Source organism: Podarcis raffonei, chromosome 7, assembly GCF_027172205.1.
Source record: "Podarcis raffonei isolate rPodRaf1 chromosome 7, rPodRaf1.pri, whole genome shotgun sequence".
Classification (NCBI taxonomy): Eukaryota; Metazoa; Chordata; class Lepidosauria; order Squamata; family Lacertidae; genus Podarcis; species Podarcis raffonei.
The window spans coordinates 63,942,276-64,013,952 of record NC_070608.1 but is presented as its reverse complement, the minus strand read 5'-3'; the positions used below and the strand labels follow the sequence as shown (position 1 = coordinate 64,013,952).

Below are 71,677 nucleotides of genomic sequence, written 5' to 3'. Positions count from 1 at the left end.
AATCACTCCAAAAAATAAATGAAACTTTAGCAACCTTGTTTATTGGACAGACACAATCCAGGGTCTGGGGAATAGTTAAGAATGAGCACATTGAGGATGAGCAGAGGAAATGGGAGCAATGCTCTTCATATAACAACCAGGAAGCATTGAAGCAAGACAAAGGGGGAGCATGGGAGGGTACGTACTTTGCATGCAAAACGTCCTGGGTTCTATCTTGCCATATCTTGTTAAAAGGACTGGATAGGGAGGGTGATTTGATATGGAAAAAACACTGCCTGAAACCCTGGAGAGCAGACAATATTGAACTACATGGCCTAACAGAGCAATCCAGACCCCTGGTCTGCTGTGCCAAAGGGATTTGGATGGAGAGGAGGTGCCTCTGCTCAGTTTTCTCCAGCCCCACAAGCCTTTGGTGGCAGGGGAGCTCTACCATAGGTAGGGAAGCCCTGACACCAAGGAGCACCCCAATGAGCCTGCCCTAACAGTGGGGAGAAACTACTGTCAGTGGCATTCTTGCTGTCAGTTCAGGCACCAAAGGACTTGCTGGATCCTTGGCAGATCCTGATGCTGTCCTACAATGACAGTGAGTCTGTTCCATGTCTCCTCACTGTGTCAGCCTGGGAGTTAGTGCAGTAACAGGGCATTTTTTCCTGTCCCTCCACAGTCTGCCTTGACCTGTACAAGTGCCGGGGCTGTAGGTGTGGCAAGGCCTGCTGTGCTCCATCAAGCTCCACCACTGCCAGCCAGGGGTTGGGGTTGCACCCTAATAGCTTGACCTGTTGGAATCCAGCTTCCTATGATGTAAAAGCAGAGTTCCCAAACTGTGATCCACAGAGGCAGAGCCATCAAACGTCTCCCTGCGATGCAGCTAATAAGGATACAGGAGTACCTTGTGGTCAAAAAAGTTGGCACATCTCTGTGGAATGCAGGGATCATCTGCCTTGCCTCTGCTTCAGGCTGAGCATCAACACATACTATAACTTGGAAACCTGCAAGATGAGTCGGAGTGACTATTCAGACACCCTCAGGGAGAAGGAAGATGAAAGGGACAAGTGAACAAGCACCGATTGGTTTAATTTTACATTTACCTACCCCATACTTTCCCGAGCAATTCCTCTCACTTTAAATTACATGAAAGAATGAACAGTATACAAGGTCACAATATACAAGGTCCTTTATTAAATGCTTAATTTTATATCCTGCTCGGCCGGGATCTCACCAACATAAACAGACTTTTTGTTGTTAGCATCCATCTATCTCAAGAGAAAAAGGAGTGCCCTCCTGGGGGCAAGTCAAACCACTGTGTTAGCAGCACCAAAGTGACTTCCCAGGGGGGCAAACCAGGGCAATGTGTATGGAGGTCCTGGGCTGCCCAGGAGACAAGACTCCTCTCTCGACCTCGCTGATGTGGTCCAAAGGAAAGCAGAGCAATATGTTTGGCACCGGCTTGGCTGCAGGAGTTGCTGGAAGAAGGCATACAAGGCACTCTGGATTTATGTAGCCTTTTCTTCTCCAGAAGCCATTCCTGGGGTGTGGCTGCTCTCGCAGGCTGACTGAACTCAGAAAGCACCTCTGGAAAGTCAGTGTGAATCCAGGTGTGGAATTTCAGTGTGAAATTCATCTAAGTGACTGAGGAACCCTTACCCTGTTCCAGGAAAATTTCCTGATGGCCAAACCTCACCAGACATGGAAGATCCACGATTAGATCTTCAGTGATGTTGTTTTTCATTTGCTTAATTTAAAGCCGCTTCAAGGGGCTTCAGTTTTGACTGAAGAAGTGGCTCTGAGGAGTACTTAACCCATTTCCCTGATGTAAATTACACTCCCAAAAATCATGAATTGCTCTGAAACAGAGGGGGGAATGCAGGTACCTATACCATGTCTATATCCCCCCCCCATTTTTAAAATAAATATTTCAGAGTGGGAGGTTTTGATATGGGAAATGGCAAAGGGCATCATTGCTCGGATCAAAATCCAGCACAGCTGCTTTAAAATGGGAAAGAAAACTCCCAAATATCTGATCATCTTGTGTGGTTGGCCCTTAAGCCTTTCATGGCACATCTGTGCCCCAGAGAGGGCCAAAGGGCAGTGGGAAAGAAAAGCAGCTGTACCAACTGCAGCTGCTGTACTACCGGTGTTGAATCTGAGGCTAGGGTGGGGCCTGCTGCTTAATTTCCAAAATCAGAGGTGCTGATGGGGGAAGAAGGCTCAAGTCTTCCTGGAATGAAGGATGTCTGCTAGCGTAGCTATTCTTTTTCAGTGTGGGATGGCTGCTGTGTTTACACAGTAGTGCTGGAAAAGAAGCCACATGTGCTCAGATATATTTCACTTTTTTAATCAATATGTACACACTTTAGAGCTGAGCTCGGACCCAAAAAACAGGATCAGGGGCAAACCAGTCAGGAGTTCACAAGCAGGTGGTTTTACCCTTAAGGCCCTGTTACTAAGACCCTTTTGATTTTCATGGTGATCCCCACTAGAGAAGCAGAAATAGATACCTTCTTTTTGATGCAGCACTTAAGTACAGTCACCCTGTCTATGTTGGCTTCCTATGGGCAGATGCACACCGTACATTTAAACTGTATTCAAAGTGCATTACTCCCCCCTCCCCCAATAATCCTGGGAGCTATAGTTCCCCCCTACACAAAACTACTATTTGCAGTGCCCTCAACAAGTTACAGGTCCCAGGATTCTGTGGAGAAAGTCACGCCCTTTAAAATGTGTGTTGAATATGCTTTAAATGTAGAGCATGCATCTGCCTGAAATGAGAGGCAAATCATTTATTGATCATGCACACCCATGTTTACTTTGTCTGTGCTACTGAGCCACATGTGCTTGCACATTTCTGAGTAACACAATTGATGGAATATAGGACAAAGCTGGACCCATAGGGCATAAACTGTATTTGCACTTATTATTTAGAGGTTCTGTTGCTCACAGAGAGTCATGCTGTCATCAAGGGCAAATGTTTGTTTTATGATGTCAGCACAGATAAAATGACATATGCTGATCTCAGTGTCTGCTGAATCTAGACTGGCTGAAGCTCATGAATGAACGTTCCTGGTTTTGTTACTCTCTGGTAAACCAAACAGGAAATAATAAAAATAATAATTAATAAACTTTTATTTGTATCCTGCCCTCCCTGGCCGAAACCAGGCTCAGGACGGCTAACATCAAATATATAGGTAAAGGTAAAGGGACCCCTGACCATTAGGTCCCGTCGTGACTGACTCTAGGGTTGCGGCGCTTTATTGACTAAGCCACTTCTGGCGAACCAGAGCAGCGCACGGAAATGCTGTTTACCTTCCCGCTGGAGCGGTACCTATTTATCTACTTGCACTTTGACGTGCTTTCGAACTGCTAGGTTGGCAGGAGCTGGGACCGAGGAACGGGAGCTCACCCCGTCGCGGGGATTCGAACCGCCGACCTCCTGATTGGCAAGTCCTAGGCTCTGTGCTTTAACCCACAGCGCCATCAAATATATAACATTACTACAATAAGTGCATGGCCAAGATCTGTGTTTGGACCAGACAACAGGTGATGGATGAGGGATGTGTTTCTGAACAGAACCCACAAGTGCAGATCATGCTGAGCTGTAACCAAATTTATTTTAACTGTCGGTGCTGAAAAGGGTGACTATATATTGTGCATACAGTCATATCTTAAAGAGATGACTCAGTGACTCACCCCAATGGGGCTAACCTGGCTTCTTAATGTCTTTTTCACCTGGCTTCTTAATGTCTACACAATTATTTGGCAGACATAATTATTGGCACTGACAGAAAGCATATGTATCCAGCCTTCTGCCATCCTTCAGGCGGAGTTGTCTGAAAGATAACTTCTCAAAGTACTGCTTGCACCTTAATGCCATTTAATGGTTTGGGTACATCATCGTTATAACATTAACAACAACAACAACAATTGAAAGGCTATGTGCATACTATACTAGCTGAAAATGCACCTAAGATGTTATTTTTCTTAATTTGGATCAAGGCTGGTTTGGGGGGGAAATGCATCAAAGCACAGTATTTGATAAAGAAATTACAGGGTAGATGTGGGTTGTAGTGTTGTGTGTACCCTGCTTCCCAAACGAGCAGTGGCGATGTGATGGCTGCAGAGTAAACAAGACTGCGCATTCAGCCTCCATTTTTGAACAATGTAAAGAAAACAACAACCTGCTTTTGGGGAATGAGTTGAGGGCATCAAAGCTTCATGCATCGTGGCATCAAAGGTCTCTGGCCAATCAGTACAATGCACAGCTGGTTTCTGCCCCAAAGATGTGGAATGGTTTTCCCCAAGCTCAGTCCTGAGGAGAAGATGGCAAATGTAAGGAGTGCAACCCACACAGAAGCGCCACTGCTGAAAAGTATGTAGCATGTACGCACCTTTGTCACGATGGCGACACCCTGCCTCAAACCTTCAGGGGGAAGCAAATTTTTATTTTATTTTGGTGATCTCCTATTTAGCCTAATCCCATAAATTTACCCTCCACATTTTTGCTGGAACCTTGGTGTCACTGTAAATCATGCCTCTCCCATTCTGCTTGTACCTTTATTAGCTTTTTCGCACCTTCCACTTTTAATTGCAGAGGCTGATCTCCAAGGCATTTGAGGATCCACTCACAACTCCACCCTGCTTAATTGTTTGGTGTTATCTCATTTCTTCCTTTTCATTTGTGTTCCCCAAAATTGGTGGGGATTTTTTTTGAGGGGGGAGGAGCAGGGTGTCTGGAGCTGGTTGTGTTTCTCCTTTTAACAACAACAACAACAACAAAGATGTTTTCATCTTTATACTTTTTTCCAAGCTTTTTTATTTGACTTTTCTCCGTGTCTCTTTGGTTAACACAGTACTTCGGTAAATTTTACAGATTAGTGCCGGGATCCCTATGGGTGGAGAACCTTTTCCAGCGGAAGGGACACATTCCTTCAGAGCAGTCTTCTACGAGTGGTGGTGGAGCCAGAGGCAAAAGTGAGCAGAGCAATATCTTGTTAATTTTTACCTTTGCAAAGTAGGTTAGTTTCTTCACACTCGCAACATCCCTCTCTGTCTTCCATCTAAGCAAGCAGGGGTCAAGTACACATTCCTACCAGGCGAAAACACTAAAGGGGGGGTCCATGCAAAGTGTGGCTTTGGTGGGGGGGTGGCCTGGGGAGACTCCTGACTCCTGGGTAGGGATGGGCAAATATATCAACTTGGTTCTCTCGGTTTCTCATCTTTCCAGTCTTAAGCTTCTGGGTTTCTTTAAGTGCTCATGAAAATTCAATATCATTTCAGTGTGGATTTCTCATGATAGACACGTTTGTCTACAATGTTACCCAATACGCATGTGTTTGCAAAGCAATTTTCCATAACAGAATTAATTTTCGTACAGTGTATCCACTAATACAGAGCTTTCCAAACTTTTCATGTTGGTGACACACTTTTTAGTCATGCATCATTTTGCAACACTGTAATGCAGTTTTACTAGCAAACCGGAGGTTAAACTAACCCCTTTCCAGCCCCAAGAGGAACGCAAGGAGTGTTTGTGCGACACACCTACACACTGCAGCTGACACACTAATGTGTCATGACACACAGTTGGGAAAGCTCTGCACTAATATATGCATTTATACGCAAACTTTACACTAGCATATACATTTTTTTGTACACATTACTTGGCTAGAGAACTACACGGCAAATTTCAGAGATGTGCAAATTTCAAAGGATGCATGTATTTCATTCAGTGTGCAACTTGTTTCAGGATGTGCAAATTAGGTAAGTTCACCTTTAAATGTGAACTGAATCGGATTTCTTCCCCATCCTTACTCCTGAGTGCCAGATAGGAAGTCCTGGAGGGCCTGAGGTCCACCCCCCCACCCCCACCCTGGTTTACTTCTCACTCTCAATCTACCTCTTGTGTTTTCTTTTTTCACCCTTGTTTGGGCGCAGCTTCATGGACTTCTTGGATGCTCTTCAAGGCTCCTTTGGATCTGAAAGCTCAAGATTGGGCCGAGGATTCCATTTCTGGCTTAGTTGGCTTAAACTCCCTGCTGTTTTATCAATACAAAAAGGCACACCCAATGTCTAATTAAAACTGGAACAATGCCATAGATCAATTGGTAGACCAGTGTTACTTAAGACCAGGTGTTATCTCACACTTCTTTGTAGCTGCGCATCTCTTTGATCCTAAAATGAAACCCTTTGGGCAATGGCAGCAACAAATTTAGAGAGTATTCACACTTTCAACCAGAACAACAAGAACGATAGTGAAACTGCGGGCAGTGCGCTGCGTAGAATATATGTTTAAGTGTTCGTGACTTGGGCATGATTTCTTAGCTAAAGAGAGTTAAGGCCTGTGAGAGGCAAGAAAGGAAGAAAAAACAGGAGCATTGACAGTCCTTAGGGTAGGACCCACAGCTTGAATATTAAAATGGGTGTGACTCATCCAAGTCTTTTGGTTCCAGAAGAAGCCACACCTCTTGGAAAAAGGTTCTGAGTGCCAGACAGAAAATTGCCTGTGCGAAAGATACCAAGTTCATGTTTGAACAAGCAGCTTTGTGGATTTCTGCCAGTAGAACACACACACACACACACACACACACACACACACACACTGATTTTGTTGTTTGATTAATGTGAATGGGTCAATTGCTCTGTTTCTGCTAGTGGCCAGACCACAAGTGACACCCAGGAGGAGGCGGCAGAGACTTGGACAACATTAATATTTCTTAATGACTTGTTTTCTGACGAGGCAATTCACCTGTAAGGGTGGAGTAGAGACCCAGTAGATGAGTGATGGGAAACAGTAGTTAATGCTGTCAAAATAGGAGGGAGGGAGGGAGGGAGAGCATTGTGAGTTGGCAGAAAGAGAAGCATATTGAGCTACAGGGCCTCTCACTGGGGATCTGTTGCCTGTTTGCCTCCATATGCACTGGCTTGGTACTTGTAAATAAAATACAAATATGCCCAAAGTCACCAGTGTATTTTTGGACACTCTGCAAACAGAGGCAGTCCAAAATGGGAATGCAAACAACACTGAGAGAGAAAACGACATTGTCACAAACTGATCCCACTTTATTGAAGACATAGATAGGCTGTTGTCTTGATGCCCTGCTTCTGAGCTTTCCAGAGGCATCTGCCTGGCGGCTGTCAGAAACAGAATGCTGAACCTGATGGATGTTTGGTTCAATTCAGCAAGTCTTTTCTTAACTTCTTATGACACAAGTCATGGACGCTGTTCGTAGGAGCCAACTCCTAGGGGCCGAGTTCCCTTCAACCCCCCCCCAAAATATTTGACACCCCCCCCAAGTTGCTGGGCATTGCCATTCAAATTGTGTGCATGTGCCATGTCTTGTGATCAGTTGTGCAGGGTGGAGCTTTTATTCAAGTTGGCACCCCGGCGCTGTTTAATTTTCCAGTGGCGACCGGGAATCGGAAGATCCCAACTTTGCAAAGCAGTTCTCAAAGTAGAGTAGTCCAGATTTTCCTCTTTGTAAAAGCAATCATTTCTACACATCTATCCACTAACAACTTGGTTAGCCTGCAATAGGTCTATACCTTCCCATACATACACACTTCGCTTTAATTAAAAGCTACACAAGGAAGGCGTGTACACATGCCTTTGATGTTAATGAAGATAAGGATTTAGGCCAGGCAATCCTTGGATTTTCTTAGGGAAGCCTCTCACTATGGCTCCAGCATGAGTACAAGCCTCTTAGGCAGGACTGATTCACAATTCTTCTTATTCACTAGGAACACTTTTTTGCAGTATTGCATGCATCTTCTCCAAACCTACTGATCTTCCCGAATGGAAAGCACTATGCTGTGCCCACACACACACACACCCACACACACCCTGTTGTGTTGGCACCATCTCTGCAGTCTCTGATCCACATAGGTGTTGCAAGAGGTTGTGCATAGATGGGAAAATTCCACCCCCTAGACAAGAATTGCCAGGAATCCAGTACAGGCAGGAAGAAAGAAGAGTGAAATGAAACTGTCAGCTAAAAAGCATCTAGAGAGCCTATGCATGCATGAAATGGCCAATCATCTCTTCATTGGGCAAGATGCTGGCAGTCTAGCTTCAAGCACGCTTGGAGGAAAGTGCTTATCTGAAGTCTGGACTTAATCAAGTCTGGCTTGAGGCCCAGTCATGGCACTGAAAGTGCTTTGGTCACCCTGGCTGATGACATTTGTTGGGAAAAGATGGCGGGAGAGTGACTTTGCTCATTCTCCTAGACATCTCAGTGGCTTTCAATACGTGGTTCTGCTCCTGCCTCCATTTACGGAAGAGGTAGTTATGGCTTGTCTAAGAACAAAAAGTAAGGTCCTGACAGAAATAAGATTTTTGAATGGGGGACTTTCCAGTTCAAACCTTATAAAGCTACAGCCCTGTGCACCCATACTTGGGAGAAAGCCTGAGTGAACACAGTGGGTCTTAACTTCCAAATAAGCATGCTTAGGATTGTACCAGCTATTGCTGCCGGTACAGGTAATGTTTATAATAAAGGAGGGTTTCAGAAAGCCCCCTTCAAAGGGAAGGAAGAAAGCATAGCTTCAGTGGAAGGAGAAATTACTTCACGCTTCCCCTTCCACTGCCAGAAGCTGGAACTGAAGCACTCCCTCCTAATCGGTCAGATCCGCAAACAGTATTTATGGTAATATCCCACAGCCTCCTTCACACACACAGCCACATGGCCAAGTGATGGCTCCAACTCCCCTAATTTCCTTTGTTTTGTACATTTTTACAAGGTAGACCACAGCTTATCTTGTCTAATTCTCAGTAGCCTGTGGCCTGTACCACAGTGATCTGACAAGCATTTATCGCAATGTTTCTAAGTGTGTGTTTTTTTTCACTGACTGTGACAGAGTCCAGCATTTATAATGCAGGGAATTGTTCAAGAAAATGTCAAGGACAGCAAGTAATTAAGCCTGCTATTTCACTGTCAGAAAAGCCTTGTGTGAGGCGAGTAACATGATCCACTCTTGTCTATTGTCTGTGGTGCCAGCTGCGCTGCCTTACTCCACCTGAAGCAAAACTGCATTTTAGGCATTTCGAGTTTTTCGGCTGAGCTGTCCATCAGGTCTGACAAGACTGAAACTTCACTCACCACACCCTCTGTGAGAAACATTCTGGGCGCTTCATGGAAGCAGGCATGCAGTCCTATAAAGGTTTTTGAAATGCGCTTTGTCTTGCGCGGAATAACTCATAACTGAAGACATCCTGTGCAAAGTACTTAGAATAGTTCTGTCAAGGATGACGTATTTGGGAGGGAGCTATGGACAGAGCCACCTCGCTGAACATGCTCAAGATGTAGAAGGACTGGATGAAGTCTTAATTTGCTCGCTTATCTGACTTGGATCCTGACACCCAAATTTCTTCCACAGGGGGATCAGAAAGACTTGTTCTGAGGTGGTCTGGGCGAGGAAGATCAGCATTGTTTAGTAAAGTCACCACCATGAGAACATTGCCATGCACACGCCTTCCGCTCTGTGAACCTGACAAATGACAAGTTATTTCAGCTGTATCTACTAGAACAAAAACACATGTAATAAAATGGCAGGATTTTTCTTTAAAAAAAGACACACTTTTGACTCCCATTGATTTCAGTGGAAGAGATTACATCCTTAAGTCTCCTCCGTTGAAATTCAGTGTTGTGTTTAACAGGGTTGTATTGAAAGTATGATTTACTATTTTTCAGTCCTGAGCACATTATGTAATTGCGGCACCACCACTGAAAGGGCCTTCTCCGTGGTGGCCACCTTTCTAGTCTAATCTAGTCTAACCAATGAACCTGGAATAGGACAGGTATATAGAAGAGGGGGCAAGAGGTAGTCGTGGAACTGGTGGAAGATAACTTCCCATGTAAGTAGAGGTTTTCATGAAAATAGAGCAATTCTATTTGTGCAATTTCCCCTCTTAAAAATGAGTGTGAGGCGGGAACATTGCACATTTCCCCATCCATTGTGCTTTCTCAATGCTCCCCTTCTTCCAGTGGCGAATGTATGAACTAATGAACAGAATGGAAGCACATATGAAGGCAGTTAGTCATGGTAGTGAGATGCACTGTATTTTTATTTGAATTTTAGTTATTTGTTCTACAAGTGCATCTATCCATATAAATCTGTGCATGCAAATTTTATTTAAATTTGTGTAATGCACTGCCTCTTTTTGGAGTGAAAAGTTGAACCTTCCCTTATCCAGCTCCATGTCCTAATTGAATCCTCCCTCTCCTAGTGTCTGCCATTAATGTCTATGGGTTAATGGATCAACTACATTATGTCTACTTTAGCTCGTAGTCTTAACATTTAAATTACATAATCAGCATTCACACACTTTATCAGCCGTTTTAGCTAACTTGTTTCACCACTGACACTCTGATTTCTTTGTACTCTTACTGATACTCCTACTTGAAAATGTAATTAGTCAGATGCAAGTGATGCTACATGGTATTCATAGTGGGCAATTAGCTCACTGATTAAAAGATGTTATTATCATTGCATTTGCATATCAAATTACCGTAGAGGCATTTCACATCTACAGATGCAAAAGTGGAATTTGGAATTTAATTTCTAAAATGAGACTTGTCTATTCTCAAACTCAAATTAGAAGTAATCCCTTATTCTCAAATTCAAGTTAGAAATAATCCCTTCTCATTTTGACCACGGTAATTTCAGATGTTTGAGTGAGGCAGGCTGAAGTCTGTCACAGGAAAGCAGTTTGCACATGCTTTCTGCATTTTAAATTGCAGCACCAGTCTAGTCCTTACACCTATTTTCAAGGAGTCCAGGAAGAATGCCAAATAGCCAGACTCCTTTGGCTCTTCACTTTGATGCACCTTAACTACTACCTTTCTAGTCAGTGTCACACAATTTAAAACAATTATTAAAATACTAATGAAATAGCAATAGTGCTTAAATTTTAGCACAATTTAAAAAACTGACTTAAAAAACCCCACATTGGTGAAATTGTGTCCATAGGCAAAATGGTTAATGTCTCACTAGGGTGGACAGGACACGGGTGGCGCTGTGGGTTAAACCACAGAGCCTAGGGCTTGCTGATCAGAAGGTCGGCGGTTCGAATCCCCGTGACGGGGTGAGCTCCCGTTGCTCGGTCCCTGCTCCTGCCAACCTAGCAGTTTGAAAGCATGTCAAAGTGCGAGTAGATAAATAGGTACCACTCTGGCGGGAAGGTAAATGGCGTTTCCGTGGGCTGCTCTGGTTCACCAGAAGTGGCTTAGTCATGCTGGCCACATGACCCGGAAGCTGTACGCCAACTCCCTCACTCCCCTAATAAAGCGAGATGAGCGCTGCAACCCCAGAGTTGGCCATGACTGGACCTAATGGTCAGGGTGGACAGAACATAGGATGGAACATGCACACAGAATTGCTATGCTAGCTGAAATGTGAATTCAGCTGCAATTCTGTATGTAGCTTAAGAGTGGAAGAGTTAGGACTGGGCAGCATTCAAAGTTCAGTCTGGAAGAACCCTTGTTTGTAAACACCAGCTCAACCTCTGCAGTCTATTGTGAAGCAAGGCCTCTTGAACATTGCACTTTAGTAATTCAGTTTTCTAATACGGTCCTTGCCTAAGGGGTCAAGGGAGGCAACACCAGCAGAAAACAGAACAAAATAAACCACACACAACAAAGGCAGGTACCCAATTAAATGAACATTATTCACTTAGAATTAAGCCGAGGATTTGGATGCCAGTATAAAGAGAAAAGTTTAACGGCTCTTCCACAAAGGTTCAAAAATCTGACAGTCTTCTCAGGAAAGGGAATCTGTTACAATATTATCGGCAGCCACAGAGAATGACTTTTTTTGAGCCCGTTTGGCTTTAACTTGATGTGCTCAGACTTACTTGGCCTTAAAGGTCTTTAAGAGATCTTTAATAGTTGGTATAAGAAAATGTGTCCATCGGTTCATAGGAAGTAATTGTTTTTTGAATGATTGCACTGTGATTTTACTTCTTCTTTTTGCTACTATTAAAAATTAAGGAAACTTTAAGGCATAAATTTGGACGTACTAAAGGGGGTGGGAGGGACGCAGGTGGCGCTGTGGGTTAAACCACAGAGCCTAGGACTTGCCAATCAGAAGGTCAGCAGTTCGAATCCCCACGGGGGTGAGTTCCTGTTGCTCGGTCCCTGCTCCTGCCAACCTAGCAGTTCAAAAGCATGTCAAAGTGCAAGTAGATAAATAGGAACTGCTCCGGCGGGAAGGTAAACGGCATTTCCGTGCGCTGCTCTGATTCGCCAGAAGCGGCTCAGTCATGCTGGCCACATGACCCGGAAGCTGTACGCTGGCTCCCTCGGCCAATAAAGCGAGATGAGCACCGCAACCCCAGAGTCGACCATGACTGAACCTAATGGTCAGAGGTCCCTTTACCTTTAAATGGGGTGCGGCATCCCTGGTCAAGCATACCATTTTAAAACAAATCACACACTCCATGCATATACCCCCGACACAACCTGGTAATCTGCATTATTTTATCTAGAATAACCAGGGCTGGTTCAAGACCCTTAGCTGCCTGATCCGGAACAGTAAATGGTATTTGGTCAAGGTCCATATTCCCCTCCTTTGGAAGGAAGGACTGGATAGACATGTAATAAATAAAGTATTGGGGTAGGGGCCAGGTAACCCGCACAACTGATCACATGATGTGGCACATGTACATCATTTGAATGGCAATGCTCATCAACTTTGTGATGATATATAATGAAAAGATGTTCAAAATAACATTCTTAAAAAACCCAGAAGCTTTTCTCTTGGGAATTATAGGGATAGAACTACCTAAAATGTATAGAAATATATATATTTACTTGCCCCAAAATGGAAAGAAGTCCCAGCAAAGGAAGTTCAGATACAAAAACCTATGGAATACGCAGAAATGGCAAAACTTGCTGGAAGAATAAGAAATCAAGACAACAAACTTTTTATAAAAGAACGGAAGCGGTTTATTGAACATTTACAGATACATTGTAAACAGATAAAAACATTGGCAGGATTATTGCAATAACCTGCAGCTTCATAAAAAGATGAATAAATTAACAAAAGTTAATTTGGATATGCAGAAGATATGAAAAATAAATTTAAGGAACCGCAGAAAGCGGGGAAAGGAAGTCAAGTTTTGAAATGTCAAAAGGATTGTAAAATCGGTGAAACGTATAAATTCGAAAAATAAAATAATAATTAAAAAAACTTTGTGGGGGGGGGGGCGGTCCCCTCGAACATTCGACCCCTAGGAGTTGCTTCCTACGCCGACCGGTCGGGAAAGAGGGAGGTTTTCTCCCACGGAGCTGCCGGGCGCAGCCCAGCCCCTCCGCGCGCCTTCCCCAGGCTCCTCGCCGCCCAGGGTGCGGCCAGCCGAGCCTCGGCGCTTTGCTTTCCTCCTGCGCGCTAAGGACGCCTGAGCGAGCCGGGCGTCGGCTCCCTCGCTTCTGGGTTGGGCCCAGGTAAAGGCGGAGAGAGAGATGTCAGGAGGGAGGGCGGCCCGACACGCAGCGCTGTTATGAGTGTCCCACAGTCGCCGGGGGCGGGGGCCGGAGGGCGGCGGCAGCTCCACGCCCAGGCTTGCAAGTTGAGCAAAGCATCCCCCAAGGTGCGGCTCGGCCTCTCCGGTGCCAGCAGGGAGGGGACTGGCCGGTCTCCTCCTCTTCCCCAGTCCCCGCCCGCCGCCACCATCTCCAGCAGCGCCGCGCCTTCGGCTGCCTCCTCACCTGGACGCCGCCGCGGCTGCTCAGCACCACCAACACCTGCCTCTCTCTCTTTTTCTTTCTTTCTGTTTTCCTTTAGAAGATCCTACCTTGCTCTTCATTCGACCCCTCCCTTCTCCAGATCCCCTTCCCCTCTTTAACGCCCACCCCCGGCCTTTGACCTCCATTTTGCCTCGCCACCTTTGCACGCTTTCTCTTTTTTGGGACTCTGTCGCTTTTGGGGTTGCCTGCCCGGAACTAACTCCTTGAGGACTTGCGCCTTGCGAAGGCCGCTTGCTGCCGGGCGTTGGAGGGAGGGGAAGAAAGCGCACGAGAGAGCGAGCCGCAGAGGGGAGCAGCCTTTCGCCCGCCAGAGAAGTTCATGCTTTTGTTCTGATCTGTGTGGGTTTCCTTTTCTGATTCTGAGGCACCCAAGTCTGAGCCAGCCCAGCCGCCAAGATGAGCATCAACGGATCCCACCCCAGGATCAACACGGTGGGGAGGATGGTCAGAACCGACTCCGGGCCGGATATGCGCTATGATATTAACAACCATGCGATGCTGAGCGGCGGCGGAGGTGGAGGAGGAGGAGGAGGGGGAAGCAGCCATACCCACACTCATAAGATGTATTACATCCAGAAAAACTACGGGGACATGAGCTCCGAAGGCTACACGTAAGTGCAAACAGTCTAGAGATCTACCGTCCTGATTTTCGTATTTTCCAGTTGGAAACAGACGCACGCGTTAAGGCGCGCGTTTGTAGCTCGCTGTTGCTAACCCGAAGCGGTTTATGGAATGGTTCCCACCCTTGATTGTGATCAAAGCTCTCTGAATGTGAATAAATCCAACCAATTTATTTGATGCCGCCCCTCGACACTTTCCACATTGCACTTAATTTATTGGTGGAGAAGATAGTGGTTGCATTTGGAGTATTGGCAAAGCTATTTCCTCGGGGGCCTTTAAAAAAAAGTGAGCGCGCGGCGAAGTTGAGAACTTTTTGTTGCTGGTTCTCTGCAGGTTCTGTGTTTTGAAGTCTGGCTCAGTTGTTTGTTGTTGGATTTTACAGCGGGGGTGGGGAGAGAAGGGGCTGATGAGAACTTTTTGCAAGTGGGGGGTGGGTAGGAGGAATGCTGGGGGGTTTCCACCAGTTATCTCAGCCCCACTGAAAATGTAAAGTTTCATGTCCTTATCTCTTACATGCCTTTGGCTGATAACCTCCTGGATGAGTTCCAGCTAAGTTTTCCCAGATAAGGATTCTTTGCAGTAAAAGAGACTTCCTTTGTGAGTGGGAGTTGCCAGAAATCGAGGCTGAGAACGTCTTCATCCTTACCCACTTCTTTAAAGTGATACAACTGCTGAAGGATAATTAAATGTCGCTAGCTTTCCCATGAGAAAGAGTTTTGATTTATTACCCCAGAAAGAAAAATGTGTTGTTTTCCTGTTCAGAAGGCACTGCTGTTTACAAGATAACATGCACCTGTGAGCAACTTCACACATTACATTTCCTATGAAGCTTTTAAGTGCACCCAAAAGGTATGCCACAAATGTTTTCCAAACAAGCGTATCAGATTTATCAGGGAGCAGTGACTGGCCTCAGCGTCTTGTGAATTGTGCAGTCCTTCACATGTGTAGTTCAGTGAACATGCATGTGCAGTAGTGGGAAGCTGTAGACATTTGTGACTCGACGGTGCACATACATACAGGTTGTGTTATTTCTTAACGTGGAAGTGCATTCTGTAGAAGGAAAACATTGACATGTGAAACATTCCTTTGTCTTGCTTTATTATTTACATTTGATTGGTTTTCATTTAACTGTGGCTCATAATGTGGTTTCAATGGTGTGGTTCAGCTGTGGAAGAGGTGGACTAACTGTGATGGGAGTGCTCTTCTGAGCATTGCTCTTTTTACTGAGTCTGATACCGTCCCACACATTTTACTTGCAGATTAGAAGTTACCAACTTCTGAGGAATGTGTTTTGCAGTTCAAGTTCACAGAAATTTCTTTCTCCTTTTAACAAAGGCCAACTGCTTTTCTTAATGAGTTTCAGCAGATTTTTTTTTTTAATAGCTGGGTTGTAGTTTGTTAGACAGCTCAGAAAGGACTTTTCCTCTGCACCATGGACACCTCCAGATCCGTGTTTTACTACTGAATTGTTGCTCTTGACACAATCATCATGCACTACTCATGGATTGGTAGCTCAAATGCTACCACTTCAATGCTCTCAGCAGGAGCTAAAATGCCACAAAAGGTGGGGGGAGGACTCTCTTTGCTATGCTAAATTAGGGGGTTTCAGCAGAAGGTTACTGGATAAGTACTGGAAATAAAGCAGGATGATTGGCAAAACTTTTCCAGGTACAAATCCAGGTTGCATGTGGCTGCTCTGATTAGCACCATGAGCTCAAATCATCATGAATGTGCAGTAAAAATGACACCTGGAAGCTATTCCAGTAATGGTGCCACATTGGTGTGTGGTGTTCTAGGAATGTAAAAATTCCCAGAGGAATGTAGATAAGCTGCTATAGGAAACCAAGGACGAGTTGATCTGTCGGCATGAATGATAAAAATACAAGTTCACAGTCCACCTTGCAACGCAGCTGTTTACTTTTTCGGAACTTGGGCTGCACTTTCTGTGTGGGCGTGTATCCAGAGGCAGCTGGTAAAACAGCATGCTTGTTTTCAAGTCCCCCTAATGTGTTCTGTGTTTGAAGAATCATTCCATTCTCATCCCCACCCTGCCTCATAACCCTCGGCACTTTCTTTCTTCTGCTTTGTTTATATTGCTTTCCCCCCCCCCCATTTCCCGGAGAAACTGGGTGTAGGCAGCTTAGCAGGGCAGCTTCATATATATTACCTATTTATTTGCAATATTTACCGTATATACCACCCAATGACAAAAAAAGTTCTCTGCATGGCTTATAAGCAAAATTAAAACAGTAACATACAATAATGCAGAGTGACAACAAATCCAGAACAGACTATAGCAGCAGAGGATAACATCAGTACAAGTGATCTGAAAAGGACTAAAATTATATTTCAGATTGAAAAGCCTGGGAAAATAAAGTATTCACCTGATGCCGAAAAGACCATAATGGAGATTTTACATACATTGTTCATGTGCAATATATCGAGTTTGAACCACCGTCATACATCAAAACAGTTGCAATAATGTATTTTTGCGTGGAAGCAAATCGAATCAGCATTTGTGGGTCTTGTAAAAACTCCAGCAGAAGTGTTGTCTCAGTGGTATACACTCAGAATGTATTTGCTTAAGGCTAGAAACCTAAACTCTTCTTCAAGTTGGGATACATAATCTAATTCATTCTAAATTGTTAATCCCCATTTTACAGATGGCGGAATGGAGGTTGAAAGAGATCTGCCTTAAAAGTACTCACTGGGTTAAAAGTACTGAGTGAGGATAAATGGGGTTAAGTTCCCAGACTATTGAAGAATGCTTCATGCAATCATGCCTGTCTCTTGATAACAGCAGCATCTAGTGGGAGATATGCCCTTGTGAATGAAATCTCACAAACAAACACATGGGTAGAGCTTTCATATGTTACATCACCAGAAACACATTATTTTTCAGTGGAATCAGTTCATACATTAAGTACATAATGTATGTGCACCAGTTCTAGTGGTACAATTCTGGAGCATTCTGGGCCCAGTTCTCCCCTTCTAAAATTAAACCTTAATGACCTTGGGAAATGTGATTAGGATTTCCTACATATCTGGACATTCAACCACCCCAGGCTAGCTCAGCAACAGCTATGCAGAGGCAAGATAGTATTTAGCATATGCAGTACAATCTGTGATCATGGGCAGGCACTCTCATGGATGTGGCAGCAATGCAGTAGGTTAAATATTTTGCCAGGCTGATGAATTTCACCTGTTGGATTTTTACCTGTCATGTAGCTGTTAAGTGCACAGGAGCCCTGAAGGAATTAAACCTAGCAACCATACACAGGATTCCAGGAACTTTCCCTCTCCATTGGAATTAATACCATGATGCTTACATGGGTGTTGAAACGTTCAGGGCTCTATAAGTATAGGTTGACTTTAGCAGTCATGGTTCTTCATCTCATTATTACTCCTCCTTTTGTGTAGGACTGAACAACTGAAGGTGCTCTGAGCTGTTCCATCATTTTTTCCAGTGTGCTGCTGTTGCGTACCTTCTCCTTTGTGCTTGTGTGGCTGAACAGGGCCACCATACAAGCCTGTTGATAAATAAGACTTCAGTCCTAACTCCACATACCGTGGAATAAGCTCTGTTGAATCCAATAGAACTTGCTTCTGAATAGACATGGTTAAGACTGCAGCCTAACTGAAGGTATGCAGTAGATGTGCCTGGTTTATTATGACCCTAGTTTGAATCCCTGTATAAAATGCTGTACAAGTAGATATGCTAAACTATTTATATAATTTTGTACTTTTTCTGTTGCACAACTGGAGGCTAAGTTTAGGGCCGGTTTCCACAAATTTAGTATCTTGCAGAGCTTTATTACAGAAAGTTGAGTTACTTGTGAGTATAATTTGGTGCCTAAATTCATAAAGGAATGCTGGCTCTGTATTGTTTCAAAAGGATCTGCCCACTTGTTTGTTAATCAGTGATTTACTAGTTAGAACTGCACATAGTATTGCAAGTTTTGCAATGTCTTGCTTTCTTGTATTTCACAGGTTAAACCTTATCTGGGCCCAAATTGGAGTCTGATTACATGGCAGATTTACACCCTTGTCAGCCCAGCAAAAGCTGCCAGCAATTTAATTACTATCCTATGTAACCTCAGAAGAATGTTTCAAGATAGACCCAGGACTAGAAACCTTGCTTTTGTCTTTAGTGACAGCATAGCTTATCCATGAATTCATCCCATGAGTTCCCTTGCTGAAATTAGTTCAGATTAGATTAGTAAACCTGGTAGCAGAGGAAGTGCATTAGGCAATAGAAGGCTGTAAAAACAGGAACTCCTAACCTTCCAACAAGTAGTGATTTTCCTGAAAAGCATGCAGCATTTCAGAGGAGCACTTGTTAAACACAGAATTCAGTGCATGTTTTCTTTATTTCTCTTTGTTCCCTTTTTGCCTGCAAAAACTTCCGAAACCTTGCACACTTCTCAGATATGAGTCTTGAGGATCAGGCGTTTAGCCCATTTATTATTTTTTTATGAACTGCATCCAAACAGAAATACTGCTCTCTGTGTGTGAGTGAGAGAGAAATATGGAAATTTAAATGCAAAAGTGACGATACTTCCATCTGAGTTTCAGCATAGTTACCTTTGGGGCGGAGTCTCTGTCCTGCCGAGGCTTATTCTGTCGCCCTTTGTTCATTTTATTAACTAGTACCTTGCTCAGGTAGCATTGCCAGCCTCTCCCTGCCCTGAGGGCTTGAGCAAGCTGTCTCTGTAATGTTCCCAGCTTCTGTAACCCTGGGAACTGAGGAAGAGGGTGGTTTCTGTGGAACCTCAATTGACAGGGAATTACACTGCTGCCCTCAATTGCCAGCCTCTTTCTGCAATTCAGTTTAAAAAATTTTTTTATAACACCCTTAGCACTGTTTTAAACCAGCAATCCCTTTGAATTGTGTACACTGCAGAGCACAATAGTTAAAGCTACTCCCAGTAGGTTTGAGATAAACCAAAGGTCTTTATATACCTCTAGCGCAGGCATAGGCAACCTCGGCCCTCCAGATGTTTTGGGACTACAACTCCCACCATCCCTGACCACTGGTCCTGTTCGCTAGGGATGATGGGAGTTGTAGTCCCAAAATATCTGGAGGGCCGAGTTTGCCTATGCCTGCTCTAGTGGTGTTGGCTTCTGTAACTACAGGGTGGTGGTTGCCTCCTCTTGACACACAGTCTTTGCAAGTATTTACTCGACGAACATCCGCAGCACTATGCTATTTGTACAGGTGTGTGTTGACGGGGGGTGGGGCGGTCCACATATTTATTTTGCTCAGATCTTTAGCCAGTTTGATGCAGGATCCACAACAGTGATGCTGAATGAGATAAAAATGATGGTGCACCATGTGGTAGAGTAGTGTGGGTTCTCAAATTGTGGTCCATGGATCATTGATGGGTCACAAGCATCATTGAGGAAGTCTGTGGCATGTCCTCATTTCAATGTCCGTATTGTTTTTTAATTGTATTTCCCCCTCTGCTCTGCAACATCTTCCGTTTCTTAATGTTGCATGCGTTTTAATGATGTTAAAATTAGAGTTCTATGGAACGCGAATTGCAATACAATAAAATGCAAGGAGCAATAAAAAGACAATTTTTAAAAATGCACAGCATCTGGCACAGCACATTACATTTGTGACACACACCATTGTAATAATTAAGAGGTCCACTAAGACCATCAACAATTTCCAGGCCTCCGTTGGGGGGAAACCTTGGGAACCACTGTGATAGAGCATTGGATAATCATGATGATAAAACATGTCTGCTGAAAATATTATGATTCTGTACTTAGTACAGTACTTAAAAAAAAATCCTGCCCTGCCCCATGTAGTTCAGAGTACTCACCTATTTTCTCTTTACTACAACCCTGAAAGGTAAGCTAAGAGATAGTAACTGGCCTGATGTCACCAATTGATTTTGTTGGCTGCGTGGAAATTTGAACCTGGGTCTCTCAAGTCCAAACTCTTAACCACTACACCCCTCTCACTGCTTCCCCTCCTCACCACCCCAGACCCCGATTTAGGCTTGAAAACATCTGTCTACTGACACCAGCAGAAGGTTATTTTCAAGCCTAATTCCAGCATGTAGCTTCTTGATCTCTTTATCTGGTGCTTTTATAACAGGATGGCCATCTTCAGCCAGGGGGTTTTCTCCATCATGCTGTTTGGAGGTACAGAGGTTTATAGAACAATTTGCATGTGTTATCTTAGAAATCCTACCAGTGACATATACCGAGGTCAAGGTTATTAAGTGGCTTGCATCAGGTTACCTAGAGAGTTCATGGCAATATTTACCTGGGGATTTCCTGCCTCACAATTCGCATTCTCCGTCACCATGTTACCACTGTTCAATACTGTTTCCTTTAAAGTTGGCCTGCATAAGGTTTCCAAGTGTATGGTACCTGCATTGATACTTAACGATCATAACAGCCGCTTCAAAATCTGCTGTAGCAAATGTCCTTCCGATGTAACTTGCACAGGCAAGTCGGAATAGCAGACTGAACAGTCATGCAAAGACCAGAATTGCAGCTTAATTTTTTGAAAAAGAAATTGGGATCTTCCTATGTCTCCATTTCCAGAGCCCTGCCCTGTATGAATAAATACACCAAGTCTCTTCTTTGCTAATAAAGGAAGGCTGCCACCCCATCACGATATCCCAAGTTGTGCGTTAGGAGTGTCCTGTATATGCTGTGACTAATGAAATGATCACACGATAAAAAGCAAAGAGCAAAATCTGCTTGGCAAGTACACTTCAATTGTACAGAGCTAATTATTGCAGGTGGGTTAGCTCAAGAGAGGGAGAGAGAAATGATAATGATAATAATAAAATAAACCCACTAGAAGCAAAGAGTGCTGCAACACAGTCATGAGGAACTACAAGAGGGATAAGCCTTTGATTAGAAAAATGGGCGAGGCCTCTTTGCCACAGACTCTGGGAGAGCTGCACATGAAGCATTGCCCAAAAGTTGGGTGTGCTGAGGCAGCATGCTTGTTGCCTAAATATTGTGTCATTAACTGTGTGCCATTTCTCTTTTAAGTCAAATGATATGGGGTACACAGTCCTAAAGGAGTGAAGCCAATGTGTCATAGTGGAAAGGCTGCAACACAAATAAGTCCTGTGTTCAAATCCCTATTTGGGCCCAGTGCAGATTTTTAGTCTGCTACTCTCTTAACCATGGCAAATGGATCAGAAGTAGGTTGTGGGCTTGTATAATCCTCCTTTTAATCACCATTAGCACTATTGCTAACCATGGTGAACACTTAAAAAGGTTGTTTCTTGATCAAGGTCTTGCGTGCTGACTTTAACTCTCATTTCAAGAATTGGTTGAAAGACTTGAACTATAGTTAGCGATGGTTTGCATGTAATGCTGAACCATGGTTAAGGAGAACAAAGCAAGGGGAATTAATGCTGGAGAGTGACTGTGCTAGGAAAGTGCAGGGAACGTACAGTGGGGGATAATGTCACTGGATAATCCCTGGGAAGATTAATGTTTTGTTTTGCTGTTACAATTCTCCAAATCTAGGAATGGGCAGTGTTTTGTGTGACCTCAGGCTGCTGTTAGCATTTTAAAAAGGAAGTAAAGTTCTTTATGATTGCAGAGACAGGTTTGCCTTATTTATTTATTGGAGCAATTTATTAATTGCTTCGTGTTTTTTTTTTAAGTGGTATGCAATGTATAAAAGGTATAAAATTTGTAATTATCCAAATAGCCTTCAACCTATTAAAAAAAAAAACAAGCAAACAGGTTGCTTGGCACATTCCTGGGTTAGTTTTGAAACGGACAGACATTGGATCTGTCTTATTTGTGCCATTTAACCTTTTAAAGGTTTAAGAAACAAAACCAATGGAAACCTAATCATAGCAGCATTCTGCAGCTGGTGCGGAATGGGTGTGTGAACGGTTTCAAAATAGTAATTACTAGTGGGGTAGATTTACACTTGATTTTCATTTCTGTGCAAGTTGCATTCAACCACAGTTGTAAATGCCAACAAAAGTTTATTCTGGGGTTTAATCTTTTTGGTGGGGGAGTATCCAATCTTGGGGGCAGTGAAGTTCACAGTTATGTATGTTTAAGGTCGCTTTGGGATTTAAAAAAGGATAATAGGTGTGTGATGGATCATGGCGCTGTGAACAATTGATAACTGGGACTCTTTCAGAACATCTCCACCAGCAGATGTTTTGAAGTAGGTATCACAGGTGATTTAGACCGGTGGAGTGTGGGTAGGAAACGTGGCAAAGATAGGGATTGATTGAAATGGGATTTGCCTTCTTCCATAGCATAGAATCATAGCATTGGAAGGGACCTCAGGGTCGCCTAGTTCTGCTCCACTGTCGAATAGCTCTTATCATCAGAAGATAATTTTTAATCAGATGTGTCTGACAGGTACTTTAAAGGAGAATCTTGGCAGACCTTAGAGCAGGTATAGGCAAACTCCGGCCCTCCAGATGTTTGGGACTACAATTCTCATCATCCCTGACCACTGGTCCTGTTAGCTAGAGTTGATGGGAATTGTAGTCCCAAACATCTGGAGGGCTGAGTTTGCCTGTGCCTGCCTTAGAGCCTCGCAGTGGGACAGAGTACATTGTATGGTACTTGACAAGAGAGAGGAGTCCTATCCTTAGTGATCCATGGCGTTTCCCCCAGCTATTTCTATTCATTTCAGAATCAGAGCATCTCCTGAAATGTTCTGTACCTCTGATCTCATATATTTACCCACCTCAAGACAGTGGTAATACGTTGCATCAATATACAGAAAAATTAATGCACATAATAACAGCTCAACTCCCTTTTCCCCTACGCCTCATAGGCTGCATTATTTTTTTAAGGGCTACCATGTGTAATTAATGTCAGAAGTTACTGTTGCCTGCATTATCTCCAAGTGATGCACCAGTGACTGTACAAAGTCCCTCAATGATTTAATCATGGCATACAATATTCCCCCCCCCCCCGCATCTGACTTCTTTTATCCAGCGTGCCTTTCATTGTAATCCTATGCTTGTTCAGACAGGTTGGTTGGGAGGTGAAAATAGAAAGCACAGTTCCTTTTTTCACATGGGAGAATTGCTTAATTATTTAAATATGAGCAATAAGAAGTCGCAACTAATTCTTGTTATGCACGTGCTCACACACACACACAGGTACGTAGCTTATCTAAAAGCAACACTTAAAAGAAGTTTTTAACCATTCCTAAAATCTAATAGTAGTCAAGAGTTTTGCTTGTGGGGCCCCACCTGAGTAATACTGCTCTGAGGTTTCTTCCTAGGGTGGTGTAGAGTTGTCTGCCCACCCCACCCACATCCAAGGAAGGGTGTGTGTCTGGGTAGGGCTCATAGGCAGCCATTTAAGAGTTTACAATCTAAATAATAATAATTAGGGCCAGCTACCGATCAGCCTTTGTGTGAAAGCGTAAAAAATGAGAGGAGTCCTTATTCCCATTTACCTCAAACTCAAACAGACTCCACTCAGGGTGGAGCAACTGTATCACATCTGTGCATATCTGGGCATGCATTCTCACCTGCGCACACTTTGCTCTGACCTTTCCATACAAGTTGGACAACTTCTGTACATCCAGCTGAATGAATTGGGCTATGCACACTCATGTTAGCTGCCTCATGCAGTAAGCCCAAAGCACTTTGCTGAGTTAGGCCCAAGTGTGGAGCAAAAAACAGTCCTTTTTTGTGATACTCTTTCTCTGTGACACTCGGGGTGCATGGACCGTTTACAAAGGGGGACATGAAAAATCTGATTGGTGGCTGTTGCTGAAAGTATGCAAAAGTTGTTGTTGCAAATAAAAAATGACACCTAGCAATTCGAAAATGCATGCAGGGAGAATGGTAGGAAATGAATATTTTCATTATTTCAGCAGAGATGTTTCATTTACTCTCTCCCCCCCCCCACAGTGCAGGAGACTGTTGGCTCCTCCGTGCATTCAAGGAGGGGACGTACACAAAATGAATTGAAAGCTTCCTTTGCTTTCTTCCAGTCCCTTACCTGAATTCTGGGCCAATAAACACCAGTCTCTTATCTGAATGCTGGATCAACAAATATAGGTGGTCCTTCCCAGAATGCCCTTACTCTGAGCTGGAGGGAACACAGTTTCCTCGACAATAATTGCGAGCAATCTACTTCACTTTATGGCTCACAGTGGCATCAAGGTGCATTATGGATGCTGGTAGAGTTTACTTTTCCATGGGAGAAAATAGGTGACTGCTTGTACTCCTTTGGGGGTTCACAGACTTCTTTGGGGGTCCACCTCTCTGCTTTTTCTCTTCTGCCTACTTCAAGGGCTTTGTCTAAAGTGGGAGGATGGGCACGAGAAGCATATAGACTGGAGAGGGCATCAGCAGGAACTCTGCGTACATGAGGTCACATAGGTGCCATGTTTCTCCTTAGAAGTCTTCTCCATTTGGCCTGGAACGCAGACTTGACAGAGCCATGCCCACCTGTGCTTCACCTGGCATCTTATGATGCCATGCGCGGAACAGGTGAAGCCACGACATCCAGTTCCAAAAGAAGAATCTGGAAGATTTAGGAACCCTGCTTGAATATGTCGTTTCTGAGTTTGGTTCCTTTTTCTGTCGCCCTGCACGGCAACAATGCAGCAGTGTTAGAAACTGGCATGGAAAAGCTAGGAGCCAGAGGGCTTCTGGGACCTGGGTTGTGGGCACAGAAACAGAATGTCAAGTCGCCACGGGAGGCAGGGGGACGGTTGGGTAGCAACACTTTTGATATTCATGAACTAATATGCAATTCATGTAAGTGACACCTTGTTAATATCACATTTTTAGCAGAAACTGTTAGCGTTTTTAGCATAAATTTGGTGTTTACAATAAAAATATTGGTAAAGTACTTAAGTTTTCAAAACACTCTGCTCTTTATTGTTGAACTCTTTAACATATTGTCTATCCTTAACATATGCTTCGAGACTTCAAAGCACATACATTTCAGTAATCCTTGAGTGCTAGCCAGGCGCAAAAAATGGCACCCAAACTTTTTAAGGTGCTCACAAATGGAGAATCTTTAGGCGCAAAATGCTAATTTTGAAGCCTGAGTGCAAGTGTCAAACCTAGCAGTTGCTGAAACATCACCTATTCACCTTTCCCCAACTTTATTTATTCTTTCTATAGCTGTCCATACTTGATTTTACAATCTATGCTGGCTAGTTCTGGAAACACCCAATGCACACTCACACACCCAACAGACTCATAGTGGCTTTGGAATTACAGTTGTGCCTTGGTTCTCAAACGGAATCCGTTCCGGAAGTCCGTTCAACTTCCAAAAATGTTCGAAAACCAAGGCACGGCTTCCGATTAACTGCAGGAGCTTCCTGCACTCAGTCAGAAGCTGCATCGGATGTTTGGCTTCCCAAAAATGTTCACCAACCGGAACACTCATTTCCAGGTTTGCGGCGTTCGGGAGCCAAAACATTTGAGTCTTAAGGCGTTCGAGAACCAAGGTACAACTGTACAGTAATGGCTAACTGTGGCACCAGAAATAAGCCGCAGTGAACTTCAAGTAAATATACTCCTCCGCTCTTCTCTCTTCCAGCTGAGAGGAGATCAGAAGGTTTCACTTGTGTGTTTGATTAGCTGCAGTTTAGTGTTTCGTTTCGTCCAAACCATAAAAGTCAGTCACTCAAAACTATGGTTTGTTGAAACTTGGCAGCTTTGTTGCCCAAGATGTGAATTGAAGTGTTTCAGCAAACCAGATTTTCTCCGGATTCGAACATTATGACAAATTGTGTTTAATAAAAAATGCAAGTGGAAGCTTCTATCGCTTCATGGTTGTACCAGAGGAGGAAGGGGGGGGGAGGCCTGTGCTAGCCTGGGGCTGTCAAATGTTTTTTCTGTAGTTTATTACTATGTCTGAAAGCAAGCAGTATCACTGGCATCTGTGACAGTAGATTAGAAGACACTTCTTTTCATATGATTCACACCCTTTTTTTTGATGTAGTGACTTTGCTGTATCGGTTCTCTGTGTCGCGGGTTTCATTTGCGCACACCCATGTGTGGTTAAATCTGGAACTTGCCACATGAGAGCAATCTATTGAAAAATACCCCCACAGCAACATAGTAAATGCTAGAGTTCCACTGGTAAAGGGCACATCCCACTGAAATGGTCACAGCGCAAAACTGATGTAGAAAAGCCAGGCCTTGGGAAAAATGACTATAAACATCTTTCCAAGTTCAAGGCTGAATTACATATGCATGTGTAACAGCACGTGAAAATGATTTTGGGTTGCACTAAATGCTAGTTGTAGTCAGAGTTAGGGTGGATTTGATTTAAATCACGATTTAAATCACTAGTCAGTAAGACTTGATTTAAATCACTTTTTTTACAGAAAGACTCATTCTTGCTTGCATAATCTTAATAATTACAACCAGATGAAGGTTTCATTTTTGAAATAATAAATTTTCAGAGTAGTTTTTACAGTTATATCCAAAAATTCTGATTTAGTTATACTATTAGAAATACATAGACAGATAATTATGTAATTATTGTGAGGTTTAATAAATTAACTGTTTATATTTGGACAACTTTTCTGCTGTACTTTATTGGAAGGAGAAAAATAATTGTTTCCTTAATAACAATTTAAACAGTTTATTTAACTAAAACAATAACATTATAGCATATGTATCCATGTTTGTTAACTGATGTGGTTAAATGATTTTTTTTAAAAAAAACTTAGACTGAGTTTTAGCACACATGAAAACTTAAAACAAATCCTTATTTCCTGATGAATAGCCTTTGTAACTTTGTAACTTAATAATGTAACTTAAATAGAAAACTATCTTTAGAAAGATTTTTCCTCCAAACACATTTTATTTTAAAATCCGATTTAAATAAAAAAATCCAATTTAAATCAAAACTGATTAATTTTTTTAAAAAAATCTGATTTTATTAATTTTTTTAGAAAATCACCACCCTGGTTCGAGTAGACCTGTTGAAATTAATGAACATGGCTCACTTAATTTCTCTTTCTTTTTTCCTACTCCTTTACTTTGTTCGATCATACATAAGAGCCTACTTTAAATTTGGAGGGGCAGCCCTTGCTGTCATACGAAGTAAGTCATTTACAGGCTGCAAAGTTTGGCAGATATTAAAAGTATTGTGCATTTGAACAGCATTGGCTATTTTGAATTTTGCCAGTTGTCACTTGATGTTTAATTCATTGCTTTATGAACTTGCATGTAAATCCATAATCGCATTGAAGTTGCTAGGTGAGCAATACGCATGCTGACTGTAATAATTCACGCGTTAAATTATTATTATTGTTATTGTTGTTATTGTTATGAAAGAGCTCTTGAATCTGAGTGCCCGGGATAGAATTTAGCTTACGCTGCAGAAAATAATCAGTACAAGTGAATGTACTTAGCCAGCTGGATTAAGCTTGGAAGTTTGTTGGTTTACTAAAGTATCTGTTTTAATAGAGGTGCTTCGATTTGGGCAATGCCTGAGCTTGTTGGGAGAGCTCTGATGCCATCAGCGAGGTGTGGCTCCTAGTTTGCAGCACCTCACCCATAGACAACTAGTGCAGGCTTGCACCTGTGGCTGGATGCAGCATGACCAAACCCTTGCAAAGCAGCCTCTCTCACACAGCTATCCTTTGTGTATATTCTATATAAAGCGGCCTTTGAAGCAGAACACCCCTTCCTTTAACAGGGAGGTTGTTTCAATTTGCACTTTGCTCTTCTTCTCCTATTAGCAGGCTGCAACAGTGGCGGGGTGGGAATTGAGGAAGCCCCCATCTCCCAACTGCTGCCCCTAAAATAAGTAGGCAAGGGACTTTAATCTCTGCTCATCAGTTGATGAGCAAAGATGAAATCCTGTTGTCTAGGCTTTGTGATCCTGTTCGCTGCTGGGAACAGAGGAGTGAAGGATTAAACCCTATCCTTCCACCCATCAGCTGACAGAACCAGTGACGTCAGCTGGTGGTTGTTTGGGGGAAATGGTCTGATAAGCTACATTAGACAAGCCAGAGGTTTCCCAACCTGGTAGCATACATTTTTTTAAAAAAAGGTTATCCAAAGCTAGTAGTCTCTTCTCTACTGTACTGGTACATTTTACCTACATAAAAGGAGATTTTCTAAGCAGACTACATTACTAAGCTGTTCCTGTTAGAAGCATGATTTCCAGAATGTATTTTTCTGCCTTGAAAGTAATAGAATCCTAGAACTGAAGAGTTATTTAGTCCCACTCCCTGCAGCAGTGCAGGAATTTCTTGCCCAGCGTGGGGCTCAAACACATGAACCTGAGATTAAGAGTCTCCTGCTCTATTGACGGAGCTCAGTCTTCCAGTTGACAATACAGAATTCCAAAAGATTGTTTTCTTGGACTGTTATCACTATGGAATCATTGTGTCTAAAAAGACAGATTAAGTCTCAGGTACGGAAATCCTCTGATTATACTGAACGTGTTTTGAGCTCTTAGGAATACTTACAAATGGAAAGAACCACATTATTGGGTTCCAAACCGGCTTTCTGAATCCACTCTGATCCCTTCTCCTTGGACGTATATAATCCCAAGCTCCCAAACTGTTTCTGAATATCTTGTTCAGGATAGGATCAGTTTACTTGGGAATACTGTTCTGGATAAAACTTCAGTAGCAGCAGAAGTTTACTTTATGTGTTGGCTTTCTTCTTTCTTATTACAAAACCTTGTCATGCCTGGGCCCTTAGGCGCTGTTACATAAAAGCTGGTTGGCAATAGCCTCACCAAGATGCCACATATATGAATCTGGAATAGTATCTTGTTTTGTAGATTGGTTGAGAAAGCAAGGTCTGTATTCTCTGTCTGGTTAAATATCCATAACAGGTTCAGAATATCAGGTACAGGCTTCAGCTTGAGCATTTATCATCATTATATCATCACCACCATCAGTGCTCTTAATGCTTTGTAGTACAATGTAAGTGAACTGCTGTCCCAATATTCTTTTAGCCTAAATTTAGACAGTTCAGAGAGGAGGTAACAGAGGAGTTGGCCAAGGATAACAAGGGATGGGTATAAAATCAAATACAGTGGTGTGTGCTTTGGCTTCATTTGAAATGAGATCTTAGTCCAGATTTCACAGAAGAAGGAGGGATTTGAAGGAAGACAGCTGGTGTCATATATAATTCTGGAGGAATTTACAGAATGATGGGCTAGAAGGGAGAATGGACTGAGCAGTTTTGCACTTGAGTATTCCAGCTGTCCTGGTCTTCCTGTGTGTTTCTAGGCTAGACTAAGAATGTCTGTTTCATACACCATTCATCCTTGTGTTTGTTTCATTGGCAGAATGGTAACCACAAGCCAGTATTTATTTATTTTTTACTTAGCTCACATTCCCACCGTGGTTTTTATGAGGCTGCAGACTCAGCATTGTAAATCTTTTGTGACACACACACACACACACAAAGGAGGGACAAGTGTATCAAGGAGAATCTCTGTGAAGCCGCACAAGTTACAACACTTTAATTTGAATAAGGTGTGCTGCTTGCCTTTGGAAAATGCATTTAAAATCCATGATTAATTACATCTGTGTGATTAATTCTCGGCCTCTCTTTCTCCTTCCTTAGCCACAATGGAACCGGCACAATGTCCAGGCGTCAAAACACCATTCAAGACCTTCTGCAAAATTGCTCTGATTGCCTCATGCGTGCCGAACTCATAGTGCAGCCTGTAAGTTTCGTTCCATCCCTGAACCTATATGAATGCTAACCTGGGAGATTCTGTTTCCCCGTTCTGAATGAGCAAGCGAAAACGCAGAACTCGGAAAAAGTGCTGCAGAACAGTTTATTACAGAGGTTGCCTGCTTTTTAAGACTTGTGTGCATTTCTGGCTTTTTTGAATAAGTTCTGTGGGTACCAGTCCCTCTGGTCATTTCTTTCCCTGCTCCTCCGGATCAGCTGCACTCTCGTGAGATGGGAAAAGATAGCAAGTGCACACAAACAGTTTCATTTTTCCAAGGTAGAACTCAGGAGAATTAACCAGAGTAGAAAGAGTGTCGTCCTCCAGTTCAAGGAGAAAAGGTATGATCTTATGATCAAAGGAGTAGTTGGGGGTTGGGGAGCTCAGGGGCTTTGTAGGCACCAAGAAGATGCTTCAAGGGTTCCGTTGCACCCATGTTGGTGACCCCTGGTTTATTAGGAAGGAAGAGAGGTTCTGTAGCTTAGTGGTGCAGCACCTGCTCTGCAAACTCAAAGGTTCTAGGTCAACCTTTCTCAACCTGTGGGTCCCCAGATGTTGTTGAACTACAACTCCCATCACCCCTAGCTAGCAAGGCCAGAGCTCAGGGATGATGGGAGTTGTAGTCCAACAACATCTGGGGACCCATAGGTTGAGAACCGCTGTTCTAGGTTCAATCCTTGGTCTCTCCAGTTACGAGGGATTAGCTAGCAGGAGTTGTAGAAGACTTTGCCTAAAGACCCTTGAGAGCTGATACATATCAGATTAGGCAGTGCTGTGCTAGATGGACAAACGGTATGGTCTGGTGTAAGGCAGCTTCCTGTACAAAACATACCTAACTGTCCGAATATGAGAGAGAGAGAGAGAGAGAGAGAGAGAGAGAGAGAGAGAGAGAGAGAAAGAAAAGGCAGTATGACTATAATAGCATGTACATTTATTTACACCCTCCCCCAGTTCATCCCAAGGAAGAGCATATTAATGCCTACTGGTTCCTGTATATACACACATCTTATTAATAAACAGAGTCACAGCTCCATGTTGAGGTCTGCCTCCTTGCTTGCTCCTCTGCTGCTGGCGCTCTCCCTCTTCTTTTTCGGGATTCACTGTTTTGACAGCTAGGTTTCTAGGACAGCTTTCTAGGTTGCTTGCAGAAATGCCTATTGAGAAAACGCCCTCTCAGCTGGTAGAACATAATCTCAGGAACAAATCTAGGAGGAATGAAGAGGCCATCCAAGCGGCCACTTACCAGGGAATAAGGTTGGGATTGACTTGGTATATAAAACATAACCCAATCTTGCAGGTGACTCTTCAGGGGGAATGATTGCCACTTGTCCATCTGGCCAGTTGCTCTCTACTTGGATAGGCCTCAATTCTCCAAGGAGGTCATGTCCAGCTCTGCCTTCGCCAAGCTGCTTTTGAGCGGCTATTACCACTGGCCTGAAAGTGAGACCTTATTTAACAGAGCCTTGCTATGAAACCTGCAAGTGCAATTTGTTCATTCTCCTTCCTAGCCTCAGATGTTGCTAGGCCTTTAACAAATGGCGTTTCCCTGCAGTGCTACCATCCTGGTGTTGAAAGGAAGGCAGGAATGAACCAAGAGTTAATGGGCAAAAGCTCCCAAGCACCTGAGTGGCTCACACAGAACAGCTTCCCAGGAGATTGTACCCAGCAGATCCTTCTTTAGACCACGCTTGTCACTTGTTTCTGTACCTGGTGTAGTTTAGGCGTAATGATAATGATAATGGATAACACAACAATAAATAATACGCCACATATATTTCAAATATTAGCTGTTTCATGGGTTTCAGTGCATTACCGACAGAAAACTTGCAGCATTAAAAAAATCTGGAGTTTAGAACATCCTACACACGTTGCCTCCTGCTATCACATTATTTTTGTGGTGGTGGTGGGGCTTTTGAACCAAATATGGTGATTTTTTGTTTGTTTCCGTTCACTTAGGAGCTGAAGTATGGGGATGGTATCCAGATTAGCAGGAACCGAGAGCTGGAGGAGTGCTTTGCTCAGGCAAACGAGCACATGGACATCCTCGATGGGCTGATCAGAGAGATGAGGCAAATGGGGCAGCCCTGTGAGCTGTACCAGAAAAGGTACCGCCGATCTGTTTTTGTCTCCTGGCCTTTTCCCACAGACTTCTAGTTATCATATGTGGGCTTACCTCAGTTTACACTTAGCGTAGTCCAGGCGCTTGACTCTGCCTCATGTTGAATCAATAAATAGATGCCCATGAATTATACGAGGAGGTTTGTACCAGGTGGTACAAGTCAAGTGGTCCTTTTCGTCAGGCGTACCAAATGGCAAGCCATTCAGTACTACAGTAAATAGTGGTGCTGCATACCTGTATTGGGAAATTTTTCATGTTTGATGTTTTATTGTGCTTTTTATGTTCTGGAAACCCAGCCAGATGGGCGAGATATAAATAAAAAAAAATCTTCTTCTTCTCCTCCTCCTCCAGGACTCTTGCCCATCTAATGAGACTGTGTACCTTGAATTTTTAATACTATTTCATTCTGTGGAACACAAAGCATGGATTTTTCCCTTCCCTTCCTATTGTTTTCAAGCCAGGAATGTCATGTTCATTGCACTTATTTATTTGTCTTTCAAAAACTAAACAAAAACAAAACTGCAATGAACAATCTTAGTGGATCAGGCATCTAGTGCATTATCCCCATATTCCACCATTGCTATTACTGGATGTTACCCAGTAAGTTTATAGTGATGGGGGACATTGGAGGACTTCCCCCCCTATTTTACATTACAAACTTATGGTGGCTCAGAGCCACCTCCGCCTCTTTGCTCCACCTCTTTCATCTTATAGCCCCTTGACGTTGTTCCCCTTCGTTGTCCTTTCAGATTGCTTCAGCTTCAGGAGCAGATGCGCGCCCTCTACAAAGCGATCAGTGTACCTCGTGCCCGTAGGGCTAGTTCCAAAGGTGGTGCGTTTACCTCCCAGAGTGGATCGGGATGGGACGAATACACCAGGCGTTGCACCACAGAATGTCTGAACTGGATGAGGCAGCAGAAGGTAAAGCGTGCTTCGTGTTCTGGCTTTTGTTGAGAAAATGGAACTGCCTTTTTCTCCCCTCCAACACCACACCAGCCAGTTCTTGTCCTGACAATTCAGGGAGTGGCAGGGGTGTCTCCCTGGTTTCCCGTCGCCGACGTTACTGTGGCTTGCTGGCAAGGGTGAGGTGGGGAGATTGGTGCAGTGTAGACGCAGTGACAGAGCCAATTCAGTGCTCCTGCCAAGGTGTCCCTCCCGGTAAGCCACAGCGACAGGACTGCGGAGAGGCAGTCCCCTTCCCATTGTCTGCTCCTGGGCACGGCACTTTCCAGCCTCAAAATAAAATATCAGCAGGAGTCAAGGGAAAGTAAGCCAGCCCCTTTCTCTTGAGTCTGTGTTTTTTAGAACCTTCTGGACGCACCTATCGCAAGCTCAGAACATTCACCCAAGCACGGCAAAGATTAACTCTGTGTACACAATGCATTGCTACAGTCATCCTATTTCTGCATAAAGAAAAGGGGTGGGGAAAAATAATGGTTCAGACAATAACTGAAGAAAAAAAAATACAGTGGACAGAAGAAGAAACTAATGAAAGATCTCATGTGGCTGGCAAATTGGAAAATGGAAAGGAAAACAAGAGACCTGCAGATACGGCAATAAGTCATTTGCTAAAGGGGCTTGCAGTTGATTTTTATGGAGTGGCTTTCTTTAAGATGACTGTTTGAATGGCAGCGTAATTTCCCTACCTGTTCTGTAAGGGAACAGGCACCCCTCCTATAGCAGCAGCCGCCGCCTAGGAAGCCTTTGCAGCGTTTCAGCTGTGCCAGAGTCCAACTATGGTCACAGTTTACCTACCATAAATGTGAAATGCTCTTTCCAAACAAAGCAACGTCACCTGCATAGGGCAGGAAGCAGGAGAGGATGACACACACAATCACACTATTGCTACATACTCTGCAGGTACAGAAGGGGAGATGGGGCCCCCTTTTAAGTCCCTCCCCAAATACCTGCCGTGTTGTCAGCCCAATGTGAATAGGCTTCCTTACCTAGTTGCCTTCCAACTTTCTTATCTTACCTTGACCTTCTCTGGCTTTGCGTTCTGTCTGCAGAGCCCAAGTTACAGCATGCCAAAGAAATGTGATACGTAGGGAAGCCCTGCCGGTAGCTTTTGTTTTCTTGAAAGTGTTTTGTTTTACTTCCCTGTCGTTTTGGAGATAGGAAAGCCGTGGGCTTCGGACCTGGGTTGGGTTTCTCTGGTGGGGCCGGGAGTTGGAAATGAGTCACCTTTTTCATTCATACACACATTGACAAACGTTCATTCTCGCTGCTGCTTTGATGGCTTTGGCTCACGGTGAGCTGAAAAAAAGAAGGAATAAAGTTCTTTTTTTTTCAGATGGCCGACAGCCTAAAATGGCTTCGCTCGCTGGAGCCATTCCAGCTTCGCTTAAGCACAGGTGTGGCTCAGGGTGGTGTCTGTGGTAGCGTTATTGCTGTGCTGAATCATAATTATTTCTTTTTAAAAAATAGCAGCTGATACCTGATTTTGAAGGTAGAAGGGAAATATCCTACACCATTCAAATGGGCAGAGCTTTTTCAGAAACACACCTCAGCTCTCCCAAGTGACTTTCTTGCCCAAGGCTGTTTAGTGTCTCCCTTCCTCAGTCCACTGTCTGTAAAATGGGAATCTGAAAGAGTTGGCATGTGAAAGAACAGGATAGGGCACACTTCTTAATACTTCGTATGTTATCAGTACTTACATATTGGCTGGTCATCTTTAATTTTCACATGTTAAAAGCAACGGTAACACATGCTAGCAAGGAGTGTGTGTGTGTGTGTGTATGTGTAGAAAGAGCTAGTTTCAAGTTCAAATTATTACAGACCTTCTTAACTTTACCATTTAGAAAATGCAAACATTTTTCTGTCATGGTGTGCATGGAGCTGAGGGCTGCAGAGCAACAAGACATGGTGCACAAATTTAATAGTATTTGGGCGATTGCTTCACTAATGTGGCTGGAAAGGGTGGCTGGGTGGAAATTAATCTTCCCTGTAAAAAGGTGGCATGATAAGGTGGCTCCTGCTGGTCTATAGCTACCTGTAGATGCCTTCTGAAGTTCTTTGGTGCCTGTTCTACTGTGGCACTTAAGGTAGTTTTACTCTGTTACCTTCTCCCCTGCTTTGTAGAGCAGAAAGGGACATTGGGGAAGGCTTTAGTCTTTTCCGATTTGCACAACTCCTGTGAAATAGTAATCCCAAGCCACTATATCGCAAGCAAGGATAACCACCTGGTAGCTACCGAACCATGTCTTCCTTGCAAAGCAGCTCTATATACCTTTGCTTGTGCACCATTGTTTTAATTTTGCTTCACATCGGCACCTATATAAATAAACCACTAAAGAAGATGCGCATTCTTCCTTTCAGTCTGAAATGGAGTTAGTAAAATGGGGATTTGATGCGGCAGCTATTGAGCAACAAATTGCCGACCACAGGAGATTCCATAATTCCATTGGAGACTATCGCTGGCACTTGGACAAAGTCAAAACCGACCTGGTAAGATACTGATTCTGCTTCCTTGATTTTTTGCATCACTGCCTGTTTTAAATTGCTAACCGGCGGTTTCACATCTGGTGAAATATTTGAAAGAGCCCTGTTTTAGCCTTGCTGTGTTATGCTTATTCAGAAGTATTGGTGCATGAAAGAGTATTCTCTCTCTCTCTCTCTCTCTCTCTCTCTCTCTCTCCCTCTCCCCCACACACACACACTTTGTATGGTTGTAAATGAGTCTAACTTGGGGTCAGCAGCAATGTATCTAGGGGCCTCCATTACACATTTACATCCACTCCTTTCTGCACTCTTTCTGCCTCTGTTATCTTATGGACACTTCCTGGGTTGGGGACCCTTTGGCCCTCCAGATGTTGTTGAAATTCAGCTCACATCAGCTCCAACCAGCATGGCCAGTGGTGAGGGATGATGGAAGCTGGAGTCCTTCAACACCTGGAGTGTTGCAGGTTCCCCATCCCTGATCTAAAGCACCATGTGTTTCCCATTCAGGTTGGCGTCAAGCCCCAACATGGTCTCCTTTGCCACTTCTGCTTGTCCTTTGGTTGCCAGCATTCCCTTGCCCCTTCTTGCTGAGGCATGTGGCCATTGATTGTGCAAATTATTCCATCTTAAATTTTGTTTCTGCAGAGGCCCCCTTGGTAAATGGGTCAAATTTGTAAGCTGTAGAAGATCTTTATTCTCTTTATTCTTTTGTCCGCAGCGTGAGAAGGCTGCTGTTCATCAGCTGGAGGAGGAATATGAATATCTTCTGGTAAGCTAAAGAGCAACTTAATTTCCGATGGCCTTGTTATGTGTACTTTGCCTTCTTAGCAATGGAGCATCCTTTGAGTCAGGGAAGACAACTATGGATCCCACGAGGATGAAAAGTGCAGGCTCAGCCCAGTCATGGTGCAACTTGTCTGTTCTTAGCTTTTATTTCAACAATGAATCCTTAATTATAAAGTTGCATCTAAAAACTTGTGGACAATACTTGCTGAAGTATCTCTGCATGGCAACTTACCCATGTCCATTACAGTCGTATCTTGGAAGTTGAACGGAATCCGTTCTGGAAGTCCATTCGACTTCCAAAATGTTCGGAAACCAAAGTGTGGCTTCTGATTGGCTGCAGGAAGCTCCTGCAGCCAATCGGAAGCCGCGTCAGACCTCTGGCTCCCAAAAGAATGTTGGAAAACCAGAACACTTAATTCCGGGTTTCAATCGTTCAGGAGCCGATTTGTAAGGGAGCCAAGTCATTTGAGATCCAAGGTACAACTGCATTTGCATTTTTTAAAAATGTTGCCATGGAGCAGAATGCAGATTTCCCCTCTTTTTTTTTTTTAAAGTGCAAAGTATCCCCAGCCCAATTGGGGGCAAAAGAGTGTTGGGTGTGTAGCCATTTGCTTTCCAGAGCTCTGTCTTGATCCCTCTGTTTTGTTCCACAGTTTTGTTTGCACAATAAGCTTTGATCCTTAAGTCTGAAGCTCATTACTTTGATGTTTTGTAGAGATTCTCCTTTGAGAGAATGGATCAGTTGCGCCAGCTGCAAAACATCATCCAGGCCACGAGCAGAGAAATCATGTGGATCAATGACTGTGAGGAGGAGGAGCTTCTCTACGACTGGAGCGACAGGAACACCGATATTGCCCGGAAGCAGGAGGCCTTCTCTGTAAGTTACACTAAGACGTCTTTGTTCCGACCAGCTTTCCCAGCTGGATAAAGGGGTCATTACCATAAATGTAATAAATAAAATAAAATTTGCCATGAGTGTCTACCTTTTTAGTTTCAGTCTTTTTTAAAAATGTATTTGCTGGCCTGGGGTTTGAACTGTTTTTAATTATCTTCGGTGTAATTCTCCTTGAGACAGTTGTTCAGAAGGCAATTAATGAATCAGTGATGATGATAATACTTTGTGTGGTAGGAAAAAGGTACGAAGGATCTTTTGAGTGCTTAAGTCAGTAAGGCTGTTTTTGCTAATATAAAGGAAAAGGTTTGCAGGCCTATAAATGTTATGCCATGGTAGAAATATTCTTGATTGTACTCGGTATAAGTCCCAATGAAATTAATGGGCTTGACTAGTTTAGCTTCATTCAGTTACAAACCCACTAATCTTACTATACAGTGGTACCTCAGGTTATATACGCTTCAGGTTACATACGCTTCAGGTGACAGACTCCGCTAACCCAGAAATAGTACCTCGGGTTAAGAACTTTACCTCAGGATAAGAACCAAAATTGCGCACTGGCGGCGCGGTGGCAGCCACTGGAGGCCCCATTAGCTAAAGTGGTGCTTCAGGTTAAGAACAGTTTCAGGTTAAGAACAGAGACCTCCGGAACGAATTAAGTACTTAACCCGAGGTACCACTGTATGCTGGTGATATGACCTTATACGCATTGAACTTTTACTGTCCTCCTTATTTTAAGGTTGGCCTTAATGCTTGTTCCTTTTCTGTATACAGAAACGCATGAGCCAACTGGAAGTTAAGGAAAAAGAACTCAACAAGTTGAAGCAAGAATGTGACCAACTGGTGGTCAACCAGCATCCTGCCTCAGACAAAATCGAGGTATATTTTTAACTTCCTACGTTCTTGTTCTGCTCTTTTTTCTGGAGGGTGAGATACAAAGGTTCCACAGAAGTGAAAGGTATCGCAAATCAGATCTTGAACCTTGACATTTTTGGTTGATCAACAAGAGTCAGTGTTAGAAACAATGCAGGACGACTTGCATGCTGATCACGCCACAGGTGTGACGATTCAAAGGCTGGTTGCTCTGGTTGTGTGAGTGACCGTTTTATAGCCCTGGTTTACAACTACGCTTAATGATGGGCCACTCTTGGTGTTTGAAGTGGAGGGCCAAGTTTTCCTGTCGGTTTTCCTTTAAGCCAAGTCCTGTTTATCGTCTCTTCCTCACTCCAAAGCTGTTTTAGGAAGTTTTGAGAGGTTTTGTTGCTAGCTAGGTAAAAGAAATGAATGAATGGAGGATGAACTGTGATTTATTTACTCTTTAAATATATAGGCCTACATGGACACACTGCAAACTCAGTGGAGCTGGATTCTCCAGATCACCAAGTGCATTGATGTTCATCTCAAGGAGAATGCAGCATACTTTCAGGTGTGTGCAGTCATAACGGATATTAGAAGTTGAATCCCAAGCAACAGCATTTAAACTCTATGTTTGGTTGTATAATTTTTGGGGGGGGAGGGGGGAGAGGATTCACAAACATGCAGTATCTTGCACTCCAATTATTAGTAAGTAAGAAACAGCAGATTGTGAGTTTAGCTTGTAGTAAGGAAGGCTTGCTAAATAAAGCATCTGAAATTGGATTGAAGGTAATAGGCTGTCTTTAGTTTAGTTTCCTTCATTTATTCTTCATATATCCATGCTCTTGAAAGGGGATTGTATTCATATGTTCAAGTGCTGCATTTTCTATTAATGCCTGTTAGTCCAGTATAGATTTTACGAGTTCAGCATTACTAATCTTTTAAAAGTCTGTTGGATCCTACAAGACTACCGAAATCTCATTCAGGGCCCACTGTTATCATTATGTACAAAAAGTACACTTCACAACTTTAATTTATTTTACAACATTTGTGTTCTGGCTTTTTCTCCAAGGAGTTTAAGGCAACATAGAGGGTTCTCCCCACTTCATTTTATCCCCACAACAATCCTGGGAGTTAAATTAGACTAAGAGAAAGTGACTGGTCCAAAGTCACCCAGTGACCTTCATGACTGAATAGGGATTTGAGTCCTGGTCTCTCAAGTGCTAGTATGACACTCCAACCGCTATGCCCCACTAGTGTGATTAGATAAATATAATCATATGTCTGTTTGCTTTTTATGCATAGTTTTTTGAGGAAGCCCAGTCAACTGAGAGCTATTTGAAGAATCTACAGGATTCCATCAGAAAGAAGTTCATCTGTGATAAGAATATGTCCCTGCAAGTTCTATTGGAGCAGATCAAAGAGTTGGAGGTATGGTTGCCACTTTGTTTTGAGATCCCACAGCTTCTTTCATCTTCAGCAGGACTAAGCCCATAAGGGCAGATTTCCTTGTATATGAAAGATACTGTGTTTGAAGGACAGGCGACATGAAAGCTCATGGTGGCTGTTTGAAGCCATTGGGTGAGGAAAATGAGAGGTGTTAAGGAAAAGGTCTGGGGGAAATGGCAATTTCCAGGCTTTCTTGTCACGCTGATGCGATTAAAAATGAGCAGTCACTGCTTTGGTCTGTTTCACTGAGTATATTATGCTTCATATATTTGGGACTGCTGCAGCATTTTATGTACTCAAGCAGAATGTCAGGAACTTCAGATGGATTTTTTAGTTTTCTTTTCCTCTGTTATTGATTGCAGAACCCCTAATTTTAGAGTTTATAACTCTTAAGAGTTTATAGAACTCTAAAATATTAACTCTGATTTTCTCAAAATGTCTACCAAGATACTTGTCTTAAATTTGAAGAGAATCTGGATTTGACCAATAGCAAATGCAGGTCTGTGTTAGTGAATTTGGTTCCTTGTTTAGAAGTATTTTTTGCCATGACAAACTTTCTCTGTCTTTCTAGAGTGAGCGAGAGAAAATTTTGGAATACAAGAGACAAGTGCAAAATTTGGTGAATAAGTCTAAGAAGATTGTCCAGCTAAAGCCACGGAACCCTGATTACAAGAGCAATAAGCCAATCATTCTCAAGGCTCTGTGTGACTACAAACAAGATCTGGTAAGAATCATGCTATTGATTAATTACTCAACTGTTGATCGTATATATTTTAGATTTATTGGCAATCCCATCCCAAGCACCTGAGGCAGGCTACTGTGTAGCTTCAGCTAAAATCTGCTTAAAATGGACCAAACGTATTGGATGATAAATAATCTGTTCTAGTTTCTTCTTTACTGCAGCTGCTAAGCAGGTGCTCAGGTAGAAATGTCTTAAAATGTTTCCAAAGATGCATGGAGTTGAACTCCATTAAAATCTATTGCTTGGTATAGCCCTCGTAGGACTATGCCATTCCTGAAGGTTGGGGAAACTGCATGCTTGAATGAAGTATGATGTGTTCTAAGTGCTACAGAGAACACCCTGTGATTGACCCATCAAATGGTAGATTACGGTGTTCTGCATCCCACCTCTGGGCACAGAGGGCAACCCCAGTGTATTGCAGTAGTTTAGCCTAAGAATTTTTACATGAGGTTATTTTATGCATGTTAATAGGAATTCATGCCAGCTTCAATCCCGTACATCTTGGCCTCTGGGTATCCAAGCCTTTTTTATATGTGTATTCAGACCTATGACTAAAAGTTTTCTAGTCCTAGGGAGGATTCCAACAAATTGCAGCAACTGAAAACTACATCATAAGTATTTACGTTGTCCCAGTGTGTTAATGCCGACAATCGTTTTTTCCTGCCTTTTCCATAGAAAACCATGCGCAAAGGAGACGAGTGCATTTTGAAAGACAACAGCGAACGTAGCAAGTGGCATGTGACTGGGCCAGGAGGAGTCGATATGCTGGTGCCATCTGTCAGTCTCATTATCCCTCCCCCTAATCCATTAGCTGTGGATCTGGCGACCAAGTGAGTTATTCATAAAACCTGAAGCCATATTGCTTGGAAAAAAAGTGAGAGTTCTTCCCTGGCTCTGTATGTTGTGTATCTTTGATTGGGTCAGAAAAGGGCCCAGTTCCTTATAACAGTGTGACTGGGTGGACTCTGTGCACCCATCTATATATTATTTACGGAACTCAAGGGCAGCGAGTGTTTTGAGTGGGAAGTGCTGGCTTTTGAACAAGTCTATAGGGAAAGGGGAACCTCTAGGTGTTGTGGGACTCCAACTCCCATCATCCTGGAGCATTTGCCATGTTGGCTGATGGGAATGAGTGTTCAAGAACATCTGGAGGACCAGAGGTTCTTCATCCTTGCTATAGAACGTCAGTCTCCATTGTGTTGCAACAGGAAACCTTTCTAGAGAGTGGGCTTTCTCCACCCCTCAAGAGCCCATTTTGCAGCCTTTCTCCCAGATTCTAAGCAAAGCTAATTCTGACTGGAAACAAAAAAATTGGCTTAATTTAATTCAGATTCGTTTTAATTTGTGGTTTAATTCGTTTTAATTCAGTACAGATTAAATATGAATAGGGTTCTTTCATATTTATTTATTTATGTATTCTTTTGGGTTAAATGAGGTCACATCATTAGCTGAATGTATCCAATATGGTATCCAACACACTTTAGCCCTGCAGCACCTAGTTTGGGAATCATTGCACAAGGAGCAGACTTCTAGCTCTCAATGTGCTGCATCAAAAAAAGTCCACATTTATATTGAAAACATTTGCGTTTTCCTATTTGGGGTTTTGAGCCCTTATCTGCTCAGGACGCTCGTCTTCTGGTTGACTAGGAGACACTGATGTTGCTTTTCGAAGCTGAGTTAACATCATTCATTGCCCCTTAGGATTGAGCAATACTATGAGGCCATTATGGCTCTCTGGAATCAACTCTACATCAACATGAAAAGCCTGGTGTCTTGGCATTACTGCATGATTGACATTGAGAAGATAAAGGCTCTGACTATTGCTAAGGTGGGTGTTGAAATGACTTCTATAAAGTTAGACCAGGAGCTTTTTTCATAGTCTTGGCAAATGTGCGCTTTTCCTAACTTTTGAGCACATATATAAGAAGACATGGGTATATGCATTCTAGACTTTACAGGGGCTGTCTGCCTTTTCTCAAGCCTTGTTTGTACTGATAACGTGACTGGCAATTCTGCAGTCGACTTGCTTTTGCTGGCCAAGACTCTCCCTGTTTCCTTTCATTGGCTCTTTCCATTGCCTGCAACCATAGGCTCTTCATTCTAACGTAAACCTCTACGGTTCGCTCATTTTGTCATTGTTAATCCTACAAATATAAATAACTCTCCAGAATACCCCTCTCCTGTAGTCATCATTCCGGAGGATTGCATCAGCTTTCTTGGGCTGCTTTTCCTTAAATTGTTTCTTCCTGTTCATTTCAGCTGAAGACCATGCGCAGAGAAGATTACCAGAGAGTAATAGCTGACCTGGAGATTCATTACCAAGAATTCATCAGGAACAGCCAGGGTTCGGAGATGTTCGCAGATGAGGATAAGAGGAAAATCCAGACTCAGTTCTCCGATGCTCAGAAGCACTACCAAACACTGGTCATCCAGCTGCCAGGCCAACACCAGCAGCGTCCGCAGCAACCGAATCAAGGTCAGCTTTCCACAAGAGTGGTAGTAACCGCACCGTCTGTTGCAGGGTGTAGTCGTGCTTCACCTTGGAAGCTTGCACAACTTGCGACCCACTGAGCCAAATGCAGCCCACCAACCATGCATGCAATTCACCAAGGGTGCAGTCAATTGTGTGTCCCTCTTCCATGTCTGGGACTGCAGAAATACAGGAATGTCAAATACATGCTGGGCCGACAGATACTTGGTGAACTGCATTCAGCCTGACACATAGTAACTTGACAGACAATTAGTCCGTGGTGCCTGAGTTTGCTTGTTGTCCTCTTCCCTCCTCACCGCTTCTTCCTTTTGTGTCATGCCTTTTAGACTGAGGGCCGGGGCTGCCTTGTTCATTACTGAGTTTATGTAAGCTGCTCTGGGAGCTTCAAATCTAGCTCAGTTTGGTCTGTGCTGACTGGCAGGAACCCCAGGGTTTCTGAGACTGTTCTCCTCCAGCCTTACCTGGAGATGCCAGCGATTGAACCTGGGTTCTTTTGTACACAAAGCATGTAATTCACCACTGAACCATAGCTCTTCCCCATAGTTTGCTCATAGGTAGGCCTCCACTTCACCAAAAGGCTCAATGGGTACACGTAACCAAATAATAGCACACTTGAAGTCTGTGTGCAGGTAATTGGGTGCTGACCGCTATAGACAAGCACATTTTAATCACCTAGAACAGCCTTTCTCAACCTTTGGGTCCCCAGATGTTGTTGAACTACAATTCCCATCACCCCTAGCTAGCAAGGCCAGAGCTCAGGGATGATGGGAGTTGTAGTCCAACAACATCTGGGGACCCACAGGTTGAGAACTGCTGATCTAGAACATGGATAGGCAAACTAAGGCCCGGGGGCTGGATCCGGCCCAATCCCCTTCTAAATCCGGCCTGTGGACAGTCTGGGAATCAGCGTGTTTTTACATGAGTAGAATGTGTCCTTATATTTAAAATGCATCTCTGGGTTATTTGTGGGGCATAGGAATTTGTTCATTACCCCTCCAAAATATAGTCCGCCCCCCCAAGGTCTGAGGGACAGTGGACTGGCCCCCTGCTGAAAAAGTTTGCTGACCCCAATCTAGAACCTCACCTGGCACACGCCCAATCGCTTGCATGTTCTTTTGCCAGGTGATGGGGCAGGAGAAATGAAGGCAGACTTATTCAGCAGTGCATACAAGTTGTTCCCTATCCACAGCGCATTGTTTGCCATGACGTCACACCACCTCAATTCACAGGGGTTAATTTTCCAAAAAAACGAAAACTGACTCACTGGTTGTCCCCCCCCTTTTTTATACCAGTTGTGACAACTGAAGTCACTCACCTGGGCTCATCCCAGCAAGTCCAGAATCAGAAGCAGGAGCTAGAGAAGCATGAAGCCTGGATGCTTATGGAACTCCAGAAGCTTCGTCGCCAAATCGAGAACTGTGAGCTCCGCATGGCGCAGAGAACCATCCTTCAGCCAGACCAAGGGGCTTCCCAGAATTTGTCCGTCAGAATCAACGAATTAGAGGTACGTGTTGATTTGCACCGGACAGGCGTAGCATGGTTGTGTGTGGTTCAGACTGAATGAAACTCTCCCAAATCCTCTTGATTCCCTCTTTTTCCACTCTTCATATTCTTAAGAAGCACCAGCAGTGCCAAGATGAATTGATATCACTAGTATAATAACACTGGTGGCATTTGTGGCCAATCTGTTGTGCAGTGAGGTTATGAGATGACGTCTATCTATGCTAGAGCAAGTATTACAGCAGCTACTAGGAGAGAGACAATAGCTCAGTGGTAGAGAGCCAAGGATCAGCTAATATGTGACACGAGAGATCTGCCTGAGACCTGGAGGGCAGTTGCCCGTCACTAGAAAATACTGAACTAGATGGACACAACATTATCACAATAAAACACCCATCAACTCCACTTGTTTATAAGCAGCGCAGCACATTTAATATCAGTCACTGAGAAGACCCTGCCCCTGTCAGTCCTAACAACTCTCTGGCAGACTTTTAAAAAATACACATTTATCTCATCCAATCAGAATTTCTTAGCTTGCAAAGATGGCCATCTTTCACAGCTGGTGGATCTGGTGCCTGAACAGTATGTGTGTGCAGAGAGCTTGGAAGGATAGTAGGAAGCTTTTGGGGATTTGTACTAGAAGTTGCTTATTATGGGATTGCATACCAAAGAGAAAAGTGTCTGAACATCTCTTTCAGTCCTTTTATTTTCTTAAACATGAAACACACGTTCGTGGGGCAAGATAGATGGTACATCAATTGCAGGTTGTTAATGTGATCTTAAGAAGTGTGTGAGAATAAATAACATTTCTTCTCTCTCTCTCTCTCTCTCTCTCTCTCTCTCTCTCTCAGGGTATACAAAATGATTCTCAGGCAATAGCGGTCGCTCTCAATGGGCAGAAAGATTATCTCCCCAGGTTTAGAGGCTCTGAAAAGTATCTCTATTTGCAGTCTGAAATAAGTACCTTGTTTCAGAAACTGGAAAATATTAATGGGGTCTCTGCTGGTTATTTGGACAGGTAAGGAAACAGACAAGCAGTCCTATGGTTATCCATATTATAGGTGTGCTTTGTTGTTATTCTTTAGTGATTAGTGCTTTTATTTAATCAACTGCATGTTTTAAGGATTTAAATCCAACATACACACGTAACTATTAATATTTTAAACTAAGGTAACTCTAACCAAGGAGGTCCAACTTCTTCAGCAAAATAAGCTGTACCAAGCAGCGTCATTTATGCAGATGCCTAGTTTTCTATACTGTTGTTGACATCCATCCATCTCGAGAGATGATGGGAAAGTGTGCCATTGGGGTGAAGTCAAACCGTAACAACGCCTGCTGTAGTTGTGGAGACTGATAGAAGAGGGACATGTTTTATTGCAGTTGGGGCAGATGAAGGCGTCCAGTTTCGTTTTCTATACATATTCCTCAGTTTGCATGTGGAACAGTTTGCATGCGGGCTCAAATTTCCTTAGAATCGACTGGCGACCAAAACCAACTTCATAGAGCAATGCTATGCCTATTACTCAGAATTAAGTTCTGCTGTGTCCAGTGGCACTTACTCCCAAGCAAGGAGGGGTGGAGAGAAAAGAGACTGAAAGCAAACGATCTTTTCCCAACCCTGCATATGACCTTCTGATGGCATTGTTTTGCTACAGCTTGAATGCGCTGAGGTCCCTGCTCCAGGCAATTCTCCAAACAGAAGATGTGATCCGAGTGTTTGAAGTCAGACTTACAGAAGAGGATACTATTTCTTTGGACCCAGATAAGGTGGAAGCTTATCGAGCCTGCCTGAAGGTAAGAGAGAGGGTTTTATGTATATATCGGAGATTGAGCCATGAATTGGTTACTCACAATGTCTTAAAGACCTTGTGCTGTTTTTAAATATAGGGGGGGGGAAGCTTAATGTTATAATAGATTTGTATATTACAATTTATAATTTGGTCTTGCTTCCATAAATTAACACATTCTGTTTCCTATGAAAAAATAATACAGTTTATGCTTGTTTGTGTTCTCTAAATATTGCCAGATATGTTAAGTTTGATCATATGCAACCTATTCTGCCCTTTCTTGCAGCTGTCTGGATTATGTTGTGGTTGTGTTTACTTTATAGTGAGATCTGGGATACCGAAGATAGATTACTCTGTTGCTTATTTTTTCCAGAAAATGAAAGGAGACCTTAGTATGAAGAAGTCGCTGCTTAGTACCATGGAGGCCGAGCTGCAGAGGGCTCACCAGGTCCACTCGCAGTCTTGCCAGGCGTATCCTCTCCACGATTTAGATCTTGGAAAGTTCACTGAAAAAGTCGGGCACCTCACAGACCGTTGGCAAAGGGTGGATAAGCAGATTGATGACAGGTTTGTTTGTGATTTCTAAAGAGTAAACTTCAAATCAGGTGTTCAGTAAGCTGTAGACCTCGTGCACACATTGATGCATCTGGCAAAAAACCACACATTTAAAACTTGACTTTCTAGTTCCTGTAATAGTTAAAGGCACCAGGGATGTCAGCTGAGCCTTGAGAGTGGTTTGCCTTTTTGCTGCTCTAGACTCATAACTCTGGGGCTGTGCCAGCTCTTTAGCCATAGTTAAGGAAGTCCAGGATAACATTAGGTATGGTTTGTCAACCAGCTACAGACCTTGGTTGACAAGCAACTTTTAACCATACTTAATAAGCCAAAGTTAAGCTGCTGGGCTGGGTTCATACATAGCACCAAGTCATTTCTAGACTGAACTGATAAGTGTTTGACTTGAGATCGTAGTAGCTGAAAATGTCCTTCCCTAGGAAACTACAGCTACTTCTATGAAGATTCCAGTTTATATGTTATGTTTAGAATGGAATGTCACACAGAATGTTGGAGGAGGTAACACTTCCCTGACCTTCTGAGTTGCCACTGTTTACGGGAAAGGAGAGGGGTTGAGGTAGACTGCAGGTCAGTGTGGAACAAACACACTGACAGGAGCGCTGGATTGGCTCTGCCAGTGTGTTTGCACAATTCTGACCTCCCTGCAACTTCACCCTTCACATTCTCCCTCCCGGTAAGCAGCAGCAATTCAGCTGGTGGGAGGTCAGCTGAGTGCCATTGCTTCACTGCGCTATCCACTACTGACTGGTGGCTTTTAAAGCAGAAGGCTTTTATGTTGGCATATGTCAATCTATATTGCAACTGTTGCATGGTTTGCAGATTTTGCAGATATTGCATGATGCGTGCATTAACTTGGAGCTTTTTGAAGTAGCAAAGTGGATCTCTTTCTGTTCTTAGGAGGCCATATGCTTTGTGTAGTGGTCCTAGGATTAATTCTGCTTGCAAAGACCTCTGTCTCACATCTGGAAGATTGCTTTCAATCATAGTGGGCAGCACTGGGCTGCATAGACTAGTGATGTGAATTAGTTTAAGGCAGCTTCATGTGTTGCTACTTTGTCTTACAGGACCTGGGATTTAGAAAAACAGGTGAAGCAGCTGAAAACCTATCGGGATCTTTACCAGGCTCTGAATAAATGGATTTGTGATGCCAGGCGCCGGCAGGAAACTATTGAAGCCATGAAATTGGGAGATGTTAGCACTGTCATGAGATATCTGCAGGAGCAAAAGGTATTGTCTTGCACTTAGTGTTGCAAAGTGTTTCCCCTAAGTAATTTGGCTGATGTCAAACCAACTTAGATTCGGCGAAGTATTAGGAGTTTGTGTCAGAATCCCTGCTAATGTAATAATGATTAAGGGTGCAAGTTATGAGCTTGATGTCCTGATTTCAAATCCCACCTCAGCTAAGCTTGCTTTATACATCTTTGTCACCACAATTGTCTCTTGGGATCACCATGAGAGATATAGTATCATCAGTGGAGTGATTGACAAGTGTTGCCATTCTCCTGAACCAAAAGAAGACTTGACGGCTAGAAATCTGATAAAATTAATATTGTGGGGTTGTTGTTTTTTGCAGAACTTACATGCTGAAATAACAAGCAAGCGAGACAGAGTGGAAGATGTGATGAAGAATGCAGAGGTGTGCTCAGCTGCAATCAAGGTACTGTTATTTTTGAACATTCCCCTAAGAATATATCTTTTCCTACAAGAGCTTAATCCTGCAAGGCTCCCTTCTCTCTTCTTAATCCTAGACTAAATCCTTCTCACTCTTCACACACTCACATTTCTCAGCACAATAGGCTCAGTTCCTGGGCAAACCAAAGTTTACAAGATACAGACCCACTGACAGCCTCTGTATTTCTGCAAGTCTATCCATGATAGTCTGGCTGGTCCAAAACTTCCAGGGCAAATTTGGAAAAACACAAATGCTGACAACAAGCTGAGGTGGCTACGCCAAGGGAAAGAAAATACACACAGGATTATCTTGTGATTTTATTTTTATTTTTGTGTTTCTAGTAGTTCTGTTCAGATTGCAGTACTGAGCATACTTCTAGAAAGCATTTGAAAAAGAAAAAAATCAGTGGGTCTTATTCCCAAATCATTCTGTCATACCCCTGTCTGGGTTAATCATGGGGCTGATTTTTGGAAGTTTAAGACATGTCATTTAAACCCCATTGATCTGCTTGTACAATCAATCCTTTTTTGTTGCCTTTCATTCAAAGAGTTTTTAATGCAAGTTGTGGAAAAAAGTTTCTCTACCTTACTTCCAGAATGTCTGGTTTTAAATGCATTTCTTATTCTTCTTTTCAGCAACTACTCTCTCTTCTGACCCTCTACCATACTGATTCTTAAAATCAGGATTTGGGGTTTTATTTATTATCTGTCTGTCTAAAACACACTCTTCATTACAAATGCAGTTCCAGAGCAGCTTGCAAATTTAATACATCACACAGAGACTAAAAACAAGGGAGGTATTTACGACCAGCCAGCTAAAATAAACATCAACACTGGCACCAAAATTCCACCAGAAACCTGGGCAGATAACCAGGTCTTCAGCTGGTGTCAAAAGGTTGAAAGAGTAGGTTATTGCCTTCCTGCAGTTCTGAAAATCCAGGTCAGGAGGCATACGGTGGCTGTCTTTACAAAATGAATTGTGTTTTCTTCTCTTCTGCAGGATTATGAACTGCAGGCTGCAGCTTATTGCTCAGGACTGGAGACTTTGCTGAACATCCCCATTAAGCGCAGCATGGTCCAGTCTCCTTCAGGGCTAATTCTGAAAGAGGTAAATGATAATAAAGTGCACTTTCATGATATTTTTTTTTTTATAATATTTTTATTAAACAATTTTTTTTATATATAACAGAAACAAAACATACATGAACAAACATTCAACAATAATAAAACATAAAACAAGTACCATTTCATAACCCAATTTCTAAACCTTACTTCCTCGACCTCCTCTTACTTCCCGTTTCTGTATTCCAAATTCTTACAGTTATTCAGCGAAATCTTGCCTTATTTTATTATAAATTTATGCTAATCACCCTTATTCTCTTTGTCATAACCATTACTAATAGTAACCATTTGTTTTAATCCAACATCATTCTAACTGTCTCCAATTTTATAATATTTCTTTAAATAGTCCTTGAACTTTTTCCATTCTTCTTCCGCCGCTTCTCTTCCCTGGTCTCGGATTCTGCTCGTCATCTCTGCCAAGCTCATATAGTCCATCACCTTCATCTGCCATTCTTCCAGTGTGGGTAGATCCTGTGTCTTCCAGTACTTTGCAATAAGTATTCTAGCTGCTGTTGTAGCGTACATAAAAAAAGTTGTATCTGTCTTTAACACCCCCTGGCCGACAATACCCAAGAGAAAGGCCTCTGGTTTCTTGGGGAAAGTATATTTAAATACCTTTTTCAGTTCGTTATAAATCATTTCCCAGAATGCCTTAATCTTCGGGCACGTCCACCAGAGGTGAAAGAATGTACCTTCCTTTTCTTTACATTTCCAACATTTATTATCAGGCAAGTGATAGATCTTTGCAAGCTTGACTGGGGTTATGTACCACCTATAAATCATTTTCATTATATTTTCTCTTAAGGCGTTACACGCCGTAAACTTCAACCCGGTGGTCCACAACTTTTCCCAATCAGCAAACATGATGTTATGACCAATGTCCTGAGCCCATTTAATCATACTTGATTTTACCATTTCATCTTGTGTATTCCATTTCAGCAGCAGATCATACATTTTTGACAAATTCTTAGTACTGGATTCTAACAGTTCAGTCTCTAATTTTGATTTTTCCACCTGGAAGCCTATTTTTCTGTCTAGTTTAAACACTTCATTTATTTGGTGATAATGTAACCAATCTCTCACCTTCCCTTTTAATTTTTCAAAACTCTGCAATCTCAGTTTGTCCCCTTCCATTTCCAGGATTTCCCAATATCTTGGCCATTTCGACTCCATATTTAGCTTTTTAACCGCCTTAGCTTCCATTGGTGATAACCATCTTGGAGTCTTATTTTCCAGCAAGTCCTTATATTTAACCCAGACATTCAGCAGTGCTTTTCTGACAATATGGTTTTTGAAACTTTTATGCGCTTTAACCTTGTCATACCACAAATATGCATGCCACCCAAAAATATTGTTAAATCCTTCCAAATCCAAAATGTCTGTGTTTTCAAGAAGCAGCCATTCTTTTAGCCAGCAGAAAGCTGCCGCTTCATAGTACAATTTAAAGTCTGGCAGGGCAAACCCCCCTCTTTCCTTTGAATCCGTTAATATCTTAAATTTTATTCTGGGCTTCTTGCCCTGCCAGACAAATTTGGATATATCTTTCTGCCACTTCTTGAAACAGTCCATTTTATCCATTATTTGTAATGTTTGAAACAAAAACAACATTCTTGGCAAAACATTCATTTTTATAACTGCAATTCGACCTAACAAGGAAAGCTTCAAGTTTGACCATATTTCTAGATCTTTTTTCACTTCTGTCCAAGTTTTTTCATAATTGTCTTTAAATAAATTCACATTCTTAGCTGTCATATTCACACCCAAATATTTCACTTTTTTAGCCACAGTCAACCCCGTCTCATTCTGAAACCTTTCTTTTTCAATCTGTGTTAGATTTTTCTCCAATACCTTAGTCTTTAACTTATTCAATTTAAATCCTGCCAATTGACCAAACTCTTGGATTATTTCCAAAACTCTTTTTGTGCTAGCTTCTGGCTCCTGTAATGTAAGTACCAGGTCATCTGCAAATGCTCTCAGTTTGTATTGTTTGACTCCGACCTGAATGCCTTTAACCAACTGGTCCCTCCTGATCATATTAAGCAAAACCTCAAGGACCGATATAAAAAGTAATGGGGAAATAGGGCACCCCTGTCGTGTCCCTTTTTCAATCTTAAACTCTTCTGTTACAACATTATTTACAATTAATTTTGCTTTCTGTTCAGAATATATTGCACCTATACCATTTTCAAACCCTTGGCCTACCCCCATCCCCCGGAGGTTCTTCAACATAAAGCTCCAAGAAATGTTGTCAAAGGCTTTCTCGGCATCCACAAATATCAAAACAGCCTTAGTGTTTATATTCACTTCCAACTTCTCCAAAATGTCAATTATATTCCTTACATTGTCCGACAAATGCCTTTTCGGGAGAAAGCCCGCTTGGTCCCCATGAATCTCCTCCATCAAAACTCTTTTCAGTCTCTTTGCTAAAACATCAGCAAAGATTTTGTAATCCACATTTAGTAAGGAGATGGGTCGGTAGTTCTTAAGTTGGGTCTTTTCAGTCTCTGTCTTTGGTATAAGTGTAATGTAGGCCTCTCTCCACGTATCGGGTGCCCTTTTCCCCTTCATGATCTCATTACAGACTTCCTTCAAAGGTTGTATAAGTCCTTCCTTCAAAACTTTGTAATATTTGGAAGTCAGTCCATCTGGTCCAGGTGATTTGCCCAACGTCATGTTTTGAATGGCATCTTCTATTTCCTGTATTGATATCTCCTGATTCAAAATTGTCTTACTTTCCTGCGAAATCTTTTTCAGCCCATTTTTCTCGAGGAATTGTTGTATATCTGTTTCATTCTGCGGCCCTTGTGTATACAATTGTCTAAAGTAGTTCTGAAAACAATTCCTAATTTCTACTGGGTTGCATATGTTCTTTCCTTCCACTTCTAAGTTTGTTACCGTGTTGAGTTTTTGTCTCTTCTTTATTTGCCAAGCCAATAACTTGCCACATTTGTCTGCAGATTCAAAAGACTTCTGTCTCATTTGTTTAATTTTCCATTCTATTTCTTGATTCATCAGTTCCATATATTGTGTTTGGTACAATTTAATTTCTCTTAGAATCTCTTGCGATTTTGGCTTCAATCTTAATTTCCTTTCCCCTTCTTTTATCTTATCCAGAATTTTCTCCTTCCTCTCATTTTGCTTTCTTCTCTTTAATGTATTTTGTTGTATCAAAAACCCTCTCATCACGGCTTTGCTTGCGTCCCATACTATTCTTTTTTCTACTTTAGTCCTTAGATTAATTTCAAAATAATCTTTCAGGGTTTTTTGGGCCTTTTTACAGATCTCCTCATCTCTAAATAAGGTGTCATTCATTCTCCATCTGAAAGAGCCAGTTGTTTGCTTCATCACCATCTTTACTGCATTATGGTCGGAGAGAGTTTTTGGGCAGATTTCCACTTTCTTTATATTCGACGCCATACCGCTAGTCACCCAAATTTGGTCAATCCTAGTCCATGTCATTTTGGCTTCAGAAAAGAAGGTTCCCTCTCTCTCTAGTGGGTGTTTTGTTCTCCAAATGTCAATCAAATCCATATTGTCAGTCATTTCAAAAAAGGTTTTTGGTAGTCTTCCATCTTTTGTGACTACCTGTCTTTGTGCTTTGTCCATATTTGTTGAAACTACTCCATTCATGTCTCCCATCATAATCAGTTTATAGTCCATATAGTCCGTTAAAGTCTCATGCAACTTCTTAAAGAATTCTGTTTTCCCTTCATTTGGTGCATACACCCCCACTATCAGAAATTTTTCTCCTTGAAATTGAATTTCAATTGCCAAATATCTTCCTTGGTCATCTTTAAAGATTTGTTTCGGCTGCAAATTTTCCTTTACGTAGATCACCACTCCTCTCTTTTTTACTTTATCTGAAGATATAAATTCTTGTCCCAGTCTCTTATTTGTTAACAATTTTCTATGTGCTCTTGTCACATGGGTCTCTTGTAAACAAATCAAGTCCAAATGATCTTTCTTTAAAGCATGAAATATATTTTTTCTTTTTCGGGGGGTTGTTTAGACCATTACAATTCCAAGTTAGAAGTTGCAAAGCCATGATGGGGTTATTTAATTCCTCCTACAGCTCCCAATTGTTGTTCGTCCTTTGTCGGTGGTTCTGTGTCTTTGTCTAATCTTGAAGGATGTCCTTCTCCTGGATGGGTCTCTTTCTGTAGGTCTTCTTCGTGTTCTCCCAAGAACTTGTCTTTATCACTCACTGTTTTTATTCTTCTTTTCTTGCCTTTGTATTTAAAAGACAAGCCTTGGGGAAACTCCCACCTGAATAGTATGTAGTTCCTCTTCAGTAGTGTCACCAGATCCTTATAAGGACCTCTTGCATCCAAGATACTTTTAGGGATGTCTTTAAAAATCTCAATATAAGAGTCCTCAATCCGAAGGGTTGTTTGATAATGCAGGTTCAATATTTTATCCCTCTCTTCTTTGGATCTTAGAGTTATCAAGCAGTCTCTGGGTCTATTCTTCTTCTGCCTTGTTCCCAACCTAAATGCACTCTCAATTTTGAGCTCTTCTTCTTTCAAATCTTGCTTCCAAAAATCAGAAAACTCTTTTGTCAAATAATCCACCAAGTTGTCTCCTTCTTTTTCCGGCACAAGTCTAATCCTTAGGTTTTTCTCCTTGCGTTGCATATCCTGCATAGAAAGTGTCAGTTCATACTCATCCAATTTCCTGTACACCGGTGGAAGTTTCCCTTCAACAGCAGTAGCAATTTCCTTAGCTTCTTCAGCTATCTTTCGCGTTGTAGATGAATCTTCCAATAGTTTCCCAATTGCTTCTGCATTAGAGTTCACTTTATTTCCAAGGTCAGTTATACTTTTTGTATTCAGATCAATTTTCCCAGAGATTTCTTCAATTTTCTTATTTGTTTCAGCACCTTGCTTCTTTAATTCCTCTAAAGAATCACTTATTTTTCCCAAGACCTTTGTAAACGCATCTTCTGAAGACATTGTTTTCACTCTTGCCTTTGTTGCAGCTGCAGTTCCCGGGGCCCCTGATACAGAGGCCCTTCTTTGCATAGAAGAGTCCACTTTGTATTGTCTACCAGATCTCAAAGTTGTTTCTTGTGGATCTTCTTTCTGTTTACCATCTGCCATAACAAAGTCTTTCGTTCAAGGTCATTCCCACACTCTTAAACTGTCAACAATAAAAAGTTCTCAGGTTTTAAATTCCACTTAGTTCCTGAAGCTGACCAAATCCTCTAGAGGGCGCAAAATCAGTTTCTGAACTTTAGATTGTTCCCACACTTCCAAAAAGCAAAAGCCCTCCAAGTCCCTTATTTTGTAAAAGATCCAAATTAAAAGTGTCCTGCAAATGACTTACTATGTAACCAAATACGATGTTTCAAGTTGAGAGTAACCAAAGTCTATATGTCAGTTACTTTCTAACCTTATTTGTAGCAACCGTCCTTAGCCGGTGTCTTTCCTCCGGCAGTCCGACCCCCAGGTAGATAAGCAGCGGTAATCAGTTCAATCTCCTTTAAATTAGGCAGGAAATCCCTTTGAAGCCTTCTTCCCCCCCTCCCCTGCCTTTTGGGGGGGAGTTCTTTGCTTGGTGTTGGGTTTCTTAGCTCATAAAAGCTCCTGTCAAAAGTTACAGCTTCACTGTCTTTCGCTTTAATCTTGCTGCAGGACGGTAAGCAGACTTCCTTTTTAATACTTATCCGTCTCGGTGCCCAAATTCATTAATTTTGACGTCCAATTTGTAATGCAAACTCAATCCTACTCACGGAAAGTTGCTCTCTTTTAGTCCAAAATCTTCGGAAGAAGTCAGCGCTCTCCGCTGATGGCGACGCGGCTTCGCTTCGCAGGCTGGGTGAAAGCGACTCTCAGCACCGCTCCACGCACCCCTCCGCTGATCTATAGCCTTTAAAAAGGCTATTTCACAACGTCGGGGGGGGCAAAGGTGCCCGCCGAGTCTCCAGTTCACAGGCTACGCGCCTGTGACTTTTAAGGGTCTTTGCTCCGCCGTGAGCAACAAGACCCGAACCCGCGAAGCAGATCTCTCCCGGAGCTCCGGGAGAAATCCGCCATTCAGCGCTGGCGCTAACCCGGAAGTCCACTTTCATGATAATTGGTAATGTTCTTGCTTGGTGAAACCAAGTCAGGAGGTGTGCACACAGTTCTGAAGGAAATCTATGGTGTTGTAGCCCTGGGCAGGAACCTGTTTGCTAAACCACACGAGAGACTGGTGTTCCAGAAAAGCACGGGGTGGTGTTTTGGAATGCAGATTGGGGAATTGCATACTTGGTATATATATGATATGTCAGAACCCCTCTGCGATCAAAAGTTGGTGTGTTCTAGCCTAATTTTCCTCCTTGCTGGCTGTTTTTCTGCAGGCAGGGTGGTTTAGGGTGGTGGTTGTTTTTCAAACACAGAGAAGAAGTTAAGCATGACACACTCCCCCCTAGGCTTATACAGTGGTACCTCGGGTTACATACGCTTCAGGTTACATACACATCAGGTTACCCAGAAATATTACCTCGGGTTAAGAACTTTGCTTCAGAATGAGAATAGAAATCGTGCTCCTGTGGCGCGTTAGTGGTGCTTCAGGTTAAGAACAGTTTCAGGTTAAGAATAGACCTCCGGAATGAATTAAGTACTTAACCCGAGGTACTACTGTAGTCTAAAGTGGTAAAATCTAGAAAGGGCTGCACCACGGGACGTTCCACTATTTGTAGATCAGCTCTAAATCCATTTCAACTCATTTATACTTATGTCAGGGACATGGGTGGCACTGTGGTGTAAACCACTGAGCCTAGGGCTTGCTGATCGGAAGGTCGGCGGTTCGAATCCCTGTGACAGGGTGAGCTCCCGTTGCTCGGTCCCAGCTCCTGCCAACCTAGCAGTTCGAAAGCACGTCAAAGTGCAAGTAGATAAATAGGTACCGCTCCGGCGGGAAGGTAAATGGCGTTTCCGTGCACTGCTCTGGTTTCACCAGAAGCGGCTTAGTCATGCTGGCCACATGACCAGGAAAAACTGCCTGCGGACAAACGTTGGCTCCCTCGGCCAGTAAAGCGAGATGAGCGCTGCAACCCCAGAGTTGTTTGCAACCTGGACTTAACTGTCAGGGGTCATTTGCCTTTACCTTTATACTTAAGTCAGAGTCAATCTAGGATCAGGCTGGCATTTTATTTTAAAATAATAACAACACAAAGCCCCAAGCCTGTTGATGCAGACGAAACATAGCGTTTGGGATAGGTTGACAATAGATTGCTTTTCCCTCCCTCTCCATGCAGGCTGCCGAGATCCAGTCTCGTTACATTGAACTTCTTACAAAATCAGGAGACTATTACAAGTTTTTGAGTGAAATGTTAAAGAGCTTGGAAGATTTAAAGGTAATATCCCTCTTCCTTTATGTATTGTGAATTGTCAGGTTCCTGGGCGCTTCGTAAATATTTTTGATGCTGTTAATAATACCTTCATGCAATAATAAATAACATTCTAAGGCTACACTTCTACAATGGAAACCAAATTTTCTTGCTATACACGGTTCAGCTTTTTTAGTCTTAAATTTGAGGCATGCATTCAGCAGACTCATACAATACAGCTTTTTGTGGACTAGACCAGTTTAGACTGCAGATAGAGCTGATTCCTTGTTTGAACACTGCTTCCCGTAAAACAAATGCCGCTCCCTGCACATTTAAAAATGGGCATATTAGGAAAATTTTAGAGTAGCTTTCCTGGATATGTTAGTTGTTTAGGTGCATGAAGCTTTTTTCCCCCATGAGGCATCCTTCAATCAAGTGATGGGCTCATCTGCAGTTTGAAGTTGTAATAGCTTAGAATGAGCTACTATCAGATGATTTGTTGCCTGTGTAGATTGATTCCTAGTTATTCCTGTTATAGTAGATGCAGGGTGGATAAAAAAAATATGAAAAAATCGGATTTTTAAAAATTTTAATCAGATTTTTTTATTTAAATTGGATTTTTAAAATAAAATGCTTTTGAGGAAAAAATCTTTCTAAATACAATTTTCTATTTAAGTTACATTATACGCCAAAGGCTATTCATCAGGAAATAAGGATTTGTTTTAAGTTTTCCATGAAACCTCCATCTGGTTGTAAATATTAAGATTATACCAGCAAGAATGAGTCTTTCTGTAAAAAAAGGATTTAAATCAAGTCTTACTGACTAGTGATTTAAAGCAAGTCTTACTGACTAGTGATTTAAATCAATTTGATTTAAATCAAATCCACCCTGAGTAGATGAGATTTTTCATTTTAGCTTCAGTCGTCACTCCCTCAAGTTCAGGACCCCTGAATTTGGTTTTGCCACCAGCTTTACATAGGGCATAACCTGAATTTAAGCATGGCTTTGGATGCCCAGTCTTGGCCACTGAACACATGAAGCAATAAAAACAGGAAACTCAGAATGTACATAATAATGTTCAGTTGCCGTTAAGGAACCAGTTTTCCTTCACATATTGAGATCAGCGTGCAGGGCATCGAAGAGGGAGAATAGTATTTAGTGGCCGCTGTGAGCATTAGCGCCTTCCCCTCTTTTTCCTTTTTGTATAAAGTAGCCTGTTTGTGGACACCTGGTTTCTGTACAGTTGTTTTCTATTTGGTCCAATATTGGTTCAGACATGATATGTGATCAACGAGTTTCTTTATTTCAAGAAATGTTTTATATCATGCCTTTAAAAATGTTTTCCTAGGCTAACAGATGTGTAAAAACCAGAAAAATGAACCCCAGAGCTCTGGTTTAAGTCTGCTTTCAGAGCTTGACATAGAGTAGCATATATTCCTCCAGATCCAATGTTTTCTGGTGCACTAGGACTTCTGCACTGAAAACCATGAAATATTAAAAAGGCCTCGTTGAGAATGTTAAGAGTCTTGTCCATTATGGTTAACAAGAGAATGTGAAGGGTTTTTTTAAAAAAAATATGAAATAAAACAACCAAACAGCAAAAAAGGCATTTTATTAAAATTAGCTGTGGAGTGGTGATTTTTTTGGGGTGTGTGTGTGAGTAGCATGCTGTTGGTCAAAAATGGTTGCGATAGGTAATTTTTATCTTTCATGCTTTCTGAATCTGCAGATGAAAAGCACCAAAATAGAACTATTGGAAGAAGAGCTGAGACTAGCCAGAGATGCCAATTCCGATAACAGCAATAAGCACAAATTCCTGGAGCAAAACCTACAGAAGTACCAGTTGGAAATTTCCCAGCTGAAGGCCAAACTGATGGGTTTGGAAGAGATGAAGAGGCAAGCAGAGTTGGATGGTGGCTCTGCCAAACAAAACTTGGACAAGTGCTATGCTCAAATAAAAGATCTGAATGACAGAATAACAAGGCTGACTTATGAGATTGAAGATGAGAAGAGGAAAAGGAAGCTATTGGAGGACAGATATGACCAGCAGAAGACTGACTTTGACCAACTGCAGAAGACAAGGCAGAATGAGAAAGAAAGCCTTGGTTGGCAAAAGATAGAATCTGAGAAAGTCATCAAGGAGAAGGAGTACGAGATAGAAAGGTTAAGGGTGCTTCTCCAGGACGAGGGGAATCGGAAGAGAGAATATGAGAATGAGCTGGCTAAGGTAAGAAACCAGTTTAATGAGGAGATGAGTAATATAAAGAACAAGTATGAAACCGAGATTAACATTAAGAAGACCACCATCCACCAGATAGCATCCCAGAAAGAGGATGATGCCAAAAACCTCCGAGCCCAGATCGATAAGCTGCAGAGAGAGAACAGAGATCTGAAGGATGAGATCATCAGGCTCAATGACAGCATTTTGGATGCTACAGAGCAGCGGAGGAGAGCAGAAGAAAACATTCTTCAGCAGAAGGCTTGTGGCTCGGAGGTGGCTCAGCAGAAGCAACAGATCGAGCTGGAGCTGAAACAGATCATTCATCTGCGCAACGAAGACAACGCGAGGTACAAGCAAGCGCTTGAAGATGCTGCTTTGACCATCCAGGACAAAACCAAGGAGCTTGAAAGAGTAAAGATTCAGCTGCAGGAAGAGGCTAAAAGCCGATGGGAACTTGAGAATGAATTGGCTAAGGTAAGGAACAGTTATGACGAGGAAATTATTAGTTTAAAGAACAAGTATGAGACTGAGATTAATATCACAAAGACCACAATAAATCAGGTGACACTGCAGAAGGACGAGGAATCCAGTAATTACCGAGCACAGCTCGACAATGTCGTGAGAGAAAATAGGAGCTTATGTGAAGAAATTAGGAGACTGAAGAACACTATAAGTCAGACATCGGAGAACCTTAGACAAGTGGAAGAAAATGCTCACCAGCAAAAAGCCATTGGCTCTGAGATCTCGCAAAAGAAGCAGCAGCTTGAGATTGAGTTAAAACAGACTGTCCAGAAATACTCTGAGGAGACCATGCGTTACAAGCAGTCTCTTGACGATGCTGGGAGGACAATTAAGGACAAAAACAAAGAGATTGAAAAGCTGAGAAAGTTGCTGGAAGCAGAAACAAACCAGAGGAAATCTATGGAGGAGGAGAATATCCGATTGCAAAGAGTCCAGTACGATTTAGAGAAAGTGAACATCAATGCCACAGAGACCATCAGCAGGTTGAAAGTCCAAGAGCAGGAACTGGGGCGGCTAAAAAGCGAATACGAGAGGCTTGCCCAGGACAAAAAAGGGAAAGATCAAGAAAGCACAAGGCTGCAGGGCACGATGAAAGAGCTGCAGCAGCAGAAACGCAAGCTGGAGGAGGAGCTTAGTAGGCAGGCTAGAGCCATAGGAGAAGAAACTGCCAAGAGGAAGGAAGTGGAAGCAGAGTTAGAATCTATGAGGAGGTCTTACAGAGAGCAATCTGTCAAGATCACAAACCTTACTCAGCAGATAGAGGAGGTCTCGATGGTCAAGAAAAGGAGTGAAGATGACTTGAAGCACCAGAGAGAGGTGCTAGATGGTCAGATGAGGGAAAAGCAGAGATACTTGGAGGAGATAAGGAAGTACACTTCAGAGATCGAAACCTTGCGCCGCCAGGTGGTCCAAGAGCAAGAGAATCTAAAGCAAGCTCACATGCGCAACGAGCACTTGCAAAAGGCTATTGAGGACAAGAGCAAAAGCCTCAATGAGTGCAAAATAGAAATCGAAAGACTTCAGTCTCTTACCGAGAACCTTACAAAAGAACACTTGATGTTAGAGGAAGAGCTGCGTAATGTGAGATTGGAGTATGATGATCTAAGAAGGGGCAGAAGTGAAGTGGATGAGGAAAAAAATGCCACAATTATTGAACTTAAGAGTCAACTACAAACAAGCAGCAAGCATACCCTGGAACTTCAGGGTCTGATAAATGGTTTACAGAAAGAAAGGGACAATTTGAGACAGGAAATTGAAAAATTCCAAAAGCAGGCTATGGAGGTATTCACAAATATTTGATCACAACTTTACTGTCCCTCAAATAATTCAACACCAAATGCATTTCCAACCAATCATTGGACCCTAAATTTATGTATATTGATTTTAATTGATTCCTTTTTAAATTTGATATAAAAATTCCAACTGGCTTCTAAGTGCAGGTCTCTTACAGGCATTTGATTGGCCACTGAGAGAACAGGATGCTGGACTAGATTGGCCATTGGCCTGATCCTGCAGGCTGTTCTTATGTTCTTAGCTGTAGGCCCAGATTTGGGTCGCTTCTAGACTAGTGCAAAGGAGATATAAATCTTACCTAGCATCTACTTTTGTTACCGTTGGTGCTTAAAAAAATCTTTGGGTGATATGTCATTCCAATAGAATTTAGCATTTTTCCTATGGAAAATTGGTCAACTCTTCATCATCCTTAGAAAGGAGCAGGACTTTGAAGACCAGGCCATATTTCCAAAATCTGTTCTTACAGAAGCTACCCCCTGAAGTTCGGTTACTCTGACATCTCAACCCCCAAAGAGGGGTATACAATATGTTATTCATGAAGTTGCATATTGGAGCTTATCCTTATCTCCTTTGCTCTTCTCATTTTTTATTTTGCTGTAGGGTAGTATATGTATATACATATACATACATACATGTATACCTTAAAAAGTGTACATATGCAAAAGTGTATACATAGTTATACTGGTGTTGTATATTTGGCATACATTTTATTGCTGCTTATGTACCTGTATATTGTATAAAATGCACATTATACATAATTATATATGTGTGCATGCTATACATGTCACTGCTTTTATTTCTTTCTTTAAAAAAGAAAGAAATCTATGAGTCACAATCCTGCATAGAGTAGAGCATACTTAAGCCTTTTGACATTGCCTCAAGTGTGCTTTCTTCTGTGTTGGAGTCTGGCCATTTTGCCTAGTAGCTTGGGCTCATAATTTTCAAGTAAAATGATAGTTAGGTTTCCGTGTCTTCGTTTACTAGGAGCAACGCATCAGGCATTGCTACAGTTCAGCCTCAATTCATATCAATTCACTCATTGAAATGAATGGAGAGCCTATCTTAAGCAATGTTTGCTGAACTATATTGGTTTGCTAGTGCAAGATTGGTCCAAAAGCAGTATTTTCTTCAGTGGGGTATCGGTTTGCTCTCATTGTGCCCCCCCTAACACTTGTAATTCACATGTACATTATTATCTATGTACTTTTATTCACTCAGATTCATCACACAAGATACGTGATGGAACTTTATCCATTAGTCTAGTTGTAGTCTCAAAACGAGCGCTTTCTTAAAAGAAGAATCAGATTGTGGAATTAAATAATTAGATTTTTTTGTTTTGTTAATGTGGGTAAATCGGCTCCAGGTAAGACCAGTCTGGATTTGATGTCGTGGTACATATGTTTTGTAAAACAGAGCAAGATGAAGGTCCCCTTTCAGTAGACACAAGATTTTATCAGGGGCAGTACTGAAGTGCAGGCATCCCAAAATACTTAGCTTCTGCTAGACTACTGTCAAAATCAAGACTGTATGTCGTATATGTGTACAGGTGGGAAAGGGAAAATATTAAGCACTGACAGTACAATCCACCCCAAACTAAGTATTTTTAATTCCTGTTGATTTCAAAGGGAAGAGATAGGATTGTGCTGCAGTCCTATACACGCTTGCCTGGGAGTAATCCCCATTTAATTCTGTGGGTCTTACTTCTCAGTAGACTTGTATAGGACTGCGCTGTTAAACACATGCTTAATCTTTCCACTGAAACAGGCAGGACCCCAATGTGCTGGGTCATGCCCCAGACTCTCTTGTTAGAATTATTTTTAGCCCATTTCTATCAGTGTGCTATCCTGTATTAATAAAACAAATCCACAGCTGTATCCAAAACATCAGATTTATTACTCAGGGCCACAGTTACCCAGTACCCCTTACAGGGTAGGTTGAAATATAGGGAATATAAGATGTTAAGAAGAGGCACTAATTTTCTCCTTGTTTATTTCTTTCTTTAAAAAAAACCATAGACATCCCATAGGATCCAAGAATCCAAATCCCAGTATACTCATATTATGCAGGAACGAGAAGCGCTGCTGATAAAAATTAATGCCTTGGAACAAGACAAAGCAAGGTTGCTGAGGTTGGAGGAAGAGCTGAATCGGGCCAAAGGCACACTGGAGTCAGAATCCCGCTTGAAAATGAGGCTGGAGAATGAGAAGCAGCAAATCCTGAACGACTTAAATCAGTGGAAGAGCCAATATTCCCGGAAGGAAGAGACAATCAGGAAGATTGAGTCCGAGCGAGATAAGAGCGAGAGGGAGAAGAGTGCCTTGCTGATAGAGATTGAGAGGCTGCAGGCAGAGATGAAGAGGATTGAAGAGAGGTACCGCAGCCGCTTGGAAGAGACAAGCAGAAAGAGCCAGTCGGAGATGGAGGCTGAGCGCCTGAGGTTGCAAAGGGAAATTGAGAAACTGAAGCAGCGCCCATATGTGGCCAACAGAGTCACCCAGACAGAAGATGACTTTGCCATTGACCCTTCCAAATTACTCTTCAATGGCCTGCGGAAAAAAATAACTGCTGTCCAGCTGTACGAATGCCAGCTGATAGACAAGTCCACCCTGGATAAGCTGCTGAGGGGGCAGAAATCCGTGGAGGAAGTTGCTGCTGATCTCGAACCCTATCTCAGAGGAGCTGGGGCTATAGCCGGGGCCTCTCTTAGCCCTAAGGACAAGTATTCCCTGGTGGAGGCTAAACGGAAGCAGCTTCTCAGCCCAGAGAACACCGTCTTCCTTTTGGAAGCCCAGGCAGCCACCGGAGGTGTGATTGACCCCCACCGCAACGAATTTCTCAGCGTGGACAGTGCAGTTGCTAGAGACCTGATTGATTTTGATGACCGGGAGCAAATCTACACCGCTGAAAAGGCTATCACTGGATTTAAAGATCCCTTCTCAGGGAAAACCGTGCCTGTGGCACAAGCCATCGGTAAACAGCTTATCGACAGGGAGACCGGGATACGTCTCCTTGAAGCTCAGCTAGCTGCGGGAGGAATCGTTGACCCCATCAACAGTGTGTTCTTGCCGAAAGACATCGCTTTAGCTCGTGGGCTGATTGATCGAGACCTGGTCAGATCCTTGAACCAACCTCAGAGTTTAAATAACTTAATTGACCCGATCACCAAGAAGGCCATAAGTTACACGAAGCTGAGGGCGAAATGCAGAATCGAACCACACACTGGTTTGCTCCTCCTTCCCGTGCAGAAGAGAAGCATGTCATTCCAAGGCATCAGGAAGCCCATTGACATTTCTGAGTTAGTAGACTCTGGCATCATTCGGGAGTCGACGGCAAATGATCTGGAAAGTGGAGTAATCACGGTTGAAGAAGTCAGCGACCGAATCAAAGATTTCCTCCAGGGCTCCAGCTGCATAGCTGGCATTTATAACGAGGCCACCAGAGAGAAGCTTGGCATTTACCAGGCCATGAAAATAGGTTTGGTTAGACCAGGAACAGCTCTTGAGCTTCTGGAAGCCCAGGCAGCCACTGGATTTGTTGTGGACCCTGTGAACAATTCACGACACACGGTGGAAGAAGCTTACAAAAGAGGCCTAGTTGGAATAGAATTTAAAGAAAAACTCCTGTCTGCCGAAAGAGCAGTCACTGGGTACAAAGATCCCGAAACAGGAAACATCATCTCCTTGTTCCAAGCAATGAACAAGGAACTCATTGAGAGAGGCCATGGGATTCGTTTGTTGGAGGCCCAGATAGCCACTGGTGGGATCATCGACCCGAAGGAAAGTCATCGGTTGCCAGTCGGCACGGCATACCAACGTGGCTACTTCGACAAAGAGCTGAATAACATTCTCTCTGATCCCAGTGACGATACCAAAGGCTTTTTTGACCCCAACACAGAAGAAAACCTGACCTACTTGCAGTTGAAAGAAAGGTGCATTGTCGATGAAGGAAGTGGGCTCTGTCTCCTGCCCCTGAGAGAGAAGAAGAAAGTGGTGCAGACTTCGCAAAAAAACACCCTCAGGAAGCGCAGGGTCGTCATCGTAGATCCAGACACAAACAAGGAAATGTCCGTCCAGGAAGCGTACAATAAAGGCCTCATAGACTATGACACTTACCTGGAGCTTTCTGACCAGGAATGCGAATGGGAAGAAATCACTATAACGGGTTCAGATGGGAGCACAAGAGTAGTGCTTGTTGACAGGAAAACGGGCCACCAGTATGACATCCAGGACGCCATTGACAAAGGCCTTGTGGACAAGAAATTTTTTGAGCAATACCGTTCCGGGTCATTAAGCCTCACTCAGTTTGCAGACATGATTGCTTGCAGGAATGGCGGTGATGAAGTTTTCAGACACGAGTCCATTCGTTCCCCTACGGTACTGAGTATCAAGAGTTCATCTATCAAGCTAAAGAGCAGCTCGGGCTCCGGCTCGGGCTCCTTTTCTGAGTCCCTCGAGGAAACTACTCCAATCGCAGCCATATTTGACACAGAAAATTTGGAGAAGATCTCCATTTCAGAAGCCGTGCAACGGGGAATTGTTGACAGCATTACTGCCCAGCGTTTGCTGGAAGCCCAAGCTTGCACTGGAGGCATAATATGCCCTGTCACAGGACAGCGACTTTCCCTTCAGGAAGCGGTCGCCCAAGGCCTCATTGATCATGAGATGTCAACACGGCTGAAGCCAGCTCATAAAGCCTTCATAGGGTTTGAAGGCATCAAGGGCCGAAACAGAATGTCAGCCGCAGAGGCTGTGAAGGAAAAGTGGCTCCCTTACGAGGCTGGCCAGCGCTTCCTTGAGTTTCAGTTTATCACCGGAGGTCTCATTGACCCCGAAGTTCGTGGGAGAATAAGTACCGAAGAAGCCATTCGAAAAGGGTTGATTGATGGCCGGACAGCCCAGAGGTTACAAGACACCAGCAACTATGCGAAGATTTTGACCTGTCCCAAAACAAAGCTGAAAATCTCCTTCAGAGATGCAATGAATCGTTCGATGGTGGAAGACATAACTGGGCTCCGGTTACTGGAAGCTTCTTCGGTTTCATCCAAAGGCATCTCCAGCCCATACAATGTCTCTTCGGCACCAGGATCGCGCAGTGGATCGCGCAGTGGATCCCGCTCAGGCTCGCGGAGTGGATCCAGGAGAGGAAGCTTTGATGCAAACACGAATGCCTCGTATTCTTATTCCTATACAACTGTCAGCAGCAGCAGCTCGCTTGGGCGCTAGTCATTAGCTAGCCAGCCTATCTGAATTTTGCAGGGGAAGCATCTGCTGGGATCTGTATTCCTTCTTTGTTTTAACAAACAGAAAGAAATGGTTGTTGGTGATATTAGCACTTGCTTGGGTGAAATAGTTAAGCTGCAGAATAGAAGCCAAACCCAAATGCCACTAAAATAAATCTTTCTGGATGGGATGCTGTGCTTCTCCATACATGTATATATATATACAACTCACTTGCATGTTTGCATGCTTTCTAAATGTCTTGGGTGCAGACTTCTCATAGTAAATGGAGGAGGCAAGTTCTCTCTCTGATGTTGGTGTGCAAGCATCTTTTCTCATGTATTTAGCATTTGCTTTTGTCCCCTTCAAATAGTCATGCATGGCCACAAACTATTATCCCAGGCTTCATATTGTTTTTTATCAGTGTTGATGTTTTTAAAGCCACTTTTTTATCAATGTGGATGTTGCACTGCACAACGGTGATGGTCTGAAAATCCTCTCCAACAAATGTTATACCCAATTGTGCTATGCTATATTCTCATTTGGTCACACTGCTTTTATTAGGGCAGATTTATTAGAATGTGCCTTTTCTTTTGCTGTGGCCAAACATTTCTATTCATTTTTTGCTTGCTTGTAACCCGGGTAATACCATGCAGGCCCATATGTGTAACATTTACTATTCTGGCAATAAAAAATAATAATTAACCACCTTTGATTCCTTTGTGGTAAATATCTTGACATTAAGTGTTTGTTTTGCGTGCATTCTTGGCAGTGGCTAAACTAGCTGCAGTAGTCGACTGCATAGTGAGTACTGCGAAGTGGAGGTTCCCTTAGTCTCACATTTAATGGCTGCTTCAGATCTCAGCTGTAAATATCTGTGGTTGTCAAGGAGGCTAGGCATTAGACATGCACTTTAAATTCATGGTGGGAATATGATCATTAGAAACCATGGAAGTGGATAGGAAGCCATTGCCAAGTACATTCCAAATTGCTTCTGGTTTCCTATCGGTGAGCAGTTTTCTAGATCTACACCTCCATTGCTAAATGCTGAAGTACAGATGTGGAGAACTGCATCCATTCATTTAAAACTTACTTGATCATAGGAACATAGGAAGCTGCCTTATATCAGACCAGAGTATTTGTTCTATCTAACCCAATACTGACCGCTCTGACTGGCTGAAGTATCTTTTCCATCACCAGAGTCTTAGGCAGAGGTCTTCTCCATTACCTACCATCCGATACTTCAAAAACAAGGGATTTGAATCTGGGACCTGCTACATCATATGCTCTACACCTGAGCTATGGCATCTTTCTTAGCTCTCTTCTGTGGCAAACCATCAGTGAGCTTAGCATGAGAACAAATTTCTTTTCTCTCGGAAAAGCAAGACACGGGTGGCTTATATCGTAGCCACCATTTAAAGCATCCTTTATGTATCCATCTATTGCAAGAACTTCTACTCAAAAAACAGCATTGCTGGAAAGAGCAGGGGAACAAAGCACAGGAACCCTTGTTAGCGTGCCTGTTTTATAGTGGTTACTTATCTATACCTGATGGGGATACACCTGTGATTTGGGGAGACAGCACACTTTGACAATACGCAAGTTAGACAAGGATGCATATAGTAGAAATTAGGGACAGGAGGAAAAATGACACTTGCCATTTTTACTTACAAATTATCATAATCTCATGTTGCAGTGTTCCAACACATGTCAGCAGAATCTTCTATAAATAGGCAACCCCTTTACTAATCCAGGATGAGAGGGTGGGTGCCATAGTCTTACTTCTCACAGTCCAGAAACACCTGGGGGACCACTATATCCAGGGGAGCCTAGTGGAATAGCCAATTTTGGAACAGCCAAATTGCAGAATAGCCAAGAAATCCTGGATGAAGAAACAGAAATTAACAGGGTCATCCTTCCTGCTACCTGGTTTCTGAGTGCGAAGTGAAAGAATATTCAGCCATTTATTTACGTTAGTAAAATATGGCATATGCAATCATCCTTGGCTCCTTTGGTAGGGTGGGATATAAATGAAATAAATAAAACACAGTTATCTTAATTTTATCCTTGCAACAGCCTTGGAGGTTTGGGATGGAATGCCATAAGGCATTCGATTTATTACCTCAGTGAGAACTAACCTGTATTCTTGGCCACAATACGTCTTTGTGTAGAAACTGATGCACCTCTGTCCAGACTACATACCCCAAGACAGACCTGCTACATATCAGCCAGTATACAAATATACAAAGGATGCTTTGGGAAACAATGGCCAAAATGGTTGGCTCAGCTGCCTGCAAAAAACAGCTGTGGTTAGGTCTGGTTGCTTTATTCTAAAGTGGATGCAGAGTTTCACAGAAGGTAGTTGAACATAATGGGGAAATGGAGTAGCACACTTAGACATTTGCCTCGTAAACTCTGGAATCTTACCAGGTCCAGGGAGGCCTGAACCTAGTTTTCTCCATTCACTTTTCTGCCCATTTCCTCCTAGATAGCAAAAGCATATCACGCAAAGTTCCATGAGTTGAAATAGATGATTTAAATGGTTAAGTAAAAAGCTTTGGAGTCCTTACCTTTGTCTGCATCAGCCCCTTTAGCTCCAGGATGGCCAGTAAGTCCCATTAGTTCAGTCAATCAACACAGAGTTTGCCCTGTTTGCAGAGTAACTGCATTTATTTTTTCCCAAATATTAACCCAATGCAGCACGTCAGTGGTGCCTGTTCAGATGGCAATAATATGAGAACTGCACTGCTAAAAGAGTCTAAACTCAGTTATAAGGGTCTGCCTTATACTCTGCTAATGTGTGTGTGCACATCATTTGACGACTTCAGTATCAAGTGATAACTTACATGTGTGGATACAATGACATAGAGGTTTCATATCACATTGCCTTTAAAAAATATTCAGCTGCTCATGATCAAGAGTAGAGATATCAAGTGAGATGCATGCATGCGTTTAGCCCAAGGGCTGCATTGTATCATGGGGACCACATGCCAGTGGTGGCTGGACAAAAACTGAGCAGAGCAACAGATACAGGACTCTCTTCATTTAGTGGGCTACATTCCAGCCAAGCAAACGAGGTTTCTTGAGTGCACACAACACATCTCTTCATCCAGACAAGCGAGGTCCATTATCACAGTTCAAGAACACATTCCAGCCACGCAACATTCAAGGAGCTTGGGCAATAGGACCAGCAAGAGTCTGCGGACTGCACAACTACACAAGCAGGCTGCTTACACTCTCAAGTGCCTTGCGCCGCCTGAATGAAAAAGAGAAGGGACGGACTGCAACTACACTGTTGGGAACCCGAAAGCATCTTTCTAGTTGTTGCCATCAAGGGTGAAGGGGTCCTCTTGATTATTCACTGGAAGCTATGCCCACATATTCAAACAGCAGCAGGGCTGTGCCTACAGCACCATCATCACAGCCTTCCTGTGTACAGCTCCATGCACAGAGGCCTCCCTCAATAGCCTACTTCAGACAACACGTGGAGATATCGGAGGGCAGGGCAGCGAGGTCCAGCTCCCCATTCATGCACTGACTAAACTCAAGACTTTAAGGTTTTCTGCACTAAGCCCTAGCAAACTTGGTCCCTACACAGACTCTCAAGGCTGCCGCTCTATCATCACCCTAGTAGTTGTGTAATGCATCACACACATTACAAGAATGCAGAGCTGTGTCACACTTTCCTATTTAGCCATTTAAACATCACTCGAGACTTGAAATTGCTATCATCTCATTGACCAGGAATCAATTGGGCTAACACTGAATATAAAACAGCAGTACATCACCCACTGAGGGCAGCCAGCTGCATGCCAAGAAAACAGAGGTGTCGACTTAAATAAAATATGTAGGAGGCAGGTAAGCCCCACCCCACATAATCACATGACACGGCACACACACATTATTTGAATGGCAATGCCCATCAACTGGGGACGCAGGTGGCACTGTGGGTTAAACCACAGAGCCTAGGACTTGCCGATCAGAAGGTCGGCGGTTCGAATTCCCGCGACAGGGTGAGCTCCCATTTCTTGGTCCCTGCTTCTGCCAACCTAGCAGTTCTAAAGCACATCAAAGTGCAAGTAGATAAATAGGTACCGCTCTGGCAGGAAGGTAAACGGCGTTTCCGTGCACTGCCTTTACCAGAAGCATCACCAGAAGCGGCTTAGTCATGCTGGCCACATGACCCGGAAGCTGTACGCTGGCTCCCTCGGCCTATAGAGCGGGATGAGCGCTGCAACCCCAGAGTCAGCCACGACTGCACCTAATGGTCAGGGGTCCCTTTACCTTACCCATCAACTGGGGGGTGGGTGGGCTACTGGTCCCCTCAGATGTTTTATTGGTTCCTATGCAAGAAAATAGCCCCTTGAGATCTTCCAACTCTGGGACGATTTGCTCGTTATTAGTTGCCACCACAGCCCTAAAACTATGGAGGCCTAGGCGGTGGTTGGGAAACCAAGGGGAGGGCGTGTCCCCTGTCATTGCCTTCGGGAACCGAGAAGCAGATTTCCACATGGCAAACCCTCCAAGTGTCCCTATTTTCCAGAGACAGTCCCGGATTTACAGAAACTTCCCCGGTTTCTGATTTGAATGTCCCGCTTTTCCTTAGCACGTCCCTGTTTTCACTGGAGAAATGTTGGAGGGTATGGAGTTATCCGACCCCCTGAGCCATCTGAAGGCAGCCCTGGATAGGGAAAGTTTACTTTTTTATATATTGTTTTTATATATGTTGGAAGCTGCCCAGAGTGGCTGGGGCAATCCAGTCAGGTTGGCAGGGGATAAAGAGGAAAACAGCAGCAGGAGCAGCAACAACGGAGTAGGACACCCCTATTTTCATGATAGAAATGTTGGATGGTATGGAGTTATCCAACCCCCTAAGCCATCTGAAGGCAGCCCTGGATAGGAAAGTTTTTGTAATGTTTACTTTTTATTATGTTTTTATATATGTTGGAAGCCACCCAAAGTGGGCAGGGGACAAAGAGTAAAACAGCAGCAGCAGCAGCAACAACGGAATAATAGGACACCCATATTTTCATGAGAGAAATGTTGGAGAGTATGGCTTTCCTCTCTTCCCAAGTAGGCTTCATGGTCCCCAGCCACGTATGCAAAGCAGGAGGAGAGGCTTTCTTTGTGCAAATAAAGGGGCTGACAGCAGCTCCGCGGTGCCATCCCAGTTGGACTTCGGGGCCGAGTAAACAACGCTCATTCCGCTTCGACGCCATACCGGGCGCCGTCGAGCCCTGCCGTCACTGGAGCCCCGCTGACCTTTCCAACTGCGCGCCCTGGAGAAATGGCCCAGCGGCTCCTGTGCGCGCCTCTCCTCAGCCGAGGCCTCCGGAGTCCGAGAGCAGCCGCGGGGACCCCCGCCGTCGTTATGCAGGCGAGCTCGGCCAGCTCGAGTGCCGGAGAGCCGCCCGGAGAAGGTTAGTAGTTCTCCGCTTTTGGCGAGCGAAGACGAAGAGCCCTTTGGAAAGCACGGGGGCGCGCGTAACTTTTTCGTTTCGGCGCAAAAGCGAGCCTCCTCGGCGCCGTGGTGGGCCGGGCTAGGTTTTTTATTCTGCAGCCACGCGGCGACGCCTGCAGGTCAAGCTCCAGCGCTACAGAAAGGAAAGGAAAATGCGCCAAGCAGAAATTCAGCAGGTCGAGTCCCCCAATCCCCACCCCCCCATCAGCTGC

At 43.1% G+C, this 71,677-nt stretch overlaps 2 protein-coding genes across 4 annotated transcripts in view; both read left to right on the top strand.

Moving 5' to 3' along the window:
- Positions 1-13,540: 13,540 nt before the first annotated feature.
- DSP (desmoplakin) lies at positions 13,541-66,714 on the top strand. Of its 3 annotated transcripts, none has more exons than XM_053396940.1 (24): positions 13,541-14,347; positions 29,900-30,002; positions 31,968-32,116; positions 32,880-33,051; positions 35,449-35,577; positions 36,290-36,340; positions 37,073-37,234; positions 38,024-38,128; positions 38,580-38,675; positions 39,410-39,535; positions 40,125-40,277; positions 40,971-41,125; positions 41,997-42,123; positions 42,555-42,771; positions 44,079-44,290; positions 45,138-45,304; positions 45,942-46,080; positions 46,447-46,640; positions 47,711-47,873; positions 48,220-48,303; positions 49,318-49,425; positions 56,680-56,778; positions 58,482-60,776; positions 62,804-66,714. In XM_053396940.1, the coding sequence occupies exons 1-24, from the start codon at positions 14,133-14,135 to the stop codon at positions 66,008-66,010; spliced, it is 8,628 nt and encodes a 2,875-aa protein (XP_053252915.1). In that variant the 5' UTR covers positions 13,541-14,132; the 3' UTR covers positions 66,011-66,714. The 3 variants fall into 3 exon arrangements, with proteins under 3 accessions (XP_053252915.1, XP_053252916.1, XP_053252917.1); XM_053396941.1 differs by having other exon boundaries at positions 13,542-14,347; positions 58,482-59,447; XM_053396942.1 differs by having other exon boundaries at positions 13,543-14,347; positions 58,482-58,979.
- Positions 66,715-71,199: 4,485 nt separating this feature from the next.
- The window catches only part of LOC128417793 (enoyl-CoA hydratase EchA19-like), a 22,403-nt gene continuing 21,925 nt past the window's right edge, over positions 71,200-71,677 (top strand). Inside the window, exon 1 of the mRNA XM_053396939.1 lies at positions 71,200-71,424. Within this exon, the coding sequence (XP_053252914.1) occupies positions 71,292-71,424 (133 nt within the window). The 5' untranslated portion in view covers positions 71,200-71,291. The remainder of the gene's footprint in view (positions 71,425-71,677) is intronic.

Excerpts from the sequence above, each read along its gene's own strand:
- DSP (XM_053396940.1), top strand. The coding sequence starts at position 14,133 with ATGAGCATCAACGGATCCCACCCCAGGATCAACACGGTGGGGAGGATG. Across the intron at positions 44,291-45,137 it reads TCAGAATCAACGAATTAGAG|GGTATACAAAATGATTCTCA; the intron begins GTACGTGTTGAT and ends TCTCTCTCTCAG. Across the intron at positions 60,777-62,803 it reads TCCAAAAGCAGGCTATGGAG|ACATCCCATAGGATCCAAGA; the intron begins GTATTCACAAAT and ends AAAAAACCATAG.